At 37.4% G+C, this 72,089-nt stretch overlaps 1 long non-coding RNA gene and 1 pseudogene across 2 annotated transcripts; one reads left to right on the top strand and one right to left on the bottom strand.

Moving 5' to 3' along the window:
* Positions 1-26,524: 26,524 nt before the first annotated feature.
* Positions 26,525-61,827, bottom strand: LOC128570686 (uncharacterized). Of its 2 annotated transcripts, XR_008375607.1 has the most exons (5): positions 61,699-61,827; positions 43,704-43,757; positions 43,019-43,087; positions 41,495-41,560; positions 26,525-26,609 (listed from the first exon to the last, which is right to left on the bottom strand). It is a non-coding gene; the product is annotated as an uncharacterized LOC128570686 (long non-coding RNA). The 2 variants fall into 2 exon arrangements; XR_008375608.1 differs by lacking the exon at positions 43,019-43,087.
* Positions 31,061-32,623, top strand: LOC128570675 (methionine aminopeptidase 2-like; annotated as a pseudogene).
* Positions 61,828-72,089: the final 10,262 nt, after the last annotated feature.

The raw sequence follows: 72,089 nt of genomic DNA, 5'->3' as shown, positions 1-72,089 counted from the left end.
CTACTATGAAACTAATTTTCATATGAAAGCTATAACCCAGTTATAACCTAAGAATAGGGGGAAGGGGGAGAGGGAGTGGAGGGAGGGGGGAGGATGGGCAGAGAGAGGGTGATTGGTGGGATTACACCTACCGTGTATCTTACAAGGGTGCATGTGACATGTGAAACTTAGTAAATGTAGAATATAAATGTCTTGGCACAATAACTAAGAAAATGCCAGGAAGGCTATGTTAACCAGTGTGATGAAAATGTGTCAAACGGTCTATAAAACCAGTGTTTGGTGCCCCATGATTGCATTAATGTACACAGCTATGATTTAATAATAAAAAAATAAAATAAAGAATGCTAGGATTACAGGCATGAGCCACCACACCCACCCAGATTGAACTTTAAAATTATTATGTTGCACTTAAAACTATATTTTCTAAGTATTTGACAAATTTTTTCTAGTCAAAATCGTTTTAAATTTCTCCTATGTTTTCTTCTTGTTCTTCTTTCATTTGTTTTGGGAACTATTTTGCTCAATTTCCAAACATTTGAGAATTTTAAAATCATCTTGTCAGAAGAGTTTTGATGCTCTACATAGTAAGTTAACCATATATCAGAACTGTGACTAACATCTTTTGCTTATTTTATGTTTATTTGTTGGTTGGTTGGTAAGTATTAATAGCCTATTGACTCTGCAGTAAAATACTGTATCTACTCTCTGTGAAGCAAGTGTTGTATCTGGCAGACACTGCAAAATTCCCACTGTGCTCACATCTGTCATATTTCCATGTAACTTCAGGCATAGGGAAACATTCAAAAGCTCACAAACAATTTTCTGGAGAGATTTCTTTTTCCTATTCTGTTAATAAATATGACGGGGGAAAATTGAACACAAAAAATTCTTATTTATCTTTGTAATTCCTTGTATAGAGAAATGTCTTGAGTATTATAATTTTTAAATTGAAACATTATTATACTTTCTGTTTTGAAGAATTGGATCACAAAAAGGCCTGATATGTGAAAGAGAGAAAGGAAATTGGAGACTAACTGCCTTCTATCCTCAGAACAAAGCTGGTTCTGAAATAAAAACAGAACACAGGTCACAAAGAGTAAAAGAGCTCATCAAAAGAAGGTCAAATGGGCTCAGCACAGTAGCTTTGTGGTTAGGGCTCCGGCCACATATACCTGGGCTGGCTGGTTTGAGCCCAGCCCTGGGCCTACTAAACAACAATGACAACTACAACAACAACAATAACAAAACAGCCGGGCATTGTGCTGGGTGCCTGTAGTCCCAGCTACTTGGGAGGCTGAGGCAAGAGAATCCCTTAAAGCTGAAGAGTTTGAGGTTGCTGTGAGTTGTGACGCTACAGCACTCTACTGAGGGCTACAGAGTGAGACTCTGTCTCCAAAACAAAAACCAAAACAAAACAAAACTCAAATAAACAGGTTTACAGGAAAATTAAAAGTTTTTTTATGGGGCTGCTTTTTACAAATTTGCCATTCTTGAGGAGGCTCTGGATGCTTCTAGATCTTGCTGAATCCTCCTTTTTCTTTCTTTCTTTCTTTCTTTTTTTTTTTTTTAGAAACCAAGTCTCTTTCTGTTGCCCAGCATAGAGTGCAGTGATATCATCCTAGCTCACAGTAACCACCTCAAACTCCTGGGGTTCAAGTGATCCCAGAGTAGCTGGGACTAGGGCGCCTAATCTTTTTTTATTATTATTATTTGCACAGACAGTGTGTAGGGGGTGTCTCATTCTTGTTCAGGCTGGTCTCCAACTTCTGAGCTCAAGCAATCCTCCCACCTTGGCCTCCAAGAGTTTTAGGGTTACAGGTGTGAGCCACTGCACTGCCCAAATCCTCAATTCTGCACAACAAATTCCATCTTGATTTCCCTTTGAAGGAAATTATCTTGGAATAAAATCAGTCTGGATAATCTGGTGGTGTCTTCTGTTAGAGGAAAGAATGAAACATGCCATCCTGGGGCTAAAGAACTTTAGTGACAGACCACTTTTCAAGTACAACAGTGACATCTAGTGGAAGAAATACTTCAGTAATTTACCAAACAGAAGAATTAAATATTTTTCGTTTCTGTTGGTTAGAAAAAATATGCTTTAATTGCTAAAATCCTTATATTTCCTTCTTTCCATTTTTAATGTGTTTATACTGACTTTTCTTCTTGATGATTTTTATCCATGTATTTGTTTTGAAATAAATACTGGAGAAATTTTAAAAAAGAAAAAAATACATTATTTTATTTTATGACAGAGTCTCACTTTGTCACCCTTGGTAGAGTGCCACAGCATCATAGCTCACAGCAACCTCAAACTCTAGTGCTCAAGTGATCCCCTTGCCTCAGCCTCCCAAGTAGCTGGGACTACAGGTGCCTGCCAGAGCTGGGCTATTTTTTTTTTAATTTTTTTTATCAGATCACTTGAATTTTATTTTATTTTTTATTAAATCATAACTGTGTACAGTGGTCTTTTTTTTAGAGATGGGATCTCATTCTGGCTCAGGCTGGTGTTGAACTCATAAATTCAGGCAATCTAACTGTCAGCCTCCCCAGAGTGGTAGGAATACACATGTGAGCCACCAAAAAAATATGTTTTAAAAAGAGGTGCTTTTTTTTGGGGGGGGGGGTGGCAGCGCCTGTGGCTCAAAGGAGTAGGGCACCAGCCCCATATGCCAGAGGTGGCGGGTTCGAACCCAGCCCTGGCCAAAAACTGCAAAAAAAAAAAAAAAAAAAAAAGATGTGCTTTTTAATAAATGCTTGTTTGTTTCCTAAATATAGGTCAGTGCACTGATAGAAAAAGTTTCGGGTCCAGGTGTGGTGGCTCACACCTGTAATCCTAACACTCTGGGAGGCTGAGATGAGAGAATCCCTTGAGTTCAGGACTTTGAGAACAAAGTGAACAAAGTGAGAACCCATCTCTACTAAAAATACAAAAACTTGCTGGGTGTGGTGGTGGTGCCTGTAGTCCCAGCTACTCTGGGACATTAAATTTCTTGTTAAACTTGGCAGAGTGTAAGTGAAATCAGGGACATGTCAGTCCAAGTTTATGGGGATAATGCCATGAAAAAAGGGCGGTGTACACATGGATTAAATGATTTTCAAAGGGGCGAGAAAGTGTCATGCATGAAGAGAGGTCAGGGTGGGCAGTTAGAGCAGAACTGATGAAAACACGGCAAAAATGTGCCAAACTGTGCGTTAAAAATTTCAGCTGATTCGGGCAGCGCCTGTGGCTCAGTCGGTAAGGCACCGGCCCCATATACCAAGGGTGGCGGGTTCAAACCCGGCCCTGGCCAAACTGCAACCAAAAAATAGCCGGGCGTTGTGGCGGGTGCCTGTAGTCCCAGCTACTTGGGAGGCTGAGGCAAGAGAATCGCTTAAGCCCAGGAGTTGGAGGTTGCTGTGAGCTGTGTGAGGCCATGGCACTCTACCGAGGCCATAAAGTGAGACTCTGTCTCTACAAAAAAAAAAAAAAAAAAATTTTCAGCTGATTCTGAAGAAGCATAGCAGACCAAGTAAATATTAACAGAGAAACACTTAGGAAAATCTTAACTGAAAATCTTGGTACAAGAAAGGTGCGGCTCTTGCATCACTACAATGCACCAGCTCCCATAGCACTGTCTGTGAGGGGCACAGCTTCCCCAGGGGAGTACTGAGAAGGGGACAGTAGTGATTTTTTTTTTTTTCGAGACAGAGCCTTAAGCTGTCACCCTGGATAGAGTGCCCTGGCATCACAGATCACAGCAACCTCCAACTCCTGGGCTCAAGAGATTCTCCTGCCTCCATCTCCCAAGTAGCTGAGACTACAGGTGCCCGCCATAATGCCTGGCTATTTTTTGGTTGTAGTCATCATTGTTGTTTGGTGGGCCCAGCTGGATTCGAACCCACCAGCTCAGGTGTATGTGGTTGGTGCCTTAGTGGCTTGAGCCACAGGTTCTAAGCTGACAGTAGTGATTTTTAGCAGTGAGGTACGGAACACTTTTTTAGGACAAGTTTCCAGACTTAATTGTCAGACCTTGTATTTACTTAGTCACATCTCTTTATTCATTTAGCAAATATTTATACTGAGTTCTATCAAGCACTTAACATTATGTCAGGTATTATAAAACAATCTATTCTTTACACATAACCTGTCTTTGAAATTGGGGAGGCAACATGGACACATAAATTATAACATAAGAGACCTTATAAGGTGTTACATTAAAACACTTCTAGAATTAGGGAAAACTTATCCCTGAATAGACAAAATTTCATAGAACTAGCTAAAATATTCTAATTCAGGTACTCAACCTTTTTGTATTTGAACCATTTGGCTGCATTTCTTTTTTTTTCTTTTTTTTTTTGAAAAAAGTCTCAAGCTATCACCCTGGGTAGAGTGCTGTGGCATCACAGCTCACAGCAACCTCTTGGGCTTAAGTGATCCTCTTGCCTCAGTCTCCCAAGTAGCGGGGACTATAGGTGCCTGCCACAATATCCGGCTGTTTTTTGTTGCAGTTGTCATTGTTGTTTTAGCTGACCTGGGCTGGGTTCGACCCCAGTAGCCTCAGTGTATGTGGCCGGTGCTCTACCCCCTGAGCTACAGGTGCTGACCTGCATTTTTTTTTCTAAAACGTATTATGTATGTTAGGTACAGCAGTCCATGTCTATAATTCTCATGCTTTGGCAAGCCAAGGATTACTTGAGGCCAGGAGTTCAAAATCAACATGAGCAATACTAGTAAGACCCCCATCCCCCCCAAAACCGCAGGAAAATCAGCCACTTCCCTCTTTAGTCTCAGCTACTCAGGAGGCTGAGGTGGATTATTTTAACCCAGGAGCTCGAGGTGGCAGTGAGCTGTGACGATACTACTGCACTCTACACTCTACTCTGGGCAACAGATGGAGACCCTGTCTTGAGGAGAGGAGAGGGAAGGGGAGGGGAGGGAAGAAAGATATTACATACTTTTCTGCCTTCTTAAACTGAATATGATTTGGTCAGGTTTTATGACAAGTTTGGTTGTACAAACCTAAATAATGCAACATAAAAATGATTATTTAAAAGAGTTAAAGTCTCACTTCATGAACATATCTGAAATTATGTAAAAGCTCCAAATTAATAACAAGCATTGAGAATTACACAATGTCAAACTGGCAGGCTGACGGGACTATAACCTGTGTCTATGCTACTGGCCCACGGCAAATCACTGTATCTGGAAAACAGAAATAAGTCACCATACTTTGTGAGTCCTATGGGAAAATTAGTCTCACAATTATATGACTGTTGAATTATGCAGAGGTCTCAGATCTGTATCTACAGATGCACAGATATATCATATATATATATATATATCAGATCTCTATCTCTCACAACATACCAGGGTAGCAATCAGAAGTTAAGCTACTGATGACTTGGCTTTGACTGCAGATTAATTTTCTGGTCTCTACAGTGGTGAGATCAAGACCTGCCGGGGTATGTAGGTGGAGAAGACCCTGCAGAAGAAGTATGTTTCCTCCTTCTTCCTTCCTTGCAGAATCCCATTTTTATCCCCAGCAGCCTGTGCTACCAAACTCCCAAGTTTTCATTCTTCTTTCAAACTGTGCGTCATAATTTTCAGCTGACTCTTAAGAAGCATACCAGACCAAGTAAATATTAACAGAGAAACACTTAGGAAAATCTTAACTGAAAATTAAATTAAAATCTTTACTGGCCACCTACAAAGTATCTGTTTCCTCCTCCTTCCTGGCAGAATCCCATTCTTCCCTAGCTTAGGAAATGGCAACCTGACGTAGTTCTTGCCCAGGAGATGCAAGAAGAAAGACATCTCTGGGGGGGCATCTCCTCTGACACAGAGAGGCAAAGTTTCCCTTGGAGAAAGCTTTCTGCTCCTTTACTCTGCCCCCTTCTTTTTGGCTGGAAGTGAAAGAAGTGAGGGCAGACACACAGCAGCCATGGAGAGACCAACGCGGGCTGAGGCCCACAGAAAGAGGGGAGCCTGGGAAGGTGGAAAAAGTGGGTTCCTGGGAACGTTCTAGAGCAGGGTCACCAACCCTGGACGGCCTACCTCAGATGCCTTGTCACGTGAGAAAAAAGCTCCTGTTTACCTTAAATGAGTATTATTTGATCAGCAAAAGGCACCGATTTTTGAGGACTCTAAACAGTCTTGTTTTACCATGCCTTTTATGTAAGAATTACCTTACATTCTTATGGCTATTACTTAGAGATTTTCAGACTTTTCTTATGGTCAAAGAATGCTATTAAGCAAATCAATGCATGGCATTTACTGGGATGGAAAGTGGGAGAAAGAGCTTGAATGGAGGTTTTCCATGCTTAAAAAAGAGACCCATGGACAGGAGACACTGGCCCTCCCTGCCTTGCTCATGTGGATGTGAGGCCTGAACTGCTGCCCCCATCGTGGTGCAAGCCCACTCACGAAGTCTACGCAGAGGAAAGTAGAAGTGTCCCAAGAAATGGAACTGGGACCACAGGATTCAATTAGTCCTGAAGATCATCCGACCACTGAACTTCTAGTATATGAGCTAATACATGATTTCACTATTTATGCCAGTTTGAGTCAGTGTTCTGCTACCTGCCAACAGGAACATTCCAACTGCCTAAAAAGTGAAAGGCGTAGTCCACTGAGAGAACAGAAGCTGGTGCAGTCCACTCCACCACCACACCCACTAATAGCCCTCCACCTCCACCCGCCACCACCAGCACTTCCAACTCCAGGAGTGCCCTCACTTCTTACACTTCCAGCCAAAAAGAAGGGGGTAGAATAAAGGAGCACAAAGCTTTCTCTTCTGTGTCAGAGGAGATGCCCTCCCCGGAGATGTCTTTCTTCTTGCATCTCCTTGGCAAGAACTACGTCAGGTTGCCATTTCCTGTGCTAGGGAAGAATGAAAAACTGGGAGTGTGGTAGCACAGGACCCTAGGGATAAAAATTTCACCTCCAATTTCCCCCACCTCCATGACCAACATCTTCACCTTCACCACAAGCACCATCACCCCCTCCACTTTCATCTTCAACTCCATTGTCACCTCTGCCACCATTTTCTCTACCACCATCCATACCATCATCATCACCTCCACCAACCCCAACATCACCACTACTTCCTCCACTGCCACAACCCCCAGCACCTCCATCTACCTTAGCCCCCATCTCCTCCCTCATCACACCACCTGCAACATCACCTTTACCTCCACCTCCAACCTCTCTACTCTACCACCGCATTTACTTTGCCTGTCCAACAAATTTCCTCCTCATTTCCTAGTGCTTAGGTCTGCTGCCCATAAGAGAAGTCCACAAAGTAAATTGGGTATTTTATCTCCCATATGTCAAATGTGTTTTTATTAACTTGTATGTCTTCTTGCTTTTTTGATACCTACTTTTTTTATTTTTTTGAGACAGAATTTCACTGTTGCCCTCAGTAGAGTGCTATGATGTCATACCTCACAGCAACCTCAAACTCCTGGGCTAAGGATCCTCTTGCCCCAGTCTCCCAAGTAGCTGGGACTACAGGTGCCTACCACCATACCCACTAGTTTTAGAGAAGGGGTCTTGCTCTTGCTCAGGCTAGTCTTAAACTCCTGAGCTCAAGAAATCCACCTGTCTCGGCCTCCTAGACTGCTAGGACTATAGGCATAAGTCACTGCACCTGGCGGATCCTCCTTTTTTTTTTTTTTTTGAGACAGAGTCTCAAAGTTGTTGCCCTCAGCAGAATTCCATGGCCTCATATCTCACAGCAACCACAAACTCCTGGGATCAAGTGATCCTCTTGCCTCAGCCTCCCAAGTAGCTGGGACTACAGGTGCCCACCACAACACCCAGCTATTTTTAGAGATGTGGTCTCACTCTAGCTTAGGCTAGTCTCAAACTCCTGAGCTCAGTCAATCCACCTGCCTCAGCCTCACAGAGTGCTGCAATTACAGGCATGAGCCACTGCACTCAGCCCATGACGCCCACTATTTTAATATTTGTCTCTAAGCTTTCCTTTACTCAATGGCCATAGTTCATAAAGCAATCAGTCAAAAAAAAATCAAACAACATAGATTTAATGAGGATAATATCTGTCATGTTTGATATTTGGGGGAATACAAAGGACATGGGCATAGTGAGGAGATGTGATAGTGGCCTTGGGACCAGCACCTCCACTGACACTGGAGAGATATAAGAGTGAACACAAAGATACCCAAAGACACACTAGAGTCCGGGGTGAGGGGAGCAGCCACGTCCCCAGGGCATGAGGCTCACCACTGCTGCCTTCTCCTGGCTCTCACACTGGTGCCGTGAGCAGTGGTGATTGGAATGGAAGTGAGAAAGGCACCCTGGGGTTGATCAAGACAAGCTATAAAATTTCAAGCAATCTTGTGGCATTTTACATTATTGCTCACACCTCTTTGCCTACACACTTAGAACCTGAAAGGGAGGAAGGGAAAGAAGTGAAAATGTATTTATTTTTTTTTTATTGTTGGGGATTCATTGAGGGTACAATAAGCCAGTTACACTGATTGCAATTGTTAGGTAAAGTCCCTCTTGCAATCATGTCTTGCCCCCATAAAGTGTGACACACACTAAGGCCCCACCCTCCTCCCTCCTTCCCTCTTTGTTTCCCCCTCCATAACCATAATTGTCATTAATTGTCCTCATATCAAAATTGAGTACATAGGATTCATGCTTCTACATTCTTGTGATGCTTTACTAAGAATAATATCTTCCACGTCCATCCAGGTTAATACGAAGGATGTAAAATCTCCATTTTTTTTTAATGGCTGAATAGTATTCCATGGTATACATATACCACAGCTTGTTAATCCATTCCTGGGTTGGTGGACATTTAGGCTGTTTCCACATTTTGGCGATTGTAAACTGAGCTGCAATAAACAGTCTAGTACAAGTGTCCTTATGATAAAAGGATTTCTTTCCTTCTGGGTAGATGCCCAGTAATGGGATTGCAGGATCAAATGGGAGGTCTAGCTTGAGTGCTTTGAGGTTTCTCCATACTTCCTTCCAGAAAGGTTGTACTAGTTTGCAGTCCCACCAGCAGTGTAAAAGTGTTCCCTTCTCTCCACATCCACGCCAGCATCTGCAGTTTTGAGATTTTGTGATGTGGGCCATTCTCACTGGGGTTAGATGATATCTCAGGGTTGCTTTGCTTTGCATTTCTCTAATATATAGAAATGATGAACATTTTTTCATGTGTTTGTTAGCCATTCGTCTGTCATCTTTAGAGAAAGTTCTATTCATGTCTCTTGCCCATTGATATATGGGATTGTTGGCTTTTTTCATGTGGATTAATTTGAGTTCTCTATAGATCCTAGTTATCAAGCTTTTGTCTGATTGAAAATATGCAAATATCCTTTCCCACTGTGTAGGTTGTCTCTTTGCTTTGGTTATTGTCTCCTTAGCTGTACAGAAGCTTTTCAGTTTAATGAAGTCCCATTTGTTTATTTTTGTTGTTGCAATTGCCATGGCAGTCTTCTTCATGAAGTCTTTCCCCAGGCCAAACCACCTAATCTTTGATAAACCAAACAAGAACATACCTTGGGGGAAAGACTCCCTATTCAATAAGTGGTGTTGGGAGAACTGGATGTCTACATGTAAAAGACTGAAACTGGACCCACACATTTCCCCACTCACAAAAATTGATTCAGGATGGATAAAGGACTTAAATTTAAGGCATGAAACAATAAAAATCCTCCAAGAAAGCATGGGAAAAAATATTTTTTATCACCATGCCAAAGATGCTCTGTACTTTGACGTATTTTGGATATTATAGTATTAATTGCCATATTATAAAGTAGAAAATGGGACTAGCCATGCTGTTGAGCTGTTCTTTTTATATTTTATTATTTGGAAAATCAGCTTATTGTTTTTCTAAAAATGGAACATGTTCATTGTAAAAATTTTAACACTCTAAAAATGTTGAAAGAGTAAAATAAATATAAATTGCTGCCCACCAACCATGACCATGAAAACCACAAAAATGAACGCAAATTGCAAAAAACTCAAATTGAAGTAATTAGAATTTATCAACACATTCTCGTTACTGAGAGGGAGATGAAACGTCAGTATACCAAAGTCCATAACCTCTCAATGCATTCTTTAGAAGTAGAAAACCAAAATCAAAAACAACTTAGTGTTTGAATCCCGGTAAGCCAGAGCGCACAGCCCCTCCCTGGAATTGGCCTTCTGTGAACTTAAATTTTTCCTCTCTTTAATCTCAAAGTCAAAATGCCCTCCTTTCAAGAATGCTAAGACATTTCACTTTTGAGATAAAGTCAAATAGAAAAGACCAGAAAAAAGAAAACAAATTAATTCTGCACCTGGGTAGTGTTATTTTTTTCCTTGCTTGGACTATGTACCAACTTCAGTCAGATCAACTCTTTCATGGAATGAGGCAGAGAATAAACTAACGAATTTTTACACTTGATCTTAGCCAAAAGGTCAAGAAGTGATGAAACTATCAAATTGTTAAATATATTTTTTATCATGATAAAAAGATAACTGTATATGCCAACTTTTCTCCATAGTGGAAATAATCCATTTCTATTTGTGAGAAACTGAACTCAACCTTACATGAAGTAAAGCTTTTTTTACTATCATATTCCAGAGAAATTTTATCTTCCCCAATCTGAATGATGCTGTTTAAGCAAGTAAACATATTTTATGACAAGTCAAATTAATCAAATATTTGATTATGCCTCAGTAATGACAATATTTAACATGACAGAAAAAAACTTGGTATAACATTTCAGGTTACCTGGTAACAAACCAGGTAACATTTCCAAACATTTGTTGGAATATAAAAATATATTTTTATATTCCAACAAATAATTAAAATTTTTTTCTCATGAACTCAATGTTTGACTTCTGAAAAGCAATTCACTTAATTTTAAAACATTTATATTTTCTTTGGGCACGTTAACTGTTAGGTCTACACAGCAAGAAATGACAGTCTTTTTACTCCTTTTCTCAGTTGTTGATTAAATGTCTTCTGATAACTCATTTTACCTTCTTGTGTCTTGGGTCACAAAAAATGTTCAGGATCACTTTTACTGAACTAAATTACTTCAGTAAACATGAAAATATTAAAGTAAAATGTAAAAAATATAGAGCATTTCCATTTGCTGAGCTTTTATTTTCATTAATTATAGGTAAGAGATGTAAATGACAGGATTTTGTTTCATACTTCAATACCATTTTTTAAAACAACAATGGTCAGTGGTAAGTTTATAATTGAGAATTTTTCAGAACTCAAAGGGAAGAAAGACACACATCTAGTCTACCAGGCATCCTAAACATTCGTTAATCTGTCATTGAACCCTATGATACATAAATTTGAATAAAACTTTTTCTTTTTTTGAGACAGAGTTTCACTTTGTTGCCCTTGGTGGAGTGTCATGGAGCCATAGCTCACAGCAACCTCAAACTCTTGGGCTCAAGCGATTCTCTTACCTCAGCCTCCCAAGAGCTGGGACTATAGCCAAAACACCTGGCTATTTTTAGAGACAGTGGTCTCACTGTGGCTCAGGCTGGTGTCAAACCTGGGAGCTCAGGCAATCCACCCGCTTTGGCCTCCCAGAGTGCTAGGATTACAGGCGTAAGCCACTGCACCCGGCCCAAATAAAACTTTTTCACAGAAAAGAAAATTCTAGTACTTCCTTTATGGCATTACAATAGTTTTATTCAAGTGAGGATTGAAAGTGTGTTATTCTAAAAACATGCACGAATTTACCATATACCCATATGAAAACCTGTAACTTGGCATGAAAAAAAAAACGACCATAAATGTTAATCACTTAGAATAGAAAGAAAGCACCATTGTTGACTGAACTGGGATCTGTCCTAATTAGAGTAATTATCATCTGGCACTACCAGGAAGTTGGATGTTTGGAATTAATCAGATTCTTAAGTCTCCACTTATATTAACATGTGGATTTGAGACTTTCTAAGAAATTTATATTATTAATACTTTGTAGAACTCAGTTCAGTTTTTCTTGTAGAGTTCAGAGCATTTCCCTATCTTCATCTTTGCATCAGAATCATCATTATGAACCATGTATTATAAATGTAACACACTCATACTAGTTAAGAAAACATTCTGGTCGGTAACCTGTTGAATAAACAATTTTTAAAACAAAAAATGCTTAACACAAAATAAGTTCGTTACGTTTTTATGAAAATAGAAAGGTAAAATAAAAATTTTCATACTATCTGAAAAATGAGGAAAGCATCAGCCAGTCCACTTACAGTGAGCTCACAGAAATTGAAGCTATCCAGACTTTTGCTTCTGGGCAGTCTTCCCTTAATTCGTCTTAAAGAGGGTTTTCCTTGGCTGACACTAGAAGTAGCACCATTAGGATTTTCAGAGGATGGCGTTACCCTGCAAGAAGAGGAAAAAATTCTTAAGAATGGAGGTTTATAGGCGAACATTTACTTGAGGATAGCTTTGAAAATGTCATGCTCCTTTTTTTCAACCATAAGGTGAAGAACTACAATAGAGCTAATTCTACCAGACACCCTTACTAAGTATTTCTTAGCAGCTGTCTAGTTTAGAAATCTTAACAGACTTCAAATACTCCAACAGTAAGATTCATTAAAAGTCAACTCTGCAACCATCAAAGCAGCAATTAAGAGGAGGCTGAAGTTTCCAAGTAACTTAGGGGCGTCTGCGTCCCCCAGGTGGTTACTTTCCCAGCACTCAGTCTGGAGCCTGGCACCCGGCACTAGTCAGCTTAATTATGGTGTACATCCCTGATACTGTTCAGCTTGCTTTTGTTAAGCACGAAAATAGCTCTTACAAATTTGAAGGTAACAGTCAACACTAGGCTGGGTATGGTGGCTCATGCCTGTAATTCCAGCACTCTGGGAGGCCGAGGTGGGTGGATTGCTTGAGCTCAGAAGTTCAAGATCAGCCTGAGCAAGAGTGAAACTGTCTTTACTGAAAACACAAAGACTAGCCAGAAGTTGTGGTGGGCATCCGTAGTCCCAGCTACTCAGGAGGCTGAGGCAGAGGGATGGCTTGAGCCCTGAAGTATGAGGTTGCTGTGAGCTGTGATACCGTGACACTCAACCCCAGGGCAAATGAATGAGACTCTGTCTCCAAAAAAAGAAAATGAAACAAAACAAAACAATTCAGAATAATTATGAAATCAAGAAAACACAGGTAAGAAGAAACAACAAATAAGCTATTAGTCATTTGAAGAGCACACACTGGGATACATGCACATGAGCGCAGACACACACTCAAGACCAGCCTGTGCTCATTTCTAAGTCAGTCTGGTGGCAGCCTTAGAGTAAACTAGGTAGCAAGAGGATGCCCTGAGTACCTGCAGGATAAAGCTCCTGTCTTAGAAATAATAAAGTTGGGGCGGTGCCTGTGGCTCAAAGAGTAGGGCACTGGTCCCATATGCCAGAAGTGGCGGGTTCAAACCCGGCCCTGGCCAAAAAAAACTGCAAAAAAAAAAAAGAAAAGAAATGATAAAGTTTCTAAAGTAATAACAGTAATTTCTGTGGTTTATGAAAGTCAGTTTCCTTATTTTATGTTTCCTCTTTGTCAATCTATGTTCAAATATTGATCAACTTTGGTGACTTATCTAATTTTTTATATTTAAAATGTTGTCTGTTCAAAGAAAAATGAAATACCTAGGAATATACCTAACAAAGGAGGTGAAGGACCTCTATAAAGAAAATTATGAAACCCTAAGAAAGGAAATAGCAGAGGATATTAACAAATGGAAGAACATACCATGCTCATGGCTGGGAAGAATCAACATTGTTAAAATGTCTATACTTCCCAAAGCAATCTACCAATTCAACACCATCCCTATTAAAGTACCAACATCATACTTTCAAGACTTGGAAAACAGGATTCTGTGTTTTGTATGGAACCAGAAAAATTCCCATATAGCTAAGGCAGTTCTTAGTAATAAAAACAAAGCCAGGGGCATCACCATACCAAATTTTAGGCGGTACTACAAAGCCATAGTGGTCAAGACAGCATGGTACTGGCACAAAAATAGAGACATAGACATTTGGAATCAAATAGAAAATCAGGAAATGAAACTAACATCTTATAACTACCTAATCTTAGATGACCCAAATAAGAACATACCTTGGGGGAAAGACTCCCTATTCAATAAATGGTGCTGGGAGAACTGGATATCCACATGTAAAAGACAGAAACTGGATCTGTACCTTTCTCTATTCACAAAAATTGATTCAAGATGGATAAAAGACTTAAATTTAAGGCATGAAATGATAAAAATCCTCTAAGAAAGCATAAGAAAAACACTGGAAGATACGGGCCTGGGGAAAGACTTCATGAAGAAGACTTCTGTGGCAACTGCAACAACAACAAAAATGAACAATGGGACTTAATTAAACTGAAAAGCTTCTGTACAGCTAAGGAGACAACAACCAAAGCAAATAGACAACCTACCCAATAGGAAAGGATATTTGCATATTTTGAATCAGACAAAAGCTTGATAACTAGGATCTATAGAGAACTCAAATTAATCCACATGAAAAAAGCCAGCAATTACATGTATCAATGGGCAAGAGACAAAAATAGAAACGTCTCTAAAGAAGACAGACGAATGGCTAACATATGAAAAACTGTTCATCATCCCTATATATTAGAGAAATGCAAATAAAAACCACCCTGAGATATCATCTAACCCCAGCAAGAATGGTCCACATCACAAAATCTCAAAACTGCAGATGCTGGCGTGGATGTGGAGAGAAGGGAACACTTTTACCCTGCTGGTGGGACTGCAAACTAATACAACCTTTTTGGAAGGAAGTATGGAGAAACCTCAAAGCACTCAACCTAGACCTCCCATTTGATCCTGCAATCCCATTACTGGACATCTACCCAGAAGGAAAAAAATCCTTTTATCATAAAGACACTTGCACTAGACTGTTTATTGCAGCTCAATTTACAATCACCAAAATGTAGAAACAGCCTAAATTCCCCCAACCCAGGAATGGATTAACAAGCTGTGGTATATGTACACCATGGAATACTATTCAGCCATTTAAAAAGATGGAGACTTTACATCCTTTATAGTAACCTGGATGGAAGTGGAACACATTATTCTTAGTAAAGCATCACAAGAATAGAGAAGTATGAATTCTATGTACTCAATTTTGATATGAGGACAATTAATGACAATGACACGGTGGGGGTGGGGGAAGGGCAGAGGAGAGAGAGAAGCGGGGAGCGGTGGGGAAAGGAAGAGCAGAAAGAGGGAAGGAGGGAGGGGGTGGGGTCTTGGTGTGTGCCACACCTCTTGGGGGCAAGACACGATTGTAAGAGGGACTTTACCTAACAAATGCCATCAGTGCAACCTGGTTTCTTGTATCCTCAATGAATCCCCAACAATAAAAAAAATAAAAAAGAAATAAAATGTTGTCTGAAAGGTATAACACAGGTCTCTAATGGCTTAAAAAGACACACAAAATGGACTGGTAACAAAATAAATGATTTCTACATTAATAAGACAGAATAAATACCATAAAACAGACTAGTTTAGGTGTGGCTACAGTTTAGAATAAAAGTAAAACTTCCACAAGTTAAAACATTTGAAGAGTATAGAAAGATACAGAAATGGAAAGTTAAAGCTGCCACCTTCTCCCTCATCTCAAACCTCCCTCCCTTTTCCAAAATCAGCCACTACTGACAGGTCGTCCTGCACAACCTCCCAGACAGATGCCTATTCTTACCTATGCCTGTATTTATTTCCTTTTAAATTTCTGTAGTAAGGTGACCACATTGTTCATGTTTTCTACACCTTATTTTTTTCACTTAATAATAGACTTTGAATCGTCTATAGACTATTTGAATAATAGACCCTTTGCATAATAACCCCTACAGAACTATCTCACTCTGTTTAATGGCTAAATAGTACTCCATAATATACAGTAGATGTAACACAAGTTACTTAACCTTTCCCCCACTGAGGGACATTTAGTTCATTTTCAAATGTTTGCTATAAGACCACAAAGCAACAAACATCCTTGACATCTTTGGGCACAAGTGTAATATTTACTTAGGAAAGATTCCTAGAAGTAGAAATGCAGGGTCAGAGGGAGGCGCTTTCTAAATATTACTGCCTTTCAAAAAGGCTGTACAAATCTGTACCTTCATCAACAGTGTATACGAATGCCTACCTGGGTGCCCCTGCAGGGCAAAAGCTTCCCTGAAAACAATGAACTTTATTCAAAAGAGGGCACAGGAGAAGGAAAAATACAGTCATAACAATATATGAGTCAACTTTTCTCCTTATTTCTTCTCTCTCACTTTATTTCGAAGTGCTGGTAGGTGTAACCAAATTTTAGGAAGTTACTGCAAACATAATTTTTTTGATAAATAAATCTATCTTGTATTTTTCATAAGTTTTTCTCTCACCTGACTTAAAAATGCACTGCTATTTTCTCTTTTTTCCAAATTTAAAAGCTCCCAGGCTGGTCTTGAACTCTTGGGCTCACATGATCCTCCTGCCTCAGGTAAGAAAGATAGTAGGAATTTGTATCCACCAAATTTTATAAATGTCTGACAGCAAAGAAATTGGTTAGAGTTAATTCAACGTAATACCAAATCCAAAGACAAAATAAAACAGAAAAAAAGATCACAAATATAACTAGAAGAATGAACCCACCCCTCCTTACCAGGATCATCATAAAAACTTTTGGTCACCAGGAGAGTTGTACTGGTACACACCAGGGGGGTATCAGCTCTGGACTCACCCTGCACACAGACTCTGCAAGAGTACCTTGTCTTAAGAATTTAACCAGGCTATGATCTATGTTTTTTCTAATGCTACCCACTGAGCTCCCACAAAGTCATTTAGGCAATTTTAAAGTTTTGACCAGGTCTCTGAAATGAAGCTAAGAGGTCAAATGATAAGAGGCATGTGGCAGGCCAGGTGCAGTAGCTCATGCCTATAATCCCAGCACTCTAGGAGGCTGAGGTGGGTGGACTGCTTGGGAGCTCAAGAGTTTGAGATGAGCCTGAGCAAGTGAGAGACCCCATCTCTAAAAACCAGCCAGGTGCTGTGCCAGATACCTGCAGTCCCAGCTATTCTGGAGGCTGAGTCAAGAACATCACTTGAGCCGAAGAGTTTGAGGTTGCTGTGAACTCACGATGCCACAGCACTCTACTGGGGGCAAGAAAGTGAGACTCTGTCTCAAAAAAAAAAAAAAGAAAAAAGAAAAGAAATGCACCTCTTTGCTCTACAACCCTAGTTTTACACTAGCCCACGTTCAATTAAATTCAATAAAACCTTCATGAGCTACACACTGACTACTGATTTTAAAATTAAAATCATCACCGACTATCCTGATTACTGACACCTTTTCTTCTGAAGTCAGCTTTCCTTTACTTATTTTTTTGAAAGAGTCTTAAGCCTAAATCAAGCCAGTGGAATGCCTAGGTGGCCACTGGGATTCCAGATGGCATATATAAATGCTAATGGCATGCAATATATACGCCTATAGATAATCAGCAATGTACACTAATAACTTCCAGCGTTTTTCTTTAAGAATGTTCTCTTCCCATTACCTCATTAACAGCTTCCAGGTAGCAGGAACCAAAACGCGTGCAAATAAAACACAGTCTCTGACAATGCAATTGTAATCTTGCAACTTACTCCCTTTGCCCTTGGAACAGCCCAATCTTGACTACTACTCAACATCAGCAGCAGCAAATGACTTTCTAGAAATAATAGAAAACGCATCCAGCGATGATAAACTGTTCGCTGTCTGCAAGGCCACCTGGCTGGAAATTCTGAACCAGAGCTCGCTGGAATGAAGCTTAAAGGACAACTGTGCGGAGGCCAGGCCGGTGTCCGGGTGCGGCCGCCCGGGGCCTCCAGCCGCTGCTTCGCCGCAGCGCGCTTCTCTCGGTGTCACCTGCCTCGGGATCCACACGCGACGGCGCCCGGCCGAGGGGCTCGGAAATGGCTGCTGCGCCGCGCGCCGTCGGGCCAGGCCACGGCCTCCTGCCTGCACGACCGGGCCAGGTCCAGGTCCGGCCCACGCCCCCCAGCGGCCCCGCTCCGGCTACGACGCCGTCCTGGCCCCCACCCAGTAGCCCCAGCGACCCCGGCCGGCCCCCCCTGACCGGCCCCGCCCCGCGGCCCCCGCGACCCGTGCCGGCGCCCCTCTGCGGTCCACCCCACCCCGCGGCCCCCGCGACCCCGGCTGGGGCCCCTTGGCCCGACCCGCCCGCGCGCGTCCCGCGGCGGTGCCCGCCCTCACCACAGCTTCCTCTTGAGCGGCAGGAGGCTGCTGCGGTTGGAGGGGGTGACGCCAATGGCCGTCTGCAGCACCGTCAGGTATTTCTGGTACTTCACCTTGTCCCCGCTCCGCTCTCCGGCAGGGCCCCGCCGCCGCCGCCCGCAGACACAACTCCTCCAAGCGCCGCATAGATCAGCTCTGGGCCATCCGCCGCGCCACAGCCGCGGTGCGTGGCCGGCTCCGCTCCCGCTCCCGGCGCCGCCGTCGCCGTGCGTGCCGGGCCGCTCCCATTGCCGCCGCTGTGCGTGAACCGCGGCTCCCGCCGCCGCCCCCCCCTCGCCCCCCCCCGCGAGCCGGGGCCTCCTCGCAGCCGCCTGCGCCGCCCGCGGCACCGCCTGGGCCCCAGCTCCGCGCGCATCCGGGGTTCAGCGGACGACCGGAGCTCGTTTCAACCATTCCTAGTCCAAAAGAATCCCAAGGGCACACTTACAGAGCAGAGAATATTTTATTTATAATGACCACCGAATGACATGTAATGGTGTGATCTGCCCTTTATATTTATATATAGTACACGCTCCATATATATTTTATATATATGCACACACATGCAGTTCTTTCTTGGGTGGTACCGGACAGTGAAAATGGCTGTGAACTGTGCAAAATTGCCTTAATGGAACAATTAAGAGTTCCATGACCTTTAAAATTTTTGTCAAAACGTGCAAAACTCACTTAACTGACGGTTACAAAAATATTGTATAGGGAAATGAAAAAATAGAAAAGCTAATAATTTAATGCATTGCAATTTAAAGCCTTATGGACATTGAAAATGAAAGTGCTTTCTTTGTAAAAAAAGCGCCTGTGGCTCAGTGAGTAGGGCGCCGGCCCCATATGCCGAGGGTGGCGGGTTCAAACCCAGCCCCGGCCAAACTGCAACAACAAAAAAAAAATAGCCAGGCGTTGTGGCGGGCGCCTGTAGTCCCAGCTGCTCGGGAGGCTGAGGCAAGAGAATCGCGTAAGCCCGAGAGTTAGAGGTTGCTGTGAGCTGTGTGATGCCACGGCACTCTACCCGTGGGCGGTACAGTGAGACTCTGTCTCTACAAAAAAAAAAAAAAAGTTATCAAGAGTAATTTGAACAGCGTTTGTTTTCTTCTAGTGTGACTGTTACTATGTACTGAGAGAGCATCTTTCCTGTACCCTTGGGAAAGCATCACGTTTGGATCGCACTCAACATTTAATCCAGCGTGCTTCTAGTGTCGTGCCATGGGCTCAAACAGTTCCTTAAATGTAAAATTTTTGTGTGAACATCTCACTTCCTTTGGGACATCTCATCCTTGTCACAACCACTTTCCTCATCTCAGTGTGCGTTCAGTGAATTCCACCCGCTTCGTAGCTAGAGTCTCTGGACGTCCACCTTCCCACAGTTGTCTATTCTGTGGGACTTCATTTATGTTCTATTCAAATGCCACTTCAATTCCATCTTTACCATTTTTTGTTTCTTTGTTACACATTCATCTTTGTTAACCAATTCCCTTACAGTGATCCATTTTTATACAGTGCTGTGTGGATTTATCACTTAGAGAAATGGAAGCAACACAATCTCACCCTTTGCTGTCAGTGTCTAAATGAAATAACAGATGTGCAATGTCAGATCACTAACAGACTTTGAAAGAGCTGCTGTGGTTGGTCACTAATCCTGATAGGTACCTGTTATTTACATAGGGATTTGTGGACTGAAGAGCTAGCCACAAAGTTTGTACTGTATGCATTTGCTCACAGTTAATATGCCACAATAACTGAAACGTGAACCATTTTATTGAAGGGCTGGTATTTTTTTTTTAAACCTAAATGGCTGACATCAGGCATAGCTAAAATGGAAAAGCCTGGAGAGCCCATAGTATTAGTGTGTGTGTGGGAAGAGTACCACCTATGCGTTCACCTCCAAATGATAGCAGCTTTGAAAACCAACAGACTAAATGTACTAAACATTCCAATTAAAAGGCAGAGATTGGCAGAATGAATACAAAACTATGATCTTACCATCCCTTATAGTGTGTGAAAGAGACACACTTTAAAGACACAAGTGGGTTGAATGATGAAAAGATAGGTTCCATGCAAAAAAGTAATTAAAAAGACCTGGAGTGGATATGCCAATGTCAGACAAAATAGACTTTTAGGGAAAAAATTGTTCCTAAACAGAAAGAAGGACATTTTATAATGACGAAGGGTCAATCCATCAGGAAAACGTAAGTTAGAAACACGCATATACATGAGTCCAAAAATACATGAAGAAAAAGCTGACAGAATTAAAGGGTGAAGTAGACAACTCAACAGTAATAGTTGGAGATTTCAACATCTTGCCTTTCACAATAGATAGGATGAGGCAGAAGACCAATAAGGAAATAGAAGACTTGAACGACACTACAAACCAACTGCAACCATCTGCAATACATCTCTAGAACATTCCACCTCAAAACAGCAGAATACACTATTCTTCTCAAGTGCACGTGAAACATTCTTCAGGATAGATCATGTTAGGCCACGAAACAAGTCCTCAATATAATTAAAAGTACTGAGATCATACAGATTATTTTCTCCAATCACAATGGAATTAAATTAGAAATCAGTAACAGAAGGAAATTTGGGAAATTCACAGATACATGGAAATTAAACAAAACACTCCTAAATAATTATGAAACAAAAAAGAAATCACTAGAAACATTAGGAAAAAACTTGATGAATGAATGAAAACAAAAGCATGACATAAGAACTTTGACATAGCTAAGACAGCCAAGAAATATTTGTTAAATTTACATACTTAAAGGAAAATAGAAAGTTATATTGAAAAAGATGAAAGTTCTCAAATTTATCACCTAAGTTTCCACCTTAAGCCATTAGAAAGAGGAGCAGAGTAAACTCAAAAGCAAGGAAAAATTAAAGATTAGAGTGTAAATATATGAAATACAGAATAGAAAAAATAGAGAAAATTAACATAAACAAAAGTTGGTTCTTAGAAGATGTCAATAAAAATGGCATACCTTTGGCTATACTAACCAAGTAAGAGAGAGACAGAGAGAAAGAGAGAACTCAAATCACTGATTATGGAATGATAGAAAAGACATCACTACCGACCTTGCAGAAATGAAAAAGATTATAAGAGAATATTATGAGTAATCACATTCTAACAAATTAAATAATCTACATGAATTGAAAAAATTCCCAGAAAGATCAAGCTACTGAAATTGACTCAAGAAGAAACAGAAAGTCCAAACAGAACTATAACAACCAAAGAGAGTGAATTGATAACAAGAGAAACTTCCCTCTAAAAAAGGTTTTGTCAGTTATGAAAACTGCTGTGTCTCCAGTATACAGAACAGTACCTGGTATACAGTAGGCATAAAAATATTTGCTTAGCTTGACTGAGGGCATGGATTCTAAGTGAAAGACTTCATGTCTTTTCATAAAACATATTTTTCTAAAGAACATGACAAGCTACCTATATAGTTTCACATGTAATGTAGATAGATATTACAGGTGGAACGGCAACATCACTTTATGAAGAACAAAAATTTATGTTAGTTCTCAGAGGATAGCCAGTGCTTACAGAGAAAATAAGGGAGCTGCTTCAATGGCATTATGCAAGGCCTGAGGAAGACTCTTCCAACCTGCCTCCCAATAAGCAAAACATTCAAACCCAGTTGTCCGCCTTTTTCCAAGAGAGGGTCTTCCAACTTTTTGACATCTACCCCCAGTAAGAAGCATATTGTATACAGTGGCCCAGTAAACACAGACACACATAGATTATGCTCCCTCGCCCTTCCCCCACAACTGAAGCAAATGTTTCTGGAAACAAAGATTTTACCTATTACTTGAATTGAACTTTTCTGTTTTCTTCTATAAATGTTAATCACAACCCACCAAGTTTATTTTTCGTCTCTTAATAGATTACTGTGGTTTGTAAAGCACAGGTCTAAGAGATGCCTGTGACCAACACCACTACACTTCATATCCTCTGTTACCTCGGTGGCTACCAGTAGTCCAAGGCCCTCCAGTCAGCTGCTAAGATCTGGACTTAATACTGTGTTCATCTCCAATTTCCATCCCTCCTAAGCTATCTCTGTACCCCCCTGAATGCCATTTCTGTAAACTTTAAGCCACCCTGCATCCTCAGCATTTTGTTTGAACATTTTTCACCTCCTATTTTGGCTTGAAGCTGGACTGTCCTTGGATTCATTGTTACCTGCTGCAGCCCCCATTGGGAGAAGGTATTTATTTCACACACCCCACATACCTCAAGGAAGTCCAGAATTTGGGATAAGTTTCTTCCTTGTTAGTACTGGCTCTTTTAAACCCTTCCTTCCTTTTTCTCCTGGCAAAAACTAAACAAAAATCAACAAGAAAAACCTAAAGCTGGATGCTTTGAAGTTTATTCCCTTAGACTACACCATCTTCTTCCCCTCTTCTTCCCCGTCATTCACTGGCTTCCTCTCCACTTCTATTTCTGGGATAATTTTTAATGACTTCATCCATGTGGGTGGACCATCCAATGTTCTTGCCTCTCAGTTCCTTGGCCTTGGCTCTTCCAGTGAGCTTTTCCCTGTCCTACGTCAGTCACTCACTCCTTTGCCCGTGCTGTAGACATGGGCTCATGAGCTCAAATGGTTGTAGGTAAGGCACTCGCCACCGATGAGCAAAGAGGCCAGGTGTTAGTTTCCAGAGAGTGGTAGAAGCTGTCGCCTCCCTACCTGGTGCTGCAAGTCTCTTTCACCCCCATAGAAATGGAGGTGTGTTCTCAGGAGAAAGACTGGAGCAGCATCAGGTATGATGGGCTGTGCTACCAGAGTGAAGACGACAGAGCCACGGGACAGTTGTGTACTGCGTGACAAGATGTTAAGATTCTTTCTGCCTCCCAGCTCCAGAATGCTGGCAACCTCAGACAAGAGATTTACGGGAGATAACGTTTTTTTGGTTAAATCCTTAGGTTTTATTATTATGATTATTTAAGCCATGTTTATACTGAACCTACAATTGTACCATGATTGCCTCATCTTTTCCTTATACCTTTATTTTACTTGAAATTAATAGTTGCCTTGTTTTCGACTTGTTCTTTTCCTAGAACCCGTGGGTGAGGATTCACATATCTGCAACAATAACGTCAAATGCCTTGTAATACAGCTTCCCATGCCCTCAAACCAGCCAGACAGTCTATCAATTTCATTTTTCCCTGGACTCAGGCCTCTGCCCATCTCTGAATCCACATTAATAGTTTGATAAGCTTTTGACTATAAAGGAAATTTAGCTTTTAAAACAAAGAGAAAATGACAACTTAAAGGTTTAAATGGGCATATACAAACAAATGGAATCTTTCCATTTTTTTAATATCACAAATGTGTTCTTCTGAGACTTTCAAGCGTATCTTAAGCACACACTATTTTTGTTTGTTTTTATATTCATTTTAAGATCAATTTCTCCATAGACATTGTAATTATGCAGCATATAATTGCTAATCCATCAACTTTTTGAAGACAGATTTCAAATTTTAAATTATTTCTAATTTGCACTTCTTTGATTTTTCTTGAACCAAAAATCTCAATAGTCATTTGCTATCTGTAATCTATAATTCATAGACTGAGATTGAACACCAAGCCTAATTCAAACTTGGAATTCTAAAGCTATTTCTGATATAGTACATCAGCTGAAGCTATGATGGTCTTTTTCAGTCAGAAAGGAACACTTCATTATTCTGTAGGTAATGAAACTCCTGCTCACACACACTCAAACACCCAACAATGCCTTAATACCATGTTTTTGAGACATAATTATGTTTATCCTGATCATTTGAGAGTTAGAGCAGCTAATGTATCTAATCAAATATTGATGCAGTCATCTAGATTTAGCTCTCCAGCAAATCCTTCCCAATGCATTTTTGTTAACAGAACTATAAAAGCTATTTATACTATTCTTCTCAAAAGGTTTACTCGCGTAGTCTGGATCTATGGATACATATTAGTAAATTTCACCACAGCTCATGTGTTCAGGTGATGAGAAGAGTTCAGCATGCAAATAATGAAGTGGTTCACCCCCTGCCCCAAAAAATATGAAGCAGAAAATTAAACTTGAATGTCTTTAGCTTTGTTATTCACAATATTCTTAAAATCACCTCTGATTCTTCAAACTACAGGGTACAATATAAAAAATAAAGCAGATAAACTGATGTAAGAACACCATGGCCCTATGGTCACTCAGTTACATTACAAACAAAACTAGCTGGCAAGATTTTCACCTCCTAAAGCTAAAAAGTGAGAATGCTTTTTAATATCTTTGGAAGTACCTATATTTAAAAATACAAAAATCAAGTAGAAAATTGCAACAGGAGGTGGTTAGTCATGTTCAGAAAAAGATCAGGATGATACTATCAATATAGATGATTGAAATGCATCTCTCTCTAGGCATGTAAAATTATACATAAACATTTTTAAAGTTTTTCTTCAATATTTACAGCCTTGTATGCATCATACATAGTTGACTGTTATCCATATTTTTGGTCTAATTTAACTTCATAAGGTTAACAGAAGGAACTGAACAAGCCTGGCTTAGCCACTCTCTAAGAGTTTCTATTGCCCAAGAATTATGTCTATGTCAAATTTCAATGTCTTTCTTTTACAACTTTGGGGACTATGTTGCTAAATCCTTAATACATAATAAGGCTCCACCACTGAGCTCACCTGATCTAGACCAGAGTTTTCATTTTGGTTGTCTAGGTTATTATAAAAGCTAGGATTATAATCTTTAAATTTTGTTATTTATGGCAGAATAATAAAAAAAAATAAGAAATTGAGAAAACAGGGTATATCACTTTAAAGCAAAATTTGTTTCTCTGATTCTGTACGGCCACATTTTAATAATTTCTGGCTTTAGAGCGTTGTGTCCAAACAAGCTGTATTTGATTTTCTTTTCTTTTTTTTCCTTTTTTTTTTTTAACACATGTTCTCCCCTTTCTCCTTTCCTCCCTCCTTTCCTTCCTCCTTTCTTCCCTTCCTTCCTCCTTTCTTTCTTTTTAAAGTTTACCATAAATTGACCCATCATAATTGTATATATTCTTTCACTTTCTTTTCTGATAAAAATAATTTCTATACCTAAATAGATTAAACTAGAACCAGAAAAACAATTTACTCCAGAATACATTAAAAATGTTTTTTGTTTTCTTTTGTTTTTTCAATGTGAACAGACCCAAATCATTTGGATTTAACTGAATTATCATGTGGAAAATATAGATCAGACTGGAAGCCAACTTTTCTCCCTCCTGTGAAAATATAGATAGGAAATGTCAGCTACCTAAGCTTCTATAAGACCTAACATATTAATTATCTTCAGCACAGTATTTAAGAACAGAAGAATTGGCTTCCCTTCAAAGGCCAAATGCCCTTAAAAGATATTTAATTAAAAAAAACGTAATAATCGGGCGGCGCCTGTGGCTCAAGCAGTAGGGCGCCGGTCCCATATGCCGGAGGTGGCGGGTTCAAACCCTGCCCCGGCCAAAAAAAAAAAAAAAAAAAAAAACGTAATAATCTGGATTCCTGGCTACTAAATAATATAAATTCTAAAATATTCCTATAAAACTTACTGGTTACTTTGAAATTTCATATAAAAATAAAAAATATCAAGCTCCATGGTCTAAAATCATTAATTGCCACAGAAATCACCCTAAATTATATGATTTTGGTTAACATTATGTAGTTTTTAATTTCTCTTAAAGATTTCATATGGTTCTTTCTATTTAAAGGTATATTATTATAATTATTAATCATAATCATAAATGTTTTCTGAAAATTAAAGTATGCAATATGGAAAGATTCATTTTATCGATTCGGCCCTTTCCATCCTTTAAGTTACACTGGTGATATAATTAATGACTAAAAGGCGGGAGTGTCTATGAACAACAGTAGCTTATCATTAGTGACTCTTAGTTTCTGTGTATCTGAAAATTCTATATTAAAAGTATTTGTTAAGCATTTTCAAACTCCAACACAATTAAACCCCAAACCATAAAAGATAGCACAAAATTCAATGATCTGTGTGTAAAACTAATTCATGCACGACAGATATTTTGTGTTCAGATAGCAACTAATCATCAGGGGAAAACAACAAACCAAACACAAGATTCAACAAGTCAATTTTTCGTAATAACCTTCAGAAAACTAGTTCTTGCACATGAACACATCACAAGAAGGTAATCTTACTTTGATTACTCAAGAAAGCTCTGATTTAGAGGAAATAGGAATAAACTGAATATATGTAGCATTCTTACCTGAAAGACATTCTTTCTGCTTGATTTTTCCTTGGCCCATTCTATATGTGCCCCATACAAATCCACACTTTCTGCTTTGTGCCCAGTTTTCTGTAAACCAAAATGAAATAAGATTAAAAAGCATATAACATTGTAGATACATTTCAAAGAAAATAGGTTTTATTGAGTTAGTAGCTATACATAGTTATAATATAAAGCTTTGCTCCAATCTCCTGGAAACCTAATTTGAAGGAATTTTTCATTTGAGACTTTATAATTTTTTTTTTTTTTTTTTTTTTGCCGTTTTTGTGGCCAGGGCTGGGTTTGAACCCACCACCTCTGGTATATGGGGCCGGCGCCCTACTCCTTTGAGCCACAGGCGCTGCCTGAGACTTTATAATTTTTACCATATAAAATTAGAAGTCTATTTTTTAAATTATATCACTCATTATAGATAATAGAAAAAATTAATATTTAAAATGTTGACATTTTGAAATAGTGTTTTTAGTAATTATTAAAAAAAGTTTAAAATCTGCTACTCAAAAATGTGGAATATTGCTATTCAATTGATAACATAAAACCATTGTAAGTCACAAATTATTAGACTTTAAAGGAAAAGAAAAATTAATAAATCATACTATAATGCGAAAAATTGTTAATTTTTAGTTTTGTGACTTTAGAAACGTTATTTAGAGCCTTGTTACATACATCATCTGAGAAGTGAGAAGGCAGATTAATTAATCTCAAAGACTTCTTTTAGGTTTGTGTTTCCTATATTAACAAACTCAGTAAATACTGTATTTATTGTACCAACTATGCCTTCTGGAAATTCACAATTTAGATATTAAGATTATACATGTAAGTATATGTATAATTTTATTTAATAAATGTAATACATACTAAATAGATTATAATGTATAGTTTCTTTATCATTACCCAATTACAGTGTAGATGTTAGTTAAAATTTGTTTTTATTTTGATAATTCATAATAATAAATTTATAGGAATATCATTTATATTTGCTGCTTCTTATTTTCATTTGATACAAGTGAGTCACACATATAATTTTAAATTTTCATAACTCCAATTATTAAACATTTTTAGTAACTAAAATTTATTAAAGAAAAACCATTACTTTATCAGTTTTAATATACATAGCCTATAATAGTTTTTTGGGCAATGTTTTCAACATGAACGTGAGCATAATACATAAAATAATAATATAATGGTAAAAATATTGAAAGATATTATCTGTCACATATGTTGCCTCATAACTATTTTGTCTAATTCTATGAGCTTAATAGAAATACTATTTGTCTGAAGCCACATCTCTGGAATTTTAAAAAATAAGTTGTGAGGGCTTTTGGGGGGGGACAACTGTATAATTTTTGTTCAAAACATTGTACAAGCCAAGCATAAGTTTCCTGCAGGATAAATTCAGTTGACAGGATAAAAGTTATAATATACCTGCCTTTCCCTTTTTTATTTAATAGTGACTTCATAAGAAATTCCTCAAGATTTGCCATCACCTTTAAATACCTCATATTTTGATCCATGAAAGTGTTTAATGATTTACCCACACTTTGCCAGCCAGGCGATTACTATTGTGGAAAATCTCAAAGTATGATTATGGTGTTCATTGTTAGGTGATTTGTGATGCAGGAAAATTAAAAACGACATCCTTCCTATAGAGTTAATTAAATTAGGTGATACTCAGAACCAACAAAAATAATCACTAATAATAACAAAGGGATTATCTTTTCTATATAATACAGTCTTATATGTAGTATTATATATATAATATATTTTATATAACAAGCACTTTTTATGTGTCAAACCCTTCCTTAAGTTCTTTACAACTATTATTAATAATTCATTTAAATCTTACAGCAGCTTTATGAAGTAGGTATTCTTATTATTACCATATTTCAGGTAAGAAAGTGTGTCAAATGATTCGTTAAATTTCCTCAAGATAACAGAGCTAGAAATTGAGGGGCCAGGATTTAGATGCCGGCAGTGTCGCTCAGAGCCTATTCTTCACCACTACGCAGGGCTTGAAATTTGCCTATACGCTGTGCTCAGACTCATGCTTAAACATGTATGAATTTGGGGAAAGTTATGGCTTGCACACTAGACTCTAGGACAGGCATAGTGATCTTGCTTTTGTCCTTTTCTGTTAAACTTGATCTCGCAGTAGGTCCTTTGCCCTACCTTTTTGCCTAGAATATTTCCTGATCTTCACATGGCGAGTTCCCTCTTATCCATTAGGTCCCAGTTAAATGTCACCTTGTTAGAGGTGTTTTCTGATTGTCTTGTATAAAAGAGTTGTGCTTCAGTGCTCCTGGTTACTCTCTGGCTCACTAATTATTTTAATTTCGCTGCAGCCCTCCTCCCGACAGAAATTAACATATATATTTTTATATGCTGACCCTCTGTGTCCTACCGCCCCCTCCATTTGAATTAAGCTCCCTGAGCTTGGGCCTTGTTTGCCTTTCCCTCCACTGTTTTTCCCAATGTGTGGAAGATTGCCTGGCCCATAGTTGTTGTTCAATGAGTATTTGCTGAATTAATGAATGAAGGAAAAATACCAAAATGCAACTATCATTTGTGATTTGGAAGGGAGACTTGGGTATCTTAAAATTCCAATTTTACAAAAATTAAGATTTGTATTTTTTTCCCAATGGGTATGAAGTCTTTGGTTTGTGATTTAGAAGTGACAAACGGTTTAATGGACTCATATTTAGATAGAATGTGGGATGTCACGGATCATTCACTGAGCAATTATTGTACACCTGCTGTGTATCAATGTGGGAGTCACTTTGCTGGGCACTGGGCCTCCAGGTTAAAGGAAAATATTGGCTCTTCTTTATGGATCCCATATTAGCCTCAGTATCTGTAATATTACCTATAGACTCCATAGGATACAGAGGAAACCTGTGGGTAAAAAGCATTCTAAGCTTTCTATCATACTCTAGTGATGTCAATCTCGAAAATGTTCTTGTCAGCATCATGGACTAAATCACATGGCAGCTGGCTCAGGTTTCTTGCCCTCGGAACTCTCTCAATAATCTCATGGCATCATCCACCTGAGCACCTTCTCCACATCGCCCTGTCTCTTCCATTCCTCCTGATCTCATCCCTTCACTTCCTCTCCACTTCAGAAGTCTTCGTGCTGCTTCTCACTCCAAAATCCCACTTCCAGAGCTTTCCTCACTGCCACTCTGTTGTCATGTGTGATTCTGAAGTTATTGAAATCGTCCACTTTTGTGCAGTCTCCCAGCCTCTCAAGCCCCTCTTGAGTTCACTTCTTTTGTGACCAGCAGTGGTCCCTGATTCAACAGTCAGCAACTCCCTCCACTGATACCCTTCTCATCTGCTTGTCCCTCTGTGATCTTTCTCATACCACCGAATACTGGACTAACAAGACCTCCTTCGGCTGGGTCTTCGACTTTGCTGGGTAAACTTTTGATGTGTTTCTGGTCCCTTTCTCTTCTTCCTCATGACACCTCTTTTCCAAAGCTTTGGGCCTCATTAGTCTGCCCCATCCAGTGATTTACTCCTACTTCACAGACATCAAGGGGTTTTTGTGCTGGAAAATTCGCAAATTTTCACACTTTTCATATTTAGTTTGTATAATTAAAATAAAAAAATATATAAACTTTAATGAAGCTTCCTATCTTGCTCTAAGAACACTTTATATTGATATCTCATTTATCCCTTAAAACAATCTGATAAAAATATTACTATTGCCTTCAACTTACACATGAACAATCTCAAACAGGTAGTGACCAGGTGCCTTATGTAAGATCACACACTCAGGATGTGCCCCACCTGAGATATGAACTCACTTTTATCTGACTCCAAGTTCCAAGTCCTTGATCACAACAGAATACATGGTCTCCCCACCATACCTCTATCTTCCTCCTACTAGTTTATTTACCTAAAAATCAATGCCTTTTTTAGGTCCAAGAACAAGTATTCACATATTTTACTTTTTCTCTATAAGTGTCAACATTTCTCACTTTCCCTCTGGCTTCCAAATTCCAGGCCTGGATCTGTGACTCTTACCTAATGAAATTGCTTGCCTGGATATGACAAGTTGCTGCTACCAGTATCAACATTACCTGGCCCATCAGTGCCACATGGTCCATAAATGACCCACAAGGCATGCCCTGTCTTGCCCAAAGGGAGCTCAAAGCTTATACCTCTCTAGTTCCTAATTTTATCCAATCTTGTGTCTTATTTTCTGAGCTGTCCCTTTCTCCTACTCTCAAATGGATTATATCATTTAGCTTGTAACTATGCTCAATTCAATTCTTTGTACCAAAAAAAAAAAAAAAAAAAAGGAAAAGCAAGCATCAGCTCCACAACCTGACTTTTTCTTGGTCTTACCTATTTCCCTTTCATTATTGTCAGATTCTTCCTTGTTTTGCATTCACATTCTGTCTGATCATGTTCCATTCTCTCCTAACCACTGACATCTGACTTTTCTAAAAGGTCTTGACCATTCAGATCAACACAATCTGGTGCCGCTCTCATTCCCTCACACTCTCTCAGGCAACATGGCGGGTGTGGAGGAGGCAGCGGCCTCGGGAGCCACCTGAATGGTGACTTGGATGCAGATGACAGGGAGGAGGAAGCTGCCTCTATGGCTGAAGAAGCAGCCAAGAAAAAAAGATGGAAGAAGAAGAAGAGTAAAGGGGCTGCTGCAGTAGGGCAACAAGAACCTGATAAAGAATCAGGAGCCTCAGTGGATGAGGTAGCAAGAAATTGGAAAAACAAGCATTGGAAGAAAAAAAGAAAGAGATGATGATGATGAAGATGGAGATGGTGATGGGGATGGAGCAACTGGAAAGAAGAAGAAGAAAGAAGAAGAAGAAGGAGGAGGAAGAGGAAGAAGAAGGAGGAGGAGGAGGAGGAGGAAAGGAAGGAAGGAAGGAAGGAAGGAAGGAAGGAAGGAAGGAAGGAAGGAAGGAAGGAAGGAAGGAGAGATCAAAAGTTCAAACAGACCCTTCCTCAGTTCCAATATGTGACCTGTATCCCAATGGTGTATTTCCCAAAGGACAAGAGTGAGAATATCCACCCACACAAGATGGGCAAACAGCTGCTTGGAGAACTACAAGTGAAGAAAAGAAAGCCTTAGATCAGGCCAGTGAAGAGATTTGGAATGATTTTCGAGAAGCTGCAGAAGCACATCGACAAGTTAGAAAATATGTTATGAGTTGGATCCAGCCTGGGATGACAATGATAGAAATCTGTGAAAAGTTAGAAGACTGTTTACGCAAATTGATAAAAGAGAATGGATTAAATGCAGGCCTGGCATTTCCTACTGGGTGTTCTCTCAGTAATTGTGCTGCCCATTATACTCCCAATGCTGGTGACACAACAGTATTACAGTATAATGACATCTGTAAGATAGATTTTGGAACATGCATAAGTGGTAGGATTATTGACTGTGCTTTTACTGTCATTTTTAATCCCAAATATGATACATTATTAAAAACTGTAAAGGATGCTAGTAATACTGGAATAAAGTGTGCTGAAATTGATGTTCGTCTATGTGAACATCATAGACGTTGGGGAGGCCATCTAAGAAGTTATGGAATCCTATGAAGTTGAAATAGATGGGAAGACATAACAAGTGAAACCAATCCGTAATCTGAATGGACATTCAATTGGGCAGTATAGAATACATGCTGGGAAAACAGTGCCCATGGTGAAAGGAGAGGCAACAAGAATGGAAGAAGGAAAAGTGTATGCAATTGAACCCTTTGGTAGTACAGGAAAAGGTGTTGTTCATGATGACATGGAATGTTCACATTACGTGAAAAATTTTGATGTTGGACATGTGCCGATAAGGCTTCGGCACCCTTGCCTTCTGCCGCAGATGGCTTGATCGCTTAGGAGAAAGTAAATATTTAATGGCTCTGAAGAATCTGTGTGACTCGGGCATTGTAGATCCATATCCACCATTATGTGACATTAAAGGATCATGTACAGCACAGTTTGAACATACCATACTGTTGCGTCCAACATGCAAAGAAGTTGTCAGCAGAGGAGATGACTATTAAACTTAGTCCAAAGCCACCTCAACATCTTTATTTTCTAAGCTTTGTTGGAATACATTATACTAGAATTAATTTGCAACATGTTGTCTGTTTTAACCGTGGACCTTTGTAATACTTTTTATTCATGTTAAAAAAGAAGGAATTTGATCGAAGGCAAACGGTCTAATTAACCAAGGAAAAAGCTTTCAGGACTTTTCAAATGTTAACTGTTTTACTTTCTCCTGTCTAGGAAATGCTATAAAGCTTAAATTAGTTAGGAATGACTTAAACATTTTGTTTTGAACATCTAAGGGATGCTTTTTGGATGTTTATATTGCCATATTCTTACTTGAATGCTTTGAATGACTACATCCAATTCTGCATCTATACTCTCCGGTATTGCTTTTTAACCTTCCTGGAATCCATTTTCTAAAAAAAATGAAGACATTTTCAGATCTGACAAAACAAACAAACAAACAAACAAACAAACAAAAAAACAATCTGGTGCCCTTCTTTCCCATCAGCATCTCACCTGAACTCTGTATTCTGAACTCTGTATCGTTAGCTTCTGTTGACCTTTTTCCTTAAAACCCTCTTGTTCCTGAGCTGTAAAAATACCATATTTTCTTTCCAAATTCTTTCACTTTTTATGTCTCTTTGGGCAGGGCATGGTGGCTCATGCCTGTAATCCTAGCACTCAGGGAGGCTGAGGCGGGTGAATCACCTGAGCTGATGAGTTTGAGACCAAATTCTTTCTCTTTTTATACTCTTCCTTCTTTTTTCTTTCACTGACTTCTCTTCCTTTCCCCACTTCCTAATTGTTGGTAAGCCCTGGCATATTCTTCTAGGCCCTTGTTATCTCTCCCAGCTCACTGCTTCCAGGGGATGTCAGTCATGTTCCCAGTCCTGTACCATCACCTGTCATTTGCTGACTCCTCGGGGGGTTACTCTGGCCCACAGCTTATTCCACATGCCAGAACTGTTTTTTCATTCTTTTTTATTGTTGGGGATTCATTGAGGATACAATAAGCCAGATTACACTGATTGATTTTGTTAGGTAAAGTCCCTCTTGCAATCATGTCTTGCCCCCAGAAAGTGTGGCACACACCAAGGCCCCACCCCCCTCCCTCCGTCCCTCTCTCAGGCCTTTTCTACGCCGTCACTAGAGGATAGCACAGACTTTTCAGTGGAATCATTGTGTTCACAGACTTGGCCCCTTTTCTTTATGGCTTATCTTCAAAAATAATCACTAATAATTTCACCTGAAAATTTTTTAACCCTTCCCCCTTTCTCTTGCCATCCAAAATCAAACGGCACAGCAGCCCCAATTCCAGAATTAGCTTCATCTTCTCTATCTCATGATCATAACCTCAATTGAGTTTTTATTTTCTCCCACCTAAATTATTCTAGCTCTTGCCTTTGTGACCAATAAAAATCTTTTCAGTTCATTCTTCACTTTTTTGACTTTTTTTCCCCCCTAAATTACAAACCTCACATTATTTTCCTGGAAAGCATATTATTGACAGGATAATGTTCAAATCTATCAGTGAGGTAAATACAGGCTGCTTTGTATCCTCTACTCCCCATCCTTCTTGTTTTCATTCCTTTTCCAATTATTCTCCTCATTAGTCCACATTAGCTATAGCCATGGCAGCAACCAAATACAACACGTTTCCACAATTATATACTTTTGGGATGTGAACATGCATTCATTCTTTTCAGCCAGAATACATTTATCTCCCTCTTCAACCCAGCCTGCTTGCCTGCTCATTTTCACAATGCAACTCCAAGAAGGTCTCCACAGGTTCTCCTTATTGTTGGGCAAGTCACTCCTTTCCCTTTCTCCTACTTCAAAACATACTCGTTTGCAACACTCTGTGTTATTCACAGAGTGAATTGTAACCATTTGGGGGGGCTGACTCTTCCCTCCAGCTATGCAGTCAGATAACTGGGTTTGTCTTACATTTATTTTTTCAAAATCTAGCCAAGTGGCCCACAATAAGTGTTCAACAGATACTATTGAAACAATTGATGAACTGCATGGAGAATTATAATGAAAAATATCTGGGTTAGTCCAATATGTTAACAAAAACAAATAATACATCTCAGAATGAGATTTACAAAGTGGGAAATGCATAGGAAGTTAAAGCACAATGTTTCCACTTATACTGATTGTAGGCAAGAACTGAAGCAAATAAAGATTTGGTGTGGATTCATAAGTATCAAAGATAAATGTAAATTTATTTGAGTAAGATTAAAACCAACAAATACATTTAACCTCAGAGGAGAAAATTGAGACAAGTAGAGAGAGGACTGTGTAAAAATTGTACTGATCAGTAGTTCATATTCACAAAGCTACAGCAGAAAGGCCTAGGAATTATTAGAAGGGAAAATTTTCAGCATTTCAGTGTTAAGCACTGGAATAAGTAGTTCAGAAAAGTTGTAGAATTTATTTGGAAGATGATCAAGATTTTATTCAAGAAGCCTGAAATTAAAGACTCCTTTAACAGAAAACGTATTTCTGATTCTACAGCTATAAAACATAAGAAAAAAGTCTGTTAATAAACTGCATGATGCCAATGGATCATATTGTACATCATTATAAAAATAAACTTTTAAAAAACTGACTAAATATGAATTTAAAAATTGAAGAATGCACATATATTTCTTCTGGGGGTAAACTTAAAATAGAAATGACTGATTTTTAAAATACTGAAATAGAATTATGTAAGAGTGACTGCTTTTTGGACAATATAAAAGCCTCTTTGTTGGAGTGATATGAAGTTATTAAAAATTGATGCTAGGTCTTATCCACTTCTGATGTTTATTATTCTCTTAGTCCATCTTCATCATTTCCCAATAATAACTGATTGAGTATTTTCTCTCTAATATTTTTTGTCTCTGATTCAGATTAAGTTTTCCATTTTTCATGGGATATTTGGGGTCCATTGTCTTTTAATGTGTACTAATAAAATATCAAAGGTCAGATTTTGCTTGGTGGTAGTTTCCACGATGAAGACTGGGCATGTATGTAGGCAACAATCCTCTGGTCCTTCATCCTCCACCCTTATTACTAGATGTGGCTTAAAATAATGGACAAAGCTCAGAGTTTATGCAACAGGTTATTAGCTGCCATCTTTTTATTTTGGATTAATTGCTATTCCAGAATATAGACTCAAATGGTCCTTATCATTCTTACATGTGAAATATAAAATCTGATTAGAGGGATTAAGTTTTATCACATAACTGGTTTTGATTCTGGAAAATTGTTCATGGAGGAGGATAAAACTCACTTATAAATTCTCATTTGGGCCAAATGATTTAGTAAAGAGTGCTGAATGGATACCTGATTTTATTAATGTCTAAAGTATGGCCCCTGTCACCATAGAAGATGATACTTTGATTATAAGATGTGAGTTTTATGTATATGAATATAAATGATGTCAATAATAACTGGAACTGCTTCTTCAATGAAATTTCTCAGTATATTACATGCCCAAATCAAACCAGATTTTCAGAAAAATAAAACTTTGCTAGTGATTTGGGGTACTAGAATGTTGGGTGTTTTTGTTTATTTTTGAAGAGAAAGTATTCTCTCTTTTTCAAGAAATGAGCATTTATTTCTGAATTAAAATCTTGTTATAATAAATATAATAGCTTCTACTCAGTCTATTTTTGTTATAAGCTGATACAGTTTTACATTTACATTACACAAAAAGGCTAATTTATTTCCTCAAGGTGACTATCTTGGGCATATTTCTGATGTCTCAGGTGCCTCCTCAGAGTCTCTCCTGTTGTTCACTGAACCCACCTCAGATGCCCCTCATTGGGTGAGGGTGAGGCCAGGGCCCTTAAGAAGCAGGCAAGTGAAGACTCTGGTTGGTGAAGAAATCGGAAGAAATGTGGAAGATAAATTCTGTCACTCCTTCTGCTCCCTCCCTCCTACAAATTTTTTTTATTTTTTTTTTTTTTGTAGAGACAGAGTCTCACTGTACCGCCCTCGGGTAGAGTGCCGTGGCATCCCACGGCTCACAGCAACCTCTAACTCTTGGGCTTACGCGATTCTCTTGCCTCAGCCTCCCGAGTAGCTGGGACTACAGGCACCCGCCACAACGCCAGGCTATTTTTTCTTTTTGTTGCAGTTTGGCCGGGGCCGGGTTTGAACCCGCCACCCTTGGCATATGGGGCTGGCGCTCTACTCACTGAGCCACAGGCGCCGCCCAGCCTACAAATTGTTTTAAGCTTTTCCTACACAGTCCCTTTGCAGCTCCCTTTCCAGCTGAGCAGCGCACCTGTCTGCTGAGGCTCCCTGCACAGTAGCAGCCAGAGTGGACACCGTCCTGGAAACACATCCCAGGAACTGTTTCCTGTCATTTCCAGCCTCATTTCTTTCTGAGTTCATTCTCTGTGTCCTTGATTTGTACAAGTACCTCTCCCATAAAGCTTTGTTTATGTGATTGTTTGTTTAAAAAAAAAAAAATAGGGTTGAGACAGCTAGTTTTGCTCTTGTTGCAGAGACGGATAGTTCTCCACCAAAATGTGTGCTGTGCTCTCTCTTCAGGGGTCTAGAGCTGTCACTGCAAGCAGCAAACCAGCTGGAGATTCCATTTCTTCACTATCTCCTTTTGCATCAAAATGTGACCAATTACTTAGTCCCACCACTGGCATCTGAGCAGAAACAATAGGACACCTCTTAGCTTAAGCCTTTTAAAGGTCATTAGGCTTTTTCCCAGGTTCTCTTTCCCCTTCTCTCATCTGCCTCTGCTCTTACCCACCACACTCCATTGCTTCATGTAGTAATAACTGCAATAATAAATATAATTACGATTTATTGTGTTTTCTAGGTGCTAGGCACATTACTCCAATTTTCTCACAAGTAGCTCGAGGAGATAGGTACTCTTTTAACCCTCATATTGCAAATGAGACAACCAAGATTACAGCTGCAAATATGTGAACCTGGGATTCCTAGCCTAGGTGGTCTGACTTGAAAGCCTCTGTTCCTACCTAATATGATATGCTGCTTCCCAGAGCAGTTCAATTTAGTAGGGAATTTTTAAGGAAGACTAAGTACATATAGTCCATAAATTAAGAAATACACTCTGGGATTAAAGTTTATTTTATCTTAGAAAAATGTAAGCTCCAAAACAGATGCGTTACACTGACCAAAATGATAAACCACAGAGAGGCAAGCTTTATAATTAAAATAGTTTTCTGAGAGAGCCTAAGGTGAGGTTTATTGAGGGACAGTAAACTATTATCCATTTATAAAGCATTCTATCAATTTCATGGATTTTTGTGGTTATTAAAAATTATATAAGATATAGAATTTATTATGGTTAATGGCCAAATCTTGAGAAAATTATAACTAGAGAACCTGGCTTCATTTATAGTAATATTGATCACTTGATCTCCTTTTTTTTCTTTCCAAAGCTTACATTAATAAAACACTAGAATTTAATTTCTTTTGTTTCTTTCTTTATTTCCATCTCTATCCACTACTCTCTAGATTTTGGACTGTAACCTGTTTTCCTAATTATTAAATGTTTGATGAGGCCATATGATGATACAATACATATGGCTATACTAATAAGCTGCACCAATGATAACCATGCTCACTTTGCAAGAGGACTACCATTATAAAAATTAAAATATAAACAGAGATTTTAAATGCCTTCATTAGGCTAAACTTGGTAGCTCTCTTGTTTGCCTCTCCATTTTTCATGAGATTCTTGAGCGGGGGTCTGAATAAGGCTCAGTACTCACTCTACAAAGATAAAATCATTCTATATTCATTTTGCACGGAAGAATACTCAATAATTCATGAATAGTTTTCTGATTGAAACTATTTTCATCTTTTTGCTAAATCACATCATTTTACTTCCATATATAAGTTTGTTTTGTTGTTAAAGTTATACTACAGTGGATGAGTATTGTATGCATTGCATTATTTAATTAATGCTTATGTTCATTATTCACACGGGAAGTAAACAATATTAAAAAAGCAAACAGATTATTTTAATGAGGCTTTTTATACTACACCTTTTTTGCTTTTGAGGTTATGGCTGAATGAGTGGTTTGAACAAGTTAACCGTTTATTCACAGCCTTCGTAAAGTTTTCTGTCATTAGAAATAAAATTTTAAAAAAGTGAAATTCTTTTCTTTCTTTATTTTTCTTTTTATTAAGACATATACACATACATCATGAAAACATTTATGCATTTCTGGGGTACAATGTGTTCATTTTTTATATAATTTGGAATGCTTAAATCAAACTAATTAATATAGCTTTCACCTCATTTACTTAATTATTGTGTTAAGACATTTGTGTTCTATACTTGATAGATTTGACTTGTTCCCTTGCGATACACTTCATAGGTGTGTTCCCCCCATTTACCCACCCTCTATCAAACCTCTCCCATCTCCTCCCATCTTTTTCCTCTTCCCTCTTTCATCCAGGGCTATAGTTGTGATTTATCTTTCATAAGGAAGTGTGACTAATTATAAATTGGTTTAATAAAGGTACTGAGTACATTGGATACCTTTTCTTCTATTCTTGAGATACTTTACTAAGAAAGATATGTTCCAGCTCCATACATGTAAACATAAAAGAGGTAAAGTCTCCATCCTTTTTTAAGGCTGCATAGTATTCCATGGTATACATATACCACAATTTATTAATCCATTCATGGGTTAATGGGTACTTGGGCCTCTTCCATGACTTGGCAATTATGAATTGAGCTGCAATGAATAATTTGGTGCAAATATCTTTGTTGCAAAGTGATTTTTGGTCTTTTGGATATATAGAGGAATATATCCTAATAGAGGAATTGTGGGATCAAATGGCAGGTCTACTTTTAGATCCTTGAGTGTTCTCCAAACTTCTTCTGAAAGGAACGTATTAGGTTTCATTCCACCAGCAGTGAAGAAGTATTCCCTTTTCTCCAAATCCACACCAATATCTGTAATTTTGGGATTTTGTTATGTGGGCTACTCTTACTGGACTTAGATGATGTCTCAAAGTTGTTTTGATTTGCTTTTCTCTGATGATTAAAGATGAGTAGCATTTTTTCATGTGTCTGTAGACCATGTGCCTGTCTTCTTCAGAGAAGCTTCTATTTAAGTCTCTTGTCCACAATGAAATGGGATCATTTGTTCTTTTCTTATTAATAAGTTTGAATTCTCTGGGGATTCTGGTTATTAAATCTTTGTCAGAAACGTAACCTGAAAATATCTTTTCCCATTCTGAGGGCTGTCTGTTTGCTTTAGTTACCGTGTTCTTGGCAGTGCAGAAGCTTTTTTAGTTTGATCAGATCCCAGTGGTGTATTTTTTGGTGTTGCTTCAGTTGCCCCAGGGGTTTTCTTCATAAAGTATTCTCCCAGGCCAATTTCTTGAAGTGTTTCCCCTGCACTCACTCCGAGAATCTTTATAGTTTCATGTCTTAAGTTTAAGTCTTTTATCCAGTGACAGTCAGTTTTTGTTAGAGGTGAAAGGTGTGGGTCCAGTTTCAGTGTTCTACAAATCGCCAGCCAATTTACCCAGCACCATTTGTTAAATAGGAAATCTTTCCCCCAAATTATATTTTTGATAGGCTTATCAAAGATCAAATGACAATAAGTGTCTGGGTTCATCTTTTGGTTCTCAATTCTTTTCCATACATCTACCTCTCTATTTTTTGTGCCAGTACCATGCTGTTTTGATCACTATAGATTTATAGTATAGTCTGAAGCATAAAAAGTCAAATTCATAGAAGGAGTAGAGAGTGAAATTGTGGTTTCTAGCATCTGGGGATGGAAGTGTGTGAGAAAATTTTGATCAAAGTGTACAAAATTTCAATTAAATAAGAGGAATTAAGTTCTGGAGATCTATCACACAGTGTGCTAACTATACTTAAAAATAGTATATCATATACTTGAAACTTGCTAAGAGAATAGATTTTTAAATGTTCTCATCACAAAAAAATGGTAAGTTAATGGTGGATATGTTAATTACCTTGATTTAATTATTCCTCAATATATACATTTATCAAAGCATCCCATTATACTCCATACATATGCAATTTAAAAAGAAGAAACTTTGCCAGCTGTTTCCTTTGGTAAAAAGTACATATTAATGCAATGTAAAATGAAAAACAATTTTTTAATATACTGACTTTATAACCACATAATTTTAGAGAAAAAATATTCCCTAAAACATGTTTAATGCTTTTGAGTGTATGTCAAAAGTGATACTAAGTTTTCTGAGCAATATTGAACATAGTGGAAACAGTGGATCTCATCCACCTAACAATGAGACTGAGTTCGTCCCATGGATGGTGGCAGTGGATACAAGAAAAAATTCTCAAACTGCAAAGACTTTACAAGATGGATTTATTCTGTAATAGTGGGGCGTAACCCTGAAAAAATATTCTGGAGTCACAGAAAACTGCTTTCAGGTTTGCTTTACAGGTGACATACCTGTGTTCTTGGGACCGGATATTTTCAATTCTCCTTGCATGAATTGCCCTGCTTATTCTCCATGGCCTAGAACTTTTTTAGAAATGACCATGAAGGTCAAAGACATATAAGACAATAAAAATATTTTGTCAGTGAAAAGATACTTTGTGATTTACTAAATGCATTAAACCAAAATTATGATAAACTTAGCCATTTTGCCCTTTTCTTTATCAATAAGAGCTCAGGCCTTATTGCTTTTGTCAATCTGCATAAAATTTTAGAACATGCCTCTCAGATAATGTAACAAGTTCTATATGTGTTTCTTATTAAAAATAGAAAAAATACACCTTAATTTCCCAAACATGTCCCTGAAAACTGAGTCACTCCTAACATGAGATTTCATATTAGCTACAAAAAGCTCTATATTTCTTAGAGAATTCAATCATCTCTTCTCTCAATCAAGGTTCTTCATAAACCAGTCCCACACAAACTTTCTAGCAAAATTAGACTACTTACTGTTCTACAGTGCTGTTGCTCAACTTTGTTTTGAAGATATCGCTCACTGACACTGTTCCCAGGCATCTAGCAAAAGATAAACAAAGTAGTCTATACTGGGGAATATTCACTCCAGACATCAGAGAAGCTCTACTAAAATGTTTTCAAGAGCAGTAACTAGCACACAGTGCAATGAGGGGAAGGCGAGAGATTGGTACATATCTGTAAAGTAAACATAAATTAAGGACATAATTTTCCCTGTTTACTAATACTTATTTTTACATAAAGCTTTTTTCTCCTATCACTGCATCAAAATCCTAGTCATCCTAAAATGTCATTCTCTCTATGAATATAATTAAAAACCTTTCCAGATGAAGCAATCACTCCCATCTCAGTTACCATAAAACTAATGCATGCCTCTGTTCATGCCATTTTACAACTACAATGTTCATTTTTTCACTAGAATTATTCAGTTTATGAGCATACTTTCTATTTGTTTCTAGACTGTCAAGGATAGGGCTTCATTCTGATTCATTTTTGTATCTTTCAGAACATCTGGCATAGTAACTTAAACATAGAAGATGTCAGTAATATTTGATATAATATTTGAACAAATGGAAAGATACATAGACTAACCATTATTAGGACTACCTATAGCTAAATCTATGGTTTTATGAAATATTGTCTGAAATTTTGTATCACTTTTGTCATGGCTTATTATAAAAAAATACCTACATATATATACACATATACATATACATAGGTACATAACATATACATACATATGTATATAACATATATACACACACATATACATACATATATAATTATACACATATATATAAAATTCTGTCTCCTTTACCATATTATAAGCATTTTGAGAACAGGAATCCTTTGTCATTCATCTGGAATCTTTATTTCCTCTAGGGGGAAAAAGCATTATATCACACCTGGTAGGAGTTAATTGTGGTTAGAATAAATAAATGAATGGATGCTATAAATTACAGAGCTTCTTCTCCATGAGGCATTTCATCAATAGATTTTGTTAAACCAGGAACACAACTTTTCCATATACCATGCACATTACAGTTGCCTCCCTTGCGTATCAAGCAGAAGTTCTAAAATCATGAAGTATATAAAATACTGAGAAGGTAAGTTGAATCAGAAGTGTTGGGGCCAATTGAAATGCTTCACTGATACTAAAATAGGTAAGTGTATCTGAAAGATACAAGGTGTATTATACAAGGACTGAGAAGATAAATTAAACTGACAACTCCTGTTCCTCTAGTGTTTCTCTACTACCAGATGAAACAAATAATAATCTAGGTGTTTTTCAGGCAAAAGTTTTTGCTCCTATACTAAATGAGATGAAGCTTTTATGATCTGAAATTAACCAGTTTCCTCTCTTGCTTTGATCCATCTTGTAGGTCTGGCTCTTTTAAGACTCATAACACTGGCTTGTACAGCTGTTCAATACATGTTTATTAAAAGAATAGTCATGATAGATTATTCTAAGAAGAAGTTATCTGGAGAATACTGACATACCTTATCACAGAATTGTCCCAGGTAGCAAATCACAATCTACAGCACTCTTCTCAATCCTTTTCACTTATCCTGTCTTCCAATGACACAAAATAAGTGGAAACTCCATAGTTGACCAAGTCCCTACACTGACCACCTCAAGTTGACCTAATTTTCATAGACTAGGCATGCAACATATATACGTATCAGTTCGGTAGGTCTAGTCCCTTATATTGACCACCTTAATATGTTGACCAGTTTGATATAGTCCCTTGGTGGTCATCTTACAGAGTTTCTACTGGATTCTTTTCTCTTTTTTAGTGGACAGACTCTGCTGGTTCTTCGTCTTATGCCATTGTTCATGTTTTTAATTTGCCCTGTATTCCTTGCCCACAAATGTTTATGTATTGAAATTATAACCATCCTCTAAGTCCCAGTTCAAATCTTTCACATGTGAGCGCTCACTAAAAAAAAAAAAAAAGAAAGAAAGAAAGAAAAACTCTACTATGTTTCTTATTTCATCTCACCCTATTTTTTGGCAGAGATTTTATAAGGCAAAGACTATATCTTGACTATATCTCTATGCCTTATATGTAGCCCTAACGAGCAAGCTGTTCATTGTAGGATTTCAATACATATTCTTATGAAGTCTTTTCCCACCAAGGCTTATATAAATAGCACAAACTTGATTAACCAAATGTATACTTACATTAAAGTGAGGTAGATTGTAATGAGAAGCTATGTTTCTGGATCAACTCTCCCACTGGAAACAATAAAAAAAAATGCTGGATAAAATATTTCTTTTTAAAATTGTCTTAAAAGAATTGAAAATATATAAAGATAGTTGGAACTGCTAGGGGAAATATTTGTGGGGGATGGGAATCTGAATGCAGTGAGAGAAACCAAACATCAAAGCAACGTAAGTGCATTTTCCTATAGTCATTTGTTTATATTACACATTTTATCTTTGATCAATCAACCTAACAGAATAAGGGAACAAGGTTCTGCCTGAGATTTCATTAAAAAAAAATGGACACCAAACATTAAGCTTTTCTCTTTCTCCAATCCCAAGTGAATACAAAGAATATAAAGAAGACTTTCTTGGTAGAAGTACAGTGTTTAGGAAGAAAGAAAAAAAAAGGATAGAAGTGAAAAACAACATGGTCCCTGAGAAGTTGTAGCACAGCTCTAGCCTTCTTATTATGTAGGTATAACCTGCAAATTTTATTCTATTAACTTAGATTGAAGTAATCAGTTACTGGTAATGTCCTAGGCTTCTTAAGAAAAAATGCAAAATACTCTGTAGAAGGATACTTTCTCAGGGAAATTCCTATGATAATAGTTGAATAAAAATGATCAGCACACAGTCAAAGATAACCAGACATACAAGAAACAAAGCCTCATTAGTAAGAACCAGCAAAAATCAACTGAAACAGACTTCAGATGTTAGTATCACAAGACATCAATTATAAAACAACTATGTCTCCAAGTTTTAACAAAATAAAGTCTTCAAAATGCTTGCAGGAGACAATTAACAATCACATACTAAGTTCAAACAAAGAAACAAATGTCTAAAAGTAAACATTGCAAGAATTAAAATCAAATCCATATTGCATATCGCAAAAAGAGACTGATATAAAGACCTGGAAGATAAATAAAGATAAATTACTTGCAATGCAGCTCAAAAAGACAAAAATTTCCCAGAAGAGGACTATGGATTGGATTGATGTGACACCCAAGCAATCCATTTGTTCCAGCTCCCCACTCTGCCATTTATCACCCCTCTTTGTGTGTCTCCATGGCCATCCTCCCCGACCTCACTATAATTTTATTTACCCTTCCCCTGCCTTTGATTTTTTTTGACACATGTATTAAATTCACCAGAAACCTGAAAAAAAAAATAAAAAGAAAAAAGATATGACAAGGAAGGGTATAAAAAATTTGAAGAAACATTTAATGTAGGTTTAATTTGAAGCTTAGAAGGAAATAAGAGAATGTAAAAGGGGATACATTTGAAAAAACAATGCTTGAAAATTTTCTAAAATATATTAATGACATCAATAAACAATTTCAGAAAGCATAACAATCTAGGCAGAAAAAAGTAAAAAGATATTGATGTCTCTAGGCATCATCCTAAAACTGTGGAAAAATAAAGATAATGAGAAAAATATTATGAGCAATGAGAGAATAGCAGTTATGTTAACAGATGACTTCTTGATTGCAATAATGGATGACAGATAACAGTAGAATGATATTTTTTGATGAGCTGAAAGAAGTGACTGCCAACTCAAAATTCTATACCCAGAGAAAATATATATTTCCCAAATGAGGGAAAAATAGAGATTTTTTTCAAATAAGCAGACACTAAGATACATTTCTAACATAAGACTCTAAATATAAGAATTTCTTAGAATACACTTCAAGCAGAAGGAAAAATAATTCTAAAATGCAAGATTAAGATTCAGGAAGAAATAAATAACAAAGAATGCTGTAAACATTGAGCAAATATAAACCTACCTTTACTGTATAAAAGAGAATAATGTCTAGTGGTGTTAAATTAAAATGCTAGGCAGCAATACATTAGGAATGAGATAAATGAATTAAAAATATTCGGAAGTAATATCTTGGAAGAAAGTAAAGGATTTGACTCACTTTAGTCTTTGATATGAACCAGTGTTGTAATCCTAGGCTAACTACTAACAGAAGAGAAAAAAGTATGTCCCTCCCAAACTAGCAGAGAAAAACATGGAATGATGGAGTATTAAAGGGCAGAAAAAGCAAGACAGACATGGCAAAAGAAGAAATAAATACTATAATTATATCTATATAAATTAAAAAACAGACTATATTAATATTTTAAGGGATATAGATATAGGTGGAGAAATATTAAAAAAAACAATAAAATAAGGAATAAAATGCAAATAATCTTCCTAACTCCAGAGAAAAAGAAGAGGTGGTGATGACGGCAAAGGGACAATGATAGAAATGGGGCTTCTAGAAGGTTGAGAGGGTTTATATCTTGTTGTGGGTGGTGCTGATGTAGGTAACTGAGTATTAACTGTTTATATTTACATAGGAATTTTATACATTTTACTAAAAATTATTTCTACATTATTTTATAATATTTGTTTAAAAAATTTAGTAAGTTATGGATCAGAATATGTATATGTGTATATGTACAAAAGAAAATCTATGAGAATGTGAAAACTATCCTTTCCTTCATAATCCAGGAAAACTATATCTAGGGACACTGGCAGTCCTCCTCACTGGAGGGCTAGTCAAACTCTGAATAAAGTTTGTCCTAATTTGAGATAAAGTGGGCAAAATAAAACTATGTATATAGATGTATAATTTCATGTCTTGAAAGAGATGTGTTTATTCTGAGATTTTTATCCTTCCTAGATTTTGGATTGAGTATTTTATAATGTCCTTTCTGTTATAAAATGGTGATGATAGTAGGTGGCAGGTTACTGCCTTACTAAAAAAACAAAACCAGAAGAGGTCGGTCTGCTAGCTCTTTTAATAGACCACTGAGGAATAAGAGCCTATAATTCTCTAATCTACACATACCAGTGAAGTGATTCTGTGGTTATTTCAGGGGAAAGCTGCTTTGGATAAAAATGTGACTTGGGTATTGTAGAGTGAACGTTTGTGTTCCCCTAAAATTCATATGTTGAAATTCTAAACCCCAATTTGATAACATTGAAAAGTAAGCCCATTAGGAGATACTTAGGTCATAAAAATAAAGACCTCAAGAATCAAACTAGTGACCTAATATTAACAGACGTAAAAGTTTTCTCTCTCACTTTCTACTGTAGAGTGAGGATACAGTGAGAAGATGGCTAAATGGAAACCAGGAAGCAGTCCCTCATCAGACACCTGATTTGCTAGGTGCCTGTACTATGAGAAATAAATGTCTGCTATTTAAAACAACCAGTTGGTTGCTGGTATTCTGTTGTAGAAGCTCTAAGAGAATAAGACAGATATGAACTAAAAGAACTTCATTCAGAAAGAAGGGAGCCAAACATGGAATGTGGGATCATTTTGTAATATGCTATATTAAATGTGAAAACAGTAAGGGTAAGAGTCAAGGGAAGAAAATAAGGGCTCTGGGAAACTTCATATAGACATGCAGGAAGTTATATCTAGGGCCCCAGATGGATAGATGGCTTCATTTTCCGTATTAGTGCTCGCATATGACATTTTATGCTGCTTACGCATATACATTTTCATTTCTGGAGGCTGTGCGTTATGTAGTCTCCATAATTAAATATGTCTCTTGTATAAATATCTGAATCAGCTCAAATGCAAAATTAATATAGGGTAATAATATGTTCTAATTATACTATATCATGTACCATAGAATATATTTACTTACGTATTTTTTTTTTTTTTGAGACAGAGTTTCACTTTGTCACCCTCAGTAGAGTGCTGTGGCGTCATAGCTCAAAGCAACCTCAAACTCTTGGGCTCAAGAGATTCTCTTGCCTCAGCCTCTCAAGTAGCTAAGACTACAGATGCCTGCCACAACACCTAGCTATTTTTAAAGATGAGCTCTTGCTGGTTCAGGCTGGTTTGGAACTCCTGAGCTCAGGCTTCCAGAGTGCTGGGATTACAGGTGTGAGCCACCAGCCCAGCCAACATATTTATTTATTTATTCATTTATTATTATTATTATTATTATTTTATTATTGGGGATTCATTGAGGGTATAAGAAACCAGGTTACACTGATTGCATTTGTTAGGCAAAGTCCCTCTTACAATCCTGTCTTGCCCCTAAAAGGTGTGGAATGCACCAAGGCCCCACCCCCTCCCTTCTTCCCTCTCTCTCCTCTTCCTTTCCCCACCCCTACCTCCTTCTTTCTCACTCTGCTCTCCCCTTCCCCCACCCCTACCGTGTCCTTAATTGTCATTAATTGTCCTCATATCAAAATTGAGTACATAGGATTCATGCTTCTCCATTCTGTGATGCTTTACTAAGAATAATGTGTTCCACTTCCATCCAGGTTAATACAAAGACTATAAAGTCTCCATTTTATTTTAAATGGCTGAATAGTATTCCTTGGTATACATATACCACAGCTTGTTAATCCATTCCTGGGTTGGTGGGCATTTAGGCTGTTTCCACATTATGATTAATAGAGCATAATTATTTTATAGTCATTATGTATTTTTATTTTTATTAATTAATTTCATCTCTTATTTTTTCTGTTGTCAAATGTCACCATTCTCATCTTACAGGTGAGGAGTCTTAAGTTCAAAGAAGTGAGCAACTTTGTCAGCTACTAGAATTACATCCCTGAGGTCCAACTACAAAACTCTGCTCTAGCTACTTTGCTGCTTTGTTTCACCACAGCATTAACATTCAAAGATCATTTGTATAAAGATTAAAATGCCATTTACTCTTTTAAATCACCTTCCTAACTCACTCAGGCAACTTCTATCAATCCCTTGGAGGAAAGGACAGACTTTCCCAGAAGCACAATTAACAACACCAGGACATGCATAAAGGGTTGCAAGAGAAATTCAGAAACTTGGGCATAAATCCCATCCAAAATAAAGCCACAGCATCTTTAATCAAGGCCTGGCAGTCATCATTATCATTTCTCTGAGACCAGAACTGGTAATGTGGGCTATCCCACTAGGCCTTTAATACTTGGTTAGAAACGAATCCAAGAAGTTGACTAGCAAGACAATTCCAGCAGTACAAACATGAATCGAATCTGTAATTCTCTTCCTCGTTACCACAAAACAGTTAGTTCCTGCCCTGAATTCACTTTGAAGACAATGAATGCTTTGGAGAAACTGTACAAAGCATTGAAAACAGGGCCAAAAGTAATAAATACGGACTGCCAAAAAAACGTTAACCAATTTCCTCTATAAGTCAAGTCTATTGTCAATTTACAATAATTCTGAAGGTTGAACTAGAGGGATGCAATTAGTAAGCTAACTTGCAGGGTTTGCCTCCAATCTAAAAGGGAGTTTTCTTTCACCTGCATAAAATTAAACAGCTGGTAATTATATCTCCTGTTAGGAAGAGATTAAAATAATAAAATAAAAATAAACCAATGCTTTACTATGGAATCTAATCTCTCCCATTATCCCACACATTCACATAAACTCTCCTCCCAGTGGAATTCTTTTCACTCAGCAGGATGAAGATCATCTTCTCAGCAGCCTAACTCAGCAAGGCCAGCCACTTTCCTTCCTTCCTGACTTCCCCTTTAGAACTTATTCAAAGGGAAGACAAAGGACCTGCAAGTGGATGGGAGTTGTTTTGTGCCTGGCCCTTAGGGGTACTTTATTTTTCTTAAAAAGATTATGTCAACCTTCCTGTAGCCAAAAATAAAAACAAAACAAAATACTAAAACAATTTTCTCAGGCAGTTTGAATTAAAAATACAAAGAACCGAGATATATTTTTAATTTATTCATAATTAGTTTACAGATTGGCCCACACTGAGACTCCAAAATCAGCACACCACCTGGGGATAAGGGCTATTGCAATTATCAGAAGCAAGCCAAAAGCTACCTTTTGTTCTTGCTAAAATCTTCTTAAAAAAAAAAATCTTCTAGCAAATGATTTTCTATTTCCTATTTAAAGAGGATTACATAGCAAACACAACAGTGGCTGGAGAGCAAAGAATTTACCATCGTTTTATTACCTGCCAAATATAAATTAGTTTATTGTGGTTTACTCCTGCCAGGCGACCCCTCTCCTTGTCCATCAGGCCAGTGGGCTATGAAGTCCTTCCTAAACAGGAGGCTGTCAGTTATGTTCCCTGTCCACTGTCTTCTACATCTTACAGTGTCTCTTGGCTCGGGTAGCAAGGTTGTGAGCTTGAATTGGCCCCAACAAATTGCCTCCACTTGCTAGCTATCACTGTGAAATCTCTGCAGGCATGTATGAGGCCCTCCTCCAGGTATAATGAAGAAACCCTACTAATTTCACTTTGTAATAACTACAGGATACAGAAATTATATTTGCTCCATTAGATGGAATCACAGAAATGTGGAGAAAGGTTAGCTTTATATAGTGAATGTCACAGTTAGACTAAGGAAAAAAATCACTTTGTTAACGTAGAGTGTTTCCTCATTGGTAACACCCTACATTAAGGTGCCATTTATGAATAGTTTATTATTATTTATTAATGTCTGAAGTACTTTATAGCATGCTAGATAACAACTTAAATTCATGTGTTAAAGATGCACATACATGGTTTAATACAATTTATGTCTTATTCTTTAAAACAGCTTCCCTTGGTATCATCCGTTAAGCATTTATTACTAATGCATTTTATAACATTCTTTATAATACATTATTTGAGCAAGTAGCTACATTTAGTGATCATTTCATAAATAAGAATAACATATTTATAAATGGCACCTTAATTTGAAGTGTTACCTTCACATTACTATATAGCTGCTCACCATTCATCTCATTTTGTGATTATTCTCCAAATGCACCACTTAATAAAATAGACACTAAGTTCTATTTCCCTTCATCTGATTAAAAGTTTATTGAGTCATTTTCTCCATCTGATTTCAGATGTTGGTAGCTTGGAAGTTTTAGTGTGATTTCTGACAAAACCAAACTTTTAGTACAACGATATTTCTGAAAAGATGATTAACAGTAGAAATAGAGAATTATTTACTGTATTGGACAGAGCCTGTTGTTTGGATTCTTTGTAAAATTCAATTTTTCTACTAGAAAGAACAATCCAGGAAGTAGACCAGTTTTTCCTTAGGAAAAAACAAAGAGGAAAAAAGCATTATCAGTTGAGGAAATCATTTATAGATACAGTATGAGCAACATTTGGAATGAGTAAATACCATCTTTATTTTTAACTAGTCTTCCTGGAAGTATTCTCTTTATTAAAATCTATAGGTGCCATGAAATTTAGGTGACAGTAAAGACATTCTGTAATTACTGAAAAGCATGGTCTTTATAGTAAAAGTTTTTCAATTTATAAATCTTCCTGAAATCTTTTCCAACTACTAAAATTCCTATTTTTATGTAACCATGTGCCTTGCTCTCATAAAAAGTCTATATTTCTACATCAAGCCAAAAATAGCAAAGTAAAAATAGAAATCAGAATCCCTTCCTTCATTTTGTCTTCTCTTCATTGGTTTAGTATATTTCAGAGGATGAAAAACTAACCAGCTCATATGTCATTGCTTAATTTAAAATATTTTCATAATGTTGAATCTCACTGGAAATCAAAGAAATGCAAACAAACACAGAGGCATACTTTTTCCCTCTTTGCCCATCAATTTGTCCAGGATTAAAAGGAATGATAACATCTAGGGTTAATGAGAGTATAGGAAATGGGTTCTCTCATACCCGATAGGTGGGAGTATAAACTGGTATGTCCTTTCTGGAGTGCCATTGACAATATATTTTTAAAACAATCTTTAAAAATATGCATATCTTTTGCCTTTACGTGTTCATTACTATTAATTTAAATTTATTCTAAAGAAAAATATCTCACTCATTGTTAAGGCTGTATGTTTAGAAACAAATGTACATCATTATTTGTTAATTCTGTACCAAAAATATCAAAAAATAAGAGATTAGTTAAGTAAATTGCATATGGTAGATTCATATAATGAAATAATGAACCCTACACTTCAGAAGAATACTGACATGGGAAGATTTTAATGCAAACCATAATGCAATCTATAGTCCAAAACTCCATGCTGTGCTGTCTTCGTCACCCATCTGAAACCTTTCTGATTATTATTATCATTTTTAAGGAAGCAGGAAACAGTTTTTTGAGGATGAGAAAGGTAGGCTTACAGAGTAAGAAAGTTTATAAAGTGGGATACATTCACCATGGACATGAACAGGCCTCCATTACTAGGGAAAGTAGGCAAAGAGGCCCCTTCTGATCATTAATTCCATTCATTAAAAGACAAGATATTGCTTTTTCAAATGTGCCTCCATGACTTCCTTGTATATTACTTATAATAAATTTTAAAATATTTTTAAAATTTCATTCTCTCTTATCCCATTAAAAAAATAAGTTCCCAAATGGTAAAAACAATTTCATCTTTATAGAGGTATCCGCAGTTCCTAGCATACTGCCTTGGACAGAATAGAAACACAATATATATTTATTGAATTGGTGAGTGCACTTTGGCATGGAAAAAAGTCTGACTATGATAATACTGAAATCAGGTAGTAAAATCATGGCTTTTTCTTTTCCTTTATATTTTTTGGTGTTTACCAACTTTTCTACATTAAGCATACATTATTTCTACAGTTAGACTATGTGTGTGTTTGTGTTGTGAAAAGTATTCTTTTTAGATGACAAAGCATTAAGGAGATTAATATACATAAGTTTCTATCCATTATATCATATTGCTGCAGCTTGCTTTGGCTTAATATTAACTTTAAAATAGTTGAATTCAACTTTTAAAATATTTACAGAAAGATTTCATTTGGGTCAATAGAAAACCCCACAAACATATTTTTTAAATGACCATTCAACAACTTTGTGTCATTTATTTCCATTTGTCTCTTAGAATCTAGGATCTTGATGAAAAGACAGCTTTGATTCAGCAAGGTTAGTGTTTGCAAGAATTAGGTTGCTCTTACACGTCTGACGCTTTTTTAATGACGCGTCATTGTGTTATTATAAAAAAGAACAGGATAAACAGACACACAAGAAACACAATGTGTATTTTCCAACATACAAATATAAACATCACGTTCTTGGATCCTCTTGTCTTTAAATGAAGAGTCAATTTTTCAATTAAATAATGAAAAGATGTAAAGAAGTAACGCAGGAAGAAAATCATATAGGTGTTTTCTTCTGCCCTACTGCTCATTTCTCCTTTTAGGTACCGGTAGCTGCAAGGTGAACTGAAGGAGCCATAGCTTTCATATGCTACAGGTTGTAATATTACATGGCCCCAAACAGCAGAAAGAGAAACGTTAGAAAGACTGCTGGTCTAGTCTGGGCATCTTCTGTGAGCATCCTTATTTTATTATTTTAACCATATGTGATGAGAGAGTATGGAACACCCTCACACATGACGAATCCACATTTAACCTGCCTGTTACATTTCTCACTATATTTTTTATCTTTTGGCAAGGAGATACTATACCTTATTTGCGTCCTATCTATAGTAAGTCCTGGTTAAATGGTTTTGATTTGAATCTGTTTCAGATGTTGATCGTTTATAAACTTTCTGGCAAAATTTCTCCTTCCTTAAAGTTGGAACTGGAACTGGTTAGAACTAACGTTGCATGAAATTCAATTATCTCATTGTTCTTGATTAGGACTTTGAACTGCTGTGAACTGTGTTCTTAATACGTGAACAGAAGAATGAGCTGGAGAGGGTAGGAACCACAGGTCTTGGAACTTTAGTAATATAAATTGCTTTGACACCTTAAATACAGTGCTATTTCTTTTTGTGTTCGTAAACTGTAAACATTATCTTTATCATATTAGAATAAAAGTGAAAGCATTTAAATCTATTGCTTGGAAAGAATGTCATTTCAAAATGAAGAATAAAATGCTGCTGACAACCTTTTAGATGTCCTTCTTTCATTTCATTTCCCCCCATGATTTCTTTTAAAATAATAACTAGCATAAGTTATTTTGAGTTCCTACTGTAAATTTGATCATTTAGCATAGGTTTAACTTCGCAATCAAAAAATGATAAGGTACGAATAATGTCCTTATTTACTAATGGACGAAAATGAGGATCAGAGAGTTTAGGTGATGTACTTAAGGTCATACCTTTATATTTATAGTTAAACCCAGTCTTTCTGACTCCAAAACTTATAATCTGTTCATTACTTTTTTAAAGGGTGAAGCAGTACTACCTTAGTTAAGGATATTGTCAATGTCAAATTTCAACATAGTTTGGGTTGAAATCATTAAATCATAAAAGTTAGTGTGCACAGCCTGTGACAAAATATCAGCCATCTGAATTCTGTCATTAGCTAATTTACCTTATTCTTATTAGAAAATTAGGGGAAAGACTCACCACTCCCAAGCTCTCTTCCCTTAGAATTTGCACTGTTTCAAGGAGTAGGATCACGTACCGTTTTATTCCTCGTAAGAAATCAGAAGTAGGTGTATGTTCCTAACTGGGTGGAACCTGTCTCTTTCCTACAAGGGATTATTCTGGTCTCAGTAAGGAACAAATCATCTGTATTCGGTAAGGATCATAAAACCAGAAAGGGAGTCAAGAGCCTGTAGTCTAGGAGTAGCTGAGACTTCATCTAATGGGAACAACTTTTAACCTATGACTCAAGTCTGACCCTTCCTCTCTGAACAAAATACTCTAGCAGCTTGATCATTGTCCATACAATATCTGTTCAGTCCATTCCTCATTCTGATATGTTTGACTAATTGTGATGGAATAGTTCTTAGCATCTCAGCGGAATGGCCTTTTCACTCAGTTACTTAACACAGTGAGACACTGTCATCCCTGGAGAGAACATGGGAAGAATCAGTTGGCAAGATTTTGCTCCAAGTGAAACCTTTAATATTTTCCATATGCAACCAAGTAACTATAGGTGACTGCTATTCAGTGTATTGTGTGACACCTCAGAAAGTGAGTAACTTCTGTAAGCTTAAAGGACTTAGCCAGGACAGGTGAGTCTAGCAGTTTTGGATAAAATTTTTCAAATAAACCTTTCTAAAATGAAGTTGTTTTTAGAATAATAAAAGTTCGTCTAATCCCCCAGTCTCCCTGCACCCACAAAGAGAGACACCATCTCTGGTCTTTTAGGTCCTTTCCAGGATGGGGCACAGTATCTGACCTTCAGTAGTTGATCATTAAAGGTTTTTTGAGTAAAAGTACAGGTATATATGGATTTTCAAATTTCAAAGGGTCATGCATCAAGATTTTTCCTGCTCTGTGTTGACTATTGTTTACCAACAAAGACAAAGAAAAAAAGAGAAAAAAAGTTAAATTTCCCTTCTTTGTTCTTTACTATTTTAATACAGCACTGCTAGCATTCCTTTTTTCCCTAAATTATTTAACCCTGAACATTTAGGCTATTTTTCCAATATATAATTCTAGTGGCTGATCCCTGAGCTTCTTCCAAGGGTCTTCCTATGTCTCATACCTACACAAATACTATGAGCTTGCTTTGGGCCCCATGGTGTGCCACACATGGCGCCTGGTATTCTATATGAATCATGTAATTTAATCACTAAACCAGTCATAAGTACCTGCTAAACATTTACAACATGCTAAACACAATTCTCAGGGCTTAAAATATTAAGGAAAATAAGAGATACATAAAAAACTTTACCTCTAACTATAGAAAGATGGGAAATAATCATGGAAAGAAATAATCCTCCAAATAATTTCAGTAGGGGGGCTTAACCTCATATTATGGATGAGAAAACTGAAGCATAGGGATGTTGCATTCTCACCAAGGGCAAATAAGTCATAAAGATGGGGTTCAACCACCAAGCCTCCTAGACCCTGAGGCCCCTGCTCATTCCAGCCTCCCCAGAGAAGGTGGCATGCAGCCCACCCTTCAGTTGTGCTCAGCTTGCCTGTGTGGGGCCTCAATGTAGGAGCTAAGAGAGGGAGTCACAGAACTGTTTCCAAAGAATTGCCAGACCTTCTTTCTCCCTTGGAGCAAAGTCACTCTTAGCTTGACCTGGATTGTCCCCTGGTGTTGCCCTGCAAACCCTTTATCCCCGCCTGCCATCCATTCCATACCCAGTCAGGTCCGCACATTTCATCACAACTTGGAGAGCATTCTTTTCTATTTTTTCACAGGAAGAGATAAAAATCAAGCTGTGAGATAGATGTAAGGGGTAAATAATACTTACTGTTCAAAAAGTATCTAATTTTAGTAAATCCAAAGTCCCATGAATAAGCGAGGCAGTCCCCGGTCTCCAGACAGATTTATAGGAAATCAGATAAAGGATTAATCCTAGTGACTCAGGGCAGGAAACAGATACCAGGACAAGAAATTCAGGTGTTTATTTTATTAATATTTTGACACACAGAAAAAAATCGCATCTCAGAGGGGAGAAAGGTACTGACTACAATTAGGAAGGGGGGAGAACTAAATTTGTATTAGGGCAATTATATATAATTTATGCAATCAGTGGGGCATTTATCCAAGTGAAACCCTTCACAAAACTTTCCTAAAAACAGATCTTGAGTTGTGAAGTTGCAAAATGCCAAAAAGAAAACCAAACTAAACTGAAAACAAACACAAAAAGCACCTATAAAACAATAACCAAAAACTCAGTGTGGACATCAGCTTGACATTCTACACAATGAACACCGGATGGCAGCACATAATAACAGCAACTTTGTCACTGCTCGTCTGGAAGAAAGCTTGATGGAAAACCGCCCTTAAATTTTTCATTGCCATTCTAAGAATCTGTTAGCTTCAGCTCTAGGTTTAACACATTTGCTTGCTCTAAACACCAAAGCTTTATATTCTACACTCACTTCTCTTATGCCTTCTTGAGGTAACAACACATTGACAAACCAAAAAAGCCAGAGGAAAACACACATGTGATTACTTTGCAAATTTTAGCCTCCCCTATTTGGGCCATCTGCCTTTTTTACCTGACTTGGTCATGCTGGATTTGATTTGATTCTGCACCAGTGATGGAAGTGAAAGTGATTTACTCTAGTGTCTCTGACTGATTTACTGCAAAATCACTCTGACACTGTTAAATGTTCAGACTTGTTCTCAAACTAGTAGGTCTAGGAATGTATTTTCTCTCTCACATTCTAAGCTTCTTATGATTTATGACTGCTAAAAGGTGTGTTAAAGAGACAGTGAAGTATAAAGGACACACATTTCTGTCAGTGTTGCAAGAAATTGAGAAAGACAGATATAGCCATGAAGCATTTATTATGATCCTGAGCAGAAAATACTAAAGAAAAGATATGTTTGCATTAGGCAGGCACCTTAGTATCACAGGAAGTCCATTCTAAATAACAATTGTTCAAGCAAACAAAGTTTAGGATGAAAGCAGGCACTAGCAGACATAACCACTACACTGCCCTGTTCTGCGTTTTTTTTAATACCCATATTTATGTCCATGTCTTCACTCCCAAGTATTTCTTTCTGAGCAAGAGAACAGAGGAAGAATCTACATGTAATAAGAAGTATGACATACAAAGGAGCCGGCTAAGGAGAAGGACTGACTGGGTGCATAGGGAGAGGCTAGCAGAGCATGTTGAAATAGTGCATTGAAATTAACTTTACTAGGGGCTTGTAGAATTTTAGAGAGGACAGGGTTACTCACAGTTTGGGGGATGGACATCTTTAAATAAATTCCTAAACTTAATCAGAAAAACTGACGTAGATTTTTGATGTTCAAAATTAAAATTGAAGTTGAATGCTGAATATATTCCTTTTTTTTTTTTTTTGAGATAGAGTCTCACTATGTCATCCTTGGTAGAGTGCTGTGGCATCACAGCTCACAGCGACCTCACACTCTTGGGCTTAAGTGATTCTCTTACCTCAGACTCCCAAGTAACTGGGACTACAGGTGCCCACCACAGCACCCGGCTATTTTTTGTTGCAGTTGTCAAGGTTGTTTAGCTGGCCTGGGCTGGGTTCGAACCTGCCAGCCTTGGTGTATGTGACTGGCATTGTAACCACTGTGCTATGGGTGCAGAGCCGAATCTTGAATATATCCTGCTTTTAAATCTACCAGTGTGTCACCAAGGAAATGTGTACAACCTCATTCCAAAATAAGCCTAAATGTATGATCTTTTTTGAATGTAAGATATAGCCAAGGAATTCATCTTCCTTGTAGCCGCTCCTGTTCATACTTAGGGATCAGTCAAAATTTCCTTAGATAGAAATAGAAATAATTAAATACGAATAAAAGAGAAAACAAGAAGGAGGAAAATGGAAGATAAGAAAACAGCACAAAGTACAGATAATCTAGAATGGATTTATGAGCAGAAAACGTTGTAGAAATTAATAAAATGATATTTATTAAGTGAAAATTGAAGTCTTTAGTACAGTTGATGTACTGAGATGAAAAGATAATTTTTAGTCCTTGACTTCAAACAGATGAAAGCAAAAGATAAAAAACAAACATATTTCAATCAGAAGGCAGGACTAAATTCTGTCATACAAAGTCTGCATAAAATAGGAGAAAGGAGAGGTTAATACAGGTGACCAAGACTCTCCATTTGTACAATACTAAGTAATAATAGAGTTTACATTGTATTAATAATTATTACTTAAAACTTGTAAAACATTTAGCCAAGTTCTTGACAGAGTAAGCATCTATTAATATTGCCTATTAACTCATTAAAATTTATAAAAAGATATAAAGATTGTTGAGAAATGTTACAAAGCCTATCAAAGGAAATTTTACATAAAAATACAAATTATACCAAGTATGGTATATTATTAGTTGCTAAATTATAAATGTGATTAAAACAAGATTAAATCATGTGATCAAAACATGATTTTTAAAGTTATAAGTAAACAACATTTTTGGTGTTAGTGATGAAAGTGTAAAGCAGTATGGGAATACAAAATACGAGTCATAAAAAAACGGTCATGTAATTTGATCAAGTAGTCCAAGTTTAGCATTGATCTCTAGAAAATATAAAATAATAATTGATAAGCAGTAGGAGGGTTCACTGTAATTATAAGTATTAGCATAAAACTGAACTCAACTTAAAAATCAAATTTTAAAGGATAGTAGAAATGATTCGGTATATTATAGACCATCAACACGGTAGGATAGCATATGTTATTATCTTGTTGATTATACATACAATATTCAATATGTGAAGTATTTACAATAAAAACAAACAAACAAAAACCACCATAAACCTGTAGGAGATATTTCCAATATCAAAATTTGTCAAAATGTTATCAGAAATATATTAAGAGTTTCCTCAATTTATAAAAAAAGGAAAAACCTCAATAGAAAATAATCAAAGTTTATAAATAGGCAATTCTTAGAATGCAGAATCTGAATGACTCTAAACAGACAAAGTTGTTCAACTGCAAAACCAGTCAGCAGAATACAAATAAAAGTGACATTGAGGTAACATTCTATGGCCACCAATTTAGTGAAGTAAGAGAGTAAGATAATGCCGTATGCTGATGAGATTATGGGAAATGAGATCCCTTCTGCACTGCAGAGCAGTTATGTGAACAGGGGCACTCATTCAGGAGAAAGTCTGGCAGTGGTATTCAGTGGATTTACAAATGTACATAACTTAACACCAAGCGATCTGTGCTCCTGGCTATATTACCCTGAGAGTTCCTAACAGGTTAAAAGGACACATATGTGTGATTCATTGAAATGTTGTCTTGGATGGAATGAGTTAGAGGAAGTTTAGGGTTTGTACCTGAGGGACTGGGTAAGTAAAATTTAGTATATAGTCATGTGTCACTTAATGACATTTGGAGAAATGTGTCTAAGCTTAGGTACTTTTATCATTGTATGAAAACCATTGACTGTCCTTATACAAACCTAGATGGTATAGCCCACTACACACCTAGGCTGTGCTGTAGCCTATGGCTTCTCGGTTACAAACCTGTACAGTCTGAATATTGTAGACAACTGTAAGACAATGGTAAGTGTGTTTAGATCTGTACCCAAACATAGACAAGGAACAGTAAAAATCAATATTATAATCTTATGAGATCACCGTCATATATGCAGGTCATCATTAACCACAGTGTCTTTGCACAGGGTGCAAAGGGCAGTAATTGGGAAAAATGACCTAGCTTTGAATACATTCATATACTGTATGACAATGCCTCAGTCAAACACAGACCATATATAGATGTTGGTCCTATACGATCACAATGGAGCTGAAAAATCCCCGTCATCTAGTGACATCCTGTTCATTGTAACATCATTGTACAATGTTTTACCTTTTCCATGTTTAGATATGTTTAGATACACACACACACAAATTATGTTAAGATTGTCTACAGTGCTCAGTGTAGTAACATGGTAAATGTGTAGCCTGGGAGTGAGCGACAGCCTAGGTGTGTAATAGGCCATACCACGTATGTTTGTGTAAATACACTCTATGAAGTTTGCACAATGACAAAATCACCTAATGACTTATTTTCCCCATGGTTAAGAAACACAGGTCTGTCTAGCACCATAGAAAGATGTCCAAACACTAACGTTGAATGAAAGTAGTAAGAACCATAATGTAATTTACTACACAAAAATGCTTATGCAATACAACACATTCACATACACACAACTACACACTACTTTTAAGGTGACACAGATATTCTGATACATACATATATATATGAAAGTGGATTTGATGAACACACATTAAATGCATTAAATTGGAGGTCTAAAGGGGATGGAAGTGAGGATTAGAAACAAAAAATAAAATAAAACCAGTTAGACATCATTCCCAGAGTAATGATAACACAAGGCCACAAACTCAATTCTGTATATCTATGGTGAAAATAAAAAAAGGAAAAAAAAAAAAAAGGAAAAACTAAAATTTGTATAACTTTAAGTGAGAAAAGCTGAAAGAATGCATAATAGTTTACAAATAGATTGAAATAATGAAACTGCCTGCAAATGTTTATATGAAATTAAACTGCAGCATGCAAACTGTACAGCAACATATTAAAGTAAAAGCAAATAAAGCAAGTACACAATAGTATACAATGATCACAACTACCAAAAATCATATTCATGTGAGTGGGTTAGGGGAAGGGCCCTATTCTGGTCCTTTGCTTCCTCCTGGCCCTGCCTTCTCAGAGATGTTACAAAGTTTGCTATGGATCGGCAAGGATACTTTACATAACCCCCATGGTAGGGCATCATCTTGGTTTCTTGTAATATCCCTCCCCCCCACCCCCCCACCCCCCGTCTTCTTTGCATGAGGCTGGAGAGTAGGATTGACCAATGATGTTACCTCCTTTCTCCCATCAAGCCCCAGTGAAGGGTTGACGTGGAAAATGAGATTAAACCATGAGGATTTTTTTATCCATGCTGTTGGTGAGGTAAGAAAGGGTCCTGATTTACTTATCTAAAAATATAGTTCAACTACTTCATCCTTTAAACAATTGCTCCCCTAATTTACTGTAGGGATTTTTTTTTTCGTTTTTTTCTTTTTTAGACAGAGTCTTGCTCTGCTGCCCAGTCTGAAGCTGAAGTCTAGTGGCCCAATTATAGTTCACTATAGACTTAAACTCCTGGGCTCAAGAGACTGTCCTGATTTAGCCTCCAGAGTAGTTTGCACTACAGGCATATACCACCACTACTAGCTAATTTTTCTTTTTTTGTAGATACAGGGTCTCACTCTTGTTCAGGCTGCTCTCAAACTCCTGAGCTCAAGGAATCCTTCTGCCTTGAATCCTTAAGTGCTAGAATTACAGGCATGAGACACTCACTGCACCCTCCAGGAAATTTTTATGTAATGCAAATAAGTCCTTTTATTCCAAAATCTGTTAATCCCAGAAATCAAGATCCATTGCCTTACTTCCTTTAATTTTTTTTAAAGAACTTATACTTTAAAAGGACAAGAAGCATTTCATATCTGTATGCTCTGTGTAATAATATGTACTGTTGTGCCTTTCTTCAAAAACTACAATTATATTAAAAATAATGTTGATCATAGTGGTAGCAAAAGGGACCAGTCTGTTATCATAGGGCCTTGCTTCCCAAACAATAGCAGTGATACAAGTTAAGGATACAGGAACTAGCATAGTTATATAAAAGTGGGTCAAAGAACCTTAGTTTCTTTCCTCCATCTGCAATTTTAGCTTTTTGAAGATAACCTTCTTTTTCAACCATCTGCAAGAAGAATGCATATGTTAAAACTGTGACAAACTCATATGCATTGTTAGTTTGAATGAATCTATGCTTTTCAAGAATCATTGCAGTGATGGACGTTTCCCGTCATAGAACTTCATTAATAATGCACAGATAGCTTATGGGAAGTGCCTGCAAGATCATAATCATTACAAGCCATTAAAGAGACAAAGACATATTGTGAAGAAGAACGTGAAGGATTTGTTGGACAGCAATACACTTTTACTCACTTTTCTTTCTGGGCATCTAAGGCTGTAGGTTAAAAAATAGACTGAAAATGGTAACACGAAGACAAATGTAATGCCTTCTTAATTTTACGTATTGTTCTTGGAAAAATTCTTCCTTTTTTAACATCCCCACATACCTGCTGAGGCTGAGTGTACGGGTGTGGGTCAAATTCAATGCGACCATATAACTTGGCCAGTTGAGTCATGGAAGGGCATTTAAAACACAACAATTCACGTGTCACAAGCAGTTTTCAAGACACTGTTGCAGCACTGCCTCACTGCCTTCTTCCATGATGTGGGATTACTTCTTTTTCCTATTTGTATGTAATATACTGGCTTTCAATGCTAATACAATTGCAACTTTCTTTCTTTCTTTTTTTTGAGACAGAGTCTCACTGTGTCGCCCTCAGTACAGTGCTGTGGTGTCACAGCTCATAGCAACCTCTAACTCTTGGACTTAAGCGATTCTCTTGCCTCGACCTTCCGAGTAGGGCCTACAGGTGCCCGCCACCACACCTGGCTATTTTTTGGTTGCAGTTGTCATTGTTGTTTAGCAGGTTGGAGCCTGGCTTGAACCCGCCAGCCTTGGTGTATGTGAGCTATGGGTGCTGAGCCACAAGTGCGACTTTCTTAGCGGAAATTCAATAATTCATTATAAATTCACAGAGGGGTTTGTGGCATTCTGGATAAAATAAATGCATGATGCAAATTGTAATGTGTTGATCCCCAGCAAAGTCTAAACTAGGTGTTCAATTACTTTCCCCCCTTTGGTAAACTCTTTATGCGCACACCAGCTCTCTCTCTATATATATATGTGTGTGTGTGTGTGCGCGCGCGTGCGCATGCACGCGCACACATATGTATATCTTCATGTTTCATTGAGATAAAAAGGATTATATTATGTACTACACCAAATGAAACTTTCTTTTTTTTTAATTATTATTATTTTTTTATTGTTGGGGATTCATTGAGGGTACAATAAGCCAGGGATCACTGGGAACCACAAAGGCTGTCCACTGCAGGGATCACTGGGAACCATAAAGGTTGTCTCCTTCAGGGATCACTGGGAACCATAAAGGCTGTCCACTGCAGGGATCACTGGGACCCACTAAAGCTGTCTCCTGCAGGGATCACTGGGAACTGTTAAAGGCTGTCGACTGCAGGGATCACTGAGAACCACAAAGGCTGTCCACTGCAGGGATCACTGGGAACTGTTAAAGGCTGTCTAATGCAGGGAAAAGTGAATTCTGGAGGATGAAGGCCCAGAGCATGAAGACTGGTTAAGGGGTCTGGGTGGAGAATTTAGGGAAATACTACAATCTAGGTACCAACATACTACAAACACATTCCCCTAAATAATTGTTTATATCTGCCCTTGGAAAATATTACTGTTATTATTTCCAATTCTGGAACAACCATCCAATGTTTCAGAGCCCCTAGGAGTAATGCTGGAATATGGATCAAAGCACTTTGATGTGAGGGCCAACATTTCACCATTGCACTGTACTAGAAGGAGGGAAGTAAGAAAAGTTGGAGAAAGCTGTACAAGTACCGGGAGTAAATCATTCTGTTTATTAGATGTTACTGTAAGTGTTATCGAACAGGAGAAATTTCTTATTTTTTACCTCCCTGTTCTTTAGCTTTCATGCTTCACGGCAACTTGAATTGGCATTCTTCATACTGGAGATCAGATTCCTAATGTTTTTAATTGAAAATATTACTCAGATAATTATCCATTTACATGAAACTGTAAGGACTAATATAGGGAGATGCCACAGGTTATTTTAGTCTCCTGTTGCTGCTGATATACACGACCACGTACTTGGTGGCTTAAATCATCAGAAATTTATTATCTGAAATTTCCAGAGAACATTGATCTAAGGTGGGTTTTGCTAGACTAAAATTAAAGGGATGGTGTGATTGCCTTCTTTCTGTGGACTTTAGGGGAAAATCCATGTCCTTACTCTTTCTGGCTTTGAAGGCCACCCGCATTCCTGGGATGGTGGTCTCTGCCAGTCACTGGATCACTCCAGCCTCTACTTCATCCTCACATCCATTTCTCTTACTTTTCTACCTCCTTTCTTTCCCTTATAAAAACCTTGTGCTTACACTGGACCCACCTGAATGATGCAGGATAATCTCCCCATTGAAAGATCCTTAACTTAATCACATCTGCCAAGTCCCTTTTGCCATCCCAGGGAACATATTCACAGGTTCCAGGGATTAGAACATGGCACTTGGGGGGACCATTTTTCGGCTTGTCACACCTGGTCCCCCTCAATGATGATAACTTTGCACGATTATAGTGCAATGTCTCAGCCTATTGAATTTGATGCAGTGCACCAATCTTTGATTTCTCCTATCAGGTGTACAGATGTGTCCTATCCACTCCCAAAGTCAGTACATTAAACACGATGCTACCTCATGTTGCTCATTTATAACCAACCACACCACCCTCCTTCCTGATCTTTCCCTCATTTCTAACCCCTGAATCACTCACTTGTTATTTATTCTAAACTTTTTTTCCATTCCAAAAATATTATATAGATAAAATCACATATGGTATAACCTTGCAACCTTTGGGTTTAACCTTTTTCATTAAGCATAATTCCTGAGAGAAGCATCCAAATAGTTATTTGTGTCAACACTTCTTCTCTTCTCACTGCTAAGCTTTGGTAACTAGCACATACCGCACACTTTTTAACCAGTCACACAGAGAAGGATATCTGAAGCTTTTACTCTGGGGTTATTATAAAGGAAACTGCTATGAATATCCAGGTTTCCTTGTAAATATACGTTTTCATTTTTCTAAGATAAATGCCAAGAGGAGAATTGTTATATTCTGTGGCTACATGTTTGGTGTACAAGAAACTGACAAACTGTCTTCTGTTACAGAATGGCTATACCATTCTGCATTCTTACCAACAATATGGGAGTGGCCCTGCTTCTCTGCATTCTTGGCAACATTTTGTGTTGTCACTTTTTTTTTATTTTAGGCATTCTGATAGGTGGGATGGGTATGTAGTGATATCTCATTTGGTTTTAATTTGGATTTTTCTAAAGGCTAATAGCGTGGGCTGTATTTTTACATTCTTATTTGCTATCTGTATATCCTCTTCAGGGAAAACTCTTTTGATGTTTTCATTTTTAACTGGATTGTTTATGGCTTTTGTCCTTGTGTTTTAATGTTGAGGCTTAGGGATTCTTTACCTGTTTTGGATACTAGTCTTTTAGGTATGTGTTTGCAAATATTTTCTCCCTATATCGGTAGTTTGTTTCTTCCTATATCCACATCTATATCAGGACTTTTATAGAGCAAAAGGTTTCAATTTTAATGAGGTCTGATTTATAAAAAGTTTCTTTTGATTCATTGTGCTTTTGTTGTCCAGACTAAAAACTCTTTGATTGGACCTAGATCCTAAAGATTTTCTCTTAGTGTTTCTTTTATAAACCTCTTAAAGGGTTTATATTTTGTGTTTTAAATGGAAGTGTCAATATATGACCCCTTCCATAGCATTTTATCATTTAACTCTTGCATAGAGTGTGACACTTGGGTGGGGCTTTATTATGCTGCCTATGGATGTCCAATTACTTTGACTGCATTTGTATTAAAGTTTCTCTATCCTTCACTGATTTGCTTTGTACCGATGTCAAAAATCTGTTGGCCATATGGTTTGGGGCTATTTCTAAGTTCTCTCTTCTATTCCTTTGATCTATGCCTCAATCCCCCTCTCATACAGCACTGACTGTAATACTGTAAGCCTAAATATCGAGTAAAATAATCCCTCCCACTTTCAATTTTGTCAGAATGATTTTACTTATTCTAGGACCTATACTTTTTCATACACATTTTAGAAAAAGCCTATCCATGCTTACATTATAATAAAACTTGGGATTCAGATAGTTATTGCAACTAAATCTGTTTCCATGTTGAGTCTTCCCAAGCATGAACACAATATGTCTCTCCGTTTGGATAAACACATTCCTTGAGCCTTTTTAATCAACATTTTGTAATAGTCAGCACACACACCCTGCACATTTTGTTTAATAGTGTACCTAAGAATTTTCTTATCTTTAGAGAGGTTGTAAATAGTACTATGTTTTTAATTTCAGTTTCCAATGTTTATTGCTAGTATATGGAAATGTGATGAATTTTTATGAGTTGACCATGTATCTTGAAATCTAGCTGAATTCATTTTTTAATTATAGAAGTTTTTCTATATTATTTTGATTTTTCTATTTCTCCCTTTCTCACCTGTGTGCATTACTACAGTAGCTAACACCTCCATACAACATGGAATAAAAGCGGTAAAAGTGAGTATCCTTGTCTACTCTTCAATCTCAAGGGAAAAGTGTTCAGTTTTCCCCAAACAAGAATGATGGTAGCTGTAGGTGTTTTATTGTTTCTCATTATTAAATTGAAATGTTCCCCCATTTCCTCGGTATCTTTAATGTGAAAGAGTGTTTAATTTTCTTTATGCTTTTTTTCTGCATCAACCAATAGGATTATATAACTGTTCATTAACTTGTTATGTGATGGACTTTTATTAACTTATCTCTTTCTTTTTTTGAAGAAGTATAATAAAATTTGTATCGTGATGAGAAGCTGTCAACTTAAACAGCAGCAAATGGAGAGAATAAGGACATTTCCTGTTATAATAAGTCTACATAACCTTCATAATATACTATGTAGTAGGCATTTTCAATATGTGACTGTCAGTCTAGAACTGCCAAATACTTTTTCATTTAACCTAATACAACTGCATACCTACTAAAAAGAAATGCATTAAGAAAGCATGAAAACTTTGTTTGTTGAAAAAACAAAACCTGAAGGGAAGGAATATAGAAATTATGAAGTTATGCAGAACACTTAATGTAATTAAGTATATGTTCATATCTTTATAGGAATATAAAACCCAATCATTTGCAGAATGGACTCAGATTGCTGAAATACTATATATACTTTAGACCTCTACATAAGCATTTTAGACCTACTTTTTGATCCACTATTCCCACTTGTAGGTATGTACTCAAAGGAAATGACTTCTATTTATACAAAATAAGTTATGAATACTTTTCTGCAGTGGTAACTGCATACCAGTAAGACCAAAACAAACATAAATCAAGCAATGGAGTGTTCTCAAAGCTGTGATGTTTGAAGACTACAAACTGCTAATTCTATATAGAATGGGTTTTGTTGTTACATGAAATTCAAGTTGACGCATAAATTGAGATATATAGAGATCAAATTAAATGATTGCTCCACAGCCAAGGAATAAATAGACAACCTACCAAAAGAGGAAAAATATGCACATGCTGTTCATCCGATACAGAGCAGATGACCAGAATCTACAAAGAACTCAAGGAAATAAGCAAGGGAGAAATCAAACAACTCCATCAAAAAAAAGGGCAAAAGACTTGAGCAGAAAGATTTCAATTGAAGATAGGTTAATGGTCAAGAAACACATGAAAAAAGGCTCATTGTCTCTAATCATCAGGTAGTTGCAAATAAAAACCACAGGGAGATTATTACCTAATTCTAGGGAGAATGGTTTATAATTAGATGAATCAGAAATGAAAAGGGTAACATTGCAGAAATACATACTGCAAAAATAAACACCATCCATGAATACTAGATAAATCACTATGCACATAATGTAGAAAACAGACATTTTCAGACATACAGTTGGATGATGGTTTGCCTTGCTAACATATTCATGTTGATATGTTGAATTTCTTTTCAAACATATTATTTTAAAAATTATAAGCATTTGTTTTTAAGTTCACAGAAACGAAATTATGTTCAAATTCTCAGGAATTTTGGACTAACCATAACATTGTCAGTTATATTTAAATTTTGATGGCAAGTTTGTTACCTCACTTGAGTGGGGCCTTCCCCTTCCCCTCAGTTCTGAGAGAATACAATATGTATAGTAAAACATTAATAATTTCAAAATTTTCATTAAAAAAATCATCCATGAATACTAGATAAATCGCTGTGCACATAATCTAGAGAACAGAGAGAAAATAGAAAAGTTCCTAGAAACACACAACCTCCAACACTGAACCAGAAAGAAAGAAAACTGAGTAGACCAAAAAAAAGAAAGAAAAGTGAGATTAAACCAGTAAGGAAAAATCTAGTCAAAAAAGAGAAGCCCTGCACAAGATATGTTCATAACTGAATTCTGTCAAACCTACAATGAATACCGGGCACATATAACGTAGAAATTACTCCATAATATTGAGAAAAAGGGAAACCTCCCCAACTCATTCTATGAAGCTAATGTTATAGTCATACAAAAGCCAGGGAAAGACACAATGATAAAAAAGAAAAGTAGAAACCAATATCCCTTATGAATACAGGTGCAAAAACCCTCAAAAAAAAAAAAAAAAAAACAAAAACTAGCAGTCTGAATAAAACAGCATACTAAAAAAAAAAAAAAAAAAATGAAGCGCCAAGATGACTTCATTCCATATGCAAAGGATAGCAAACAAGGCATGATAAAAACCCCGAACAAACTAGGCATAGAAAGAAAATATCTCAGAATTATAAAAGTCATATTTGGAAAACATACAACTAACATATTCAACGGAGAAAAGTTGAAAGCATTGCCCATAAGAACTGGAGTAAGACAAGGATTCCCACTATCACCACTCTTTTTTGACATAGTGCTAGAAGTCCTAGGCAAGACAAAAAAGAGGAGAATATTAAGGGTATCCAAACTGGTAAAGTGGACATCACTTTTTCCCAATGATATAATCTTGTACCTAGAAACCCCAAAGGTTCTGCCAAGAGTCTTCTGGAATTAATAAATAAATTAAGCAAAGTCTTAGGATAAGAAGCCAATATACATAAATTAATACCATTTCTATATAACAATGACAGTTAAGCCAGGAGTCAAATCAAAGACTAAGTAACATTCATAAAAACAAAAACAAAATAAAATAAGTAGGGATATACTTACACACAAGAGAGTTAAATTTCTCTAACATGGAAAACAATAAAACTCTGAACAAAAAAGTTGCAGAGGATATAAACAAATATCCTGACTTAGTAGAAACAATAATGTTAAAATATCAATACTACCTAAAGTGATTAATAAATGCAATGCAATCTCCATCAATTTGCCAAAGTCATAATTCACAGATAAAGAAAAAAATATTTTATACTTTGTTTGGAGCCATAAAAGAGCCTGAATCTTAAGCAAAAGAACAATTCTGTAGGACTACCAGTGCCACACTTGCAGCCATACTATGAAACTATAGCCTTGTAGTTTAACAAAAACAGCATGGTATTTCTACAAAAATATGGAAATACACCAATGGAACAGAGGACCCAGATATAAAACCACCTACCTTCAACAAAGTTATCTTTGACAAAGCAGGCAATAACATACACTGGGGAAAAGAAGCCTTATTTAATAAATGGCATTGGAAAATTGGATTGTTACATGCACCAGAATGAAGTAGGACCACTAGTCCTCACCACTCAAACTCAGGATATACAAAAGATTTATGGCACAAAATCATAAGTATTCTGGAGGAAAATGTAGAAAAAGCTCTTCCAAATATGATTCTAGGCAAAGAATTTAAGAAAAAGACCCCAAAGGCAATCATGACAAAACCAAAACTGGGATTTGTTTCAGCTAAAAAGCGTCTGCACTGCTACAGACACAATTAACAGATCAAAATAGACAACCAACAGAATGGAAGAAATAGTCACAAATGACACTTCCAATAAAGGACTAGTAACTAGAATTTACAAATAACTCAAGCAACCAACAGGAAAAGACAAACCATCTTATAAACAAGTGGGCAAAAAACGTGAAAAGACAATTCTCAAAATAAGAAAAAATGGTCAATTTCATGACCTATTAGGGTAATGCAAATTAAATTCACAATGACATTATCACTTTACTCCAGTTACAATGGAATTTATTAAAATTCCCAAATCAATAGGTGCTGACATGGACACAGAGAGAAAGGCATTTTTGTATGCTGTTGGTTAGAGCGCAAATTTGTAAAACTTCTATGAAAATGAGAATGACGTTTTCTCAAAGAACTAAAAGTAGACCTACAATTTGACCCAGCAGTCCCACTACTAGTTATTTTCCCCAAAAGAAGAAACTATTTTACCAAAAAGATACCTGCATTTGAACGATTATTGCAGCACAATTCATTATTGCCAATATGTGGAAACAAACCAAGTGCTGACAAATTCATGAGTGGACTAATTAAATGTTGTATATGTATTCCATGGAGTACTACTCAACCACAAAAAATGATAAATTAATACCTTTTACAACAATCTGTATGGCACCAGAGACCATCCTTCTAAGTAAAATACCTCAAGAATGAAAAACAAACACCACATACAGTCACTATTAAATTGGAGCTAACTGATGAGATCACATGTGCATAGAAGGAAGTAAAAGTATGTGGAAATCAACCAAGGGAAAGGGGTAGAGGGAAGGAGGCAAATGGACTAAGCCAACCTAGTGGGTACTATGAATACCATATGAGTGATGGGCATACCTATAGTCAGGACTGTAGCATCACAAAAATGATCCATGTAACATGAAATATTTTTACACCAGTAATACGTTGAAACAAAATAATCCATTCATTTTTGTGAAAATATAAAAAAATCTTCTAATCTATTTTCAGTCCATAAATACCCAGATGGGTTTTAAAAAGAATGAAGAAAGGGAGGCTCCATGATGATAGACTAGAGACATTTCTTCATCAGCTGATCTCAGTCAAATTGATGAGCAGAGTCTCTAGGTGCCTCCATCTGGATTGTCCTGTCCAGAAACAACATTGCAAAGGCACAGTGAGACAGAATGGAGCACCAGGAGCAAAACGTTAAGAAGGGTGAGAGGCACGCATGAAAAGCAGATGCAAAGGACTGCAGCAACCCAGGGAGAGAGAGAGCCTGCATGTGGAATCCCTGGGGGATCAATTTTGCAGGTGATTTCCCCACACCGCACCATGGCATTCTGTAGGAGTGGACTGGGAGTTGAACCGAACTCTGGGAGGGCCTGTCCATCCATGCCTGAAGACTGATACGAAACAAGCAGGAATATAGGTCCCACAGGACGTTCAGGTGCACAGAAGCTGGCCTTTTGTTCAAGGGTTGGAGAGAGTATATTCTGCCTCTTAGGGACAAAGCCAGAGGCCTGAACCCAGGCTATCATTTTACTGCCACTGGCTGGGCAGATCTGGTCCTGGAGCCTGTTCAGTGGGAGGCCTGGCAGACTGGTCCCCATTGCCTAGGGAGACTGACAGGGCAGGTGTGGATAATGCTAAAACCTTGAGCTGGCTGACACCCAAGGGAGCCAAGCTTGGAGCAGCCTCACAGTATCCCATTATGTTAATGCTTCTGACTCCAGCAGTTGGAGCTACCCCAGGGCTGACTTCCTTGAACACATGGGCAGAGGTGAGCAGATTATGCCTACGACACCGCTCCATCTGTGGCTGCAGGGAACTGTTTGGATGGCAGAGTCTTCCCTGCCTCCCCACCTCATAGTCTGGCATAAGCTTCAAGAATTTGCCTCTACCACCCCCATGGGGATTCATCTCTCATACAGTTAGCTACCAAGCCCAGAATAACATCAATGAATCAGGAAAACAAGACTGGATCTCTTTGGCAACTAGCTGATAACATCCCACCTCTACCACATGCAGAATACAGAGTACTGGGTTTCCCCCCCCCCTCTTAACCAAGAAGTGCCACGTATTGTCATTAGGAAGAAAAGGTTTTTTCTTTTTCTTTTGCTTTTCCTAATCCTGGAGCATTACTTACGGACCATGCAATACATGTATATTTTATTTTTTTCCTTTTCTTTAACTTTTTTTGTTTTTTTCTTTTTTTAACTTTATACTATTTCTATTCTCTTCTCCATTTCTTTTTCTTTTTGTTTATTTTTCTACTTTTCTAATCTTTCTCTCATAAATCCCTTAAGTAACAATCAAGATAATCTCTCTCTTTTGAGTGTGTTTTGTGTTTGGTTTTTTGGAAGACCATTTCTAAGGCCTCCATGGCAGTGTTGCAGCAATGATCTGGCTCATGGTGGCCTTCAAC

Source organism: Nycticebus coucang, chromosome 18 (assembly GCF_027406575.1).
Source record: "Nycticebus coucang isolate mNycCou1 chromosome 18, mNycCou1.pri, whole genome shotgun sequence".
Classification (NCBI taxonomy): domain Eukaryota; kingdom Metazoa; phylum Chordata; class Mammalia; order Primates; family Lorisidae; genus Nycticebus; species Nycticebus coucang.
Note: the sequence above shows the minus strand (reverse complement) of the source record. Positions and strands in the feature narration are given on the sequence as shown.